The 71557-nt window shown below is 33.0% G+C and overlaps 6 protein-coding genes and 1 non-coding gene across 10 annotated transcripts in view; 2 read left to right on the top strand and 5 right to left on the bottom strand.

Moving 5' to 3' along the window:
* The window catches only part of LOC120151300 (protein HASTY 1-like), a 7971-nt gene extending 339 nt beyond the window's left edge, over nucleotides 1-7632 (bottom strand). The window contains exons 1-21 of the mRNA XM_039163812.1: nucleotides 7347-7632; nucleotides 6246-6347; nucleotides 5954-6097; nucleotides 5765-5845; nucleotides 5608-5677; nucleotides 5316-5386; nucleotides 5077-5240; nucleotides 4919-4990; nucleotides 4590-4827; nucleotides 4313-4375; nucleotides 3923-4213; nucleotides 3724-3837; nucleotides 3498-3624; nucleotides 3241-3410; nucleotides 3048-3149; nucleotides 2388-2491; nucleotides 2008-2299; nucleotides 1625-1869; nucleotides 786-1289; nucleotides 371-665; nucleotides 79-262 (exon numbers count right to left, since the gene is read on the bottom strand). Coding sequence (XP_039019743.1) covers nucleotides 79-262; nucleotides 371-665; nucleotides 786-1289; nucleotides 1625-1869; nucleotides 2008-2299; nucleotides 2388-2491; nucleotides 3048-3149; nucleotides 3241-3410; nucleotides 3498-3624; nucleotides 3724-3837; nucleotides 3923-4213; nucleotides 4313-4375; nucleotides 4590-4827; nucleotides 4919-4990; nucleotides 5077-5240; nucleotides 5316-5386; nucleotides 5608-5677; nucleotides 5765-5845; nucleotides 5954-6097; nucleotides 6246-6347; nucleotides 7347-7469 — 3556 coding nt within the window. The 5' untranslated portion in view covers nucleotides 7470-7632. The remainder of the gene's footprint in view (nucleotides 1-78; nucleotides 263-370; nucleotides 666-785; nucleotides 1290-1624; nucleotides 1870-2007; nucleotides 2300-2387; nucleotides 2492-3047; nucleotides 3150-3240; nucleotides 3411-3497; nucleotides 3625-3723; nucleotides 3838-3922; nucleotides 4214-4312; nucleotides 4376-4589; nucleotides 4828-4918; nucleotides 4991-5076; nucleotides 5241-5315; nucleotides 5387-5607; nucleotides 5678-5764; nucleotides 5846-5953; nucleotides 6098-6245; nucleotides 6348-7346) is intronic.
* Nucleotides 7633-12908: 5276 nt separating this feature from the next.
* On the top strand, nucleotides 12909-14200 carry LOC120151334 (late embryogenesis abundant protein D-34-like). The gene is made up of 3 exons (XM_039163836.1): nucleotides 12909-13217; nucleotides 13565-13858; nucleotides 14036-14200. The coding sequence occupies exons 1-3, from the start codon at nucleotides 12909-12911 to the stop codon at nucleotides 14198-14200; spliced, it is 768 nt and encodes a 255-aa protein (XP_039019767.1).
* Nucleotides 14201-26112: 11912 nt separating this feature from the next.
* On the top strand, nucleotides 26113-26278 carry LOC120151394. The gene has a single exon (XR_005518608.1). It is a non-coding gene; the product is annotated as a U1 spliceosomal RNA (small nuclear RNA).
* Nucleotides 26279-27452: 1174 nt separating this feature from the next.
* On the bottom strand, nucleotides 27453-31186 carry LOC120151382 (cysteine synthase). Of its 4 annotated transcripts, XM_039163866.1 has the most exons (12): nucleotides 31088-31160; nucleotides 30460-30514; nucleotides 30242-30351; nucleotides 30020-30077; nucleotides 29447-29710; nucleotides 29223-29360; nucleotides 29051-29102; nucleotides 28814-28893; nucleotides 28185-28244; nucleotides 27954-28034; nucleotides 27696-27811; nucleotides 27453-27661 (listed from the first exon to the last, which is right to left on the bottom strand). In XM_039163866.1, exons 2-11 carry the CDS (start codon nucleotides 30496-30498, stop codon nucleotides 27719-27721), a joined length of 975 nt encoding a protein of 324 aa, XP_039019797.1. In that variant the 5' UTR covers nucleotides 30499-30514; nucleotides 31088-31160; the 3' UTR covers nucleotides 27453-27661; nucleotides 27696-27718. The 4 variants fall into 4 exon arrangements, with proteins under 4 accessions (XP_039019797.1, XP_039019795.1, XP_039019794.1 ...); XM_039163864.1 differs by having other exon boundaries at nucleotides 27453-27811; nucleotides 30460-30523; nucleotides 31087-31186; XM_039163863.1 differs by having other exon boundaries at nucleotides 27453-27811; nucleotides 31088-31159.
* Nucleotides 31187-34729: 3543 nt separating this feature from the next.
* On the bottom strand, nucleotides 34730-36398 carry LOC120151381 (probable transcription factor At3g04930). The gene has a single exon (XM_039163862.1). The coding sequence runs from the start codon at nucleotides 36297-36299 to the stop codon at nucleotides 35070-35072; it is 1230 nt and encodes a 409-aa protein (XP_039019793.1). The 5' UTR covers nucleotides 36300-36398; the 3' UTR covers nucleotides 34730-35069.
* Nucleotides 36399-37451: 1053 nt separating this feature from the next.
* On the bottom strand, nucleotides 37452-41532 carry LOC120151369 (40S ribosomal protein S24-1-like). The gene is made up of 6 exons (XM_039163852.1): nucleotides 41370-41532; nucleotides 40954-40995; nucleotides 40694-40735; nucleotides 38042-38170; nucleotides 37820-37906; nucleotides 37452-37709 (listed from the first exon to the last, which is right to left on the bottom strand). Exons 1-6 carry the CDS (start codon nucleotides 41439-41441, stop codon nucleotides 37677-37679), a joined length of 405 nt encoding a protein of 134 aa, XP_039019783.1. The 5' UTR covers nucleotides 41442-41532; the 3' UTR covers nucleotides 37452-37676.
* Nucleotides 41533-47102: 5570 nt separating this feature from the next.
* Nucleotides 47103-50606, bottom strand: LOC120151358 (transcription factor TGA2-like). Its single transcript, XM_039163844.1, has 10 exons — nucleotides 50589-50606; nucleotides 49967-50043; nucleotides 49682-49878; nucleotides 49180-49254; nucleotides 49031-49090; nucleotides 48531-48608; nucleotides 48390-48441; nucleotides 47876-48147; nucleotides 47360-47608; nucleotides 47103-47280 (listed from the first exon to the last, which is right to left on the bottom strand). Exons 3-10 carry the CDS (start codon nucleotides 49745-49747, stop codon nucleotides 47134-47136), a joined length of 999 nt encoding a protein of 332 aa, XP_039019775.1. The 5' UTR covers nucleotides 49748-49878; nucleotides 49967-50043; nucleotides 50589-50606; the 3' UTR covers nucleotides 47103-47133.
* Nucleotides 50607-71557: the final 20951 nt, after the last annotated feature.

The following is a 71557-nucleotide window of genomic DNA, read 5'->3' as shown; positions in this document are numbered from 1 at the left end:
CATGAAATAATACTTGGAACAACCTTTACTCGGATTAGAGGGAAAGAGAATGCAATATGATGAAAATTGAGTGAATACCTGTGACATTTGTTATAATGTTTACACTTTTCTGAGCAGCAAGAGCTTTTAAGTTGTTCCCGGTAGCTAATAAAAGAAAGCTCTTCATATGCTGTTTTTGTTCTTTTGGACTAGCCGTTTTTGTCAATGCTTCTTCAAGGGCATGTAAATCGCTGGGGCTAATACAAGGAAGGGAGAGTAAAATCTGTAACAGTCCAATGAAGACATCCTTCAGTTAGCGTTTCAAGTCACTGGTTCAAAGATTAGAGTGTGTCCACTTAATACTTATGAAGTGATTAGATCCGAAACTAACCTGTCGGGGAGCCGGATTTCTGTCACATAGATAAATGAATATTTCGCGACAGAGATTAACGAGATCAGAACTGATAAAAGCATTTGACTCGAGGGCCAGACCTCGAATGGAAGCAGAAAATAGATCTCTCGAAACAAATTCCAGGAGATCCGCATTGTTTGTAAATATAGCTAGAAGAACCACAGCAGCTGAGAAAGAACAAGCTTTGGCCACTGCTTCACGGTCTGTCCAAGAAAATGCTTCCAGTGAAATTTGCAACATCGGGATTGCCAGGCTTTTATGCTTTAAAAGAAAACTGCAATAAGAAGTAACCGTTGAGAAAAGTAGATTTTATGGAACGAAGTTCATAATAGAGATGTAAAAGTATAGTCGCGTGTCAAGAGTAAAAGAAATAACTAATGAGTGTATTTCATACCCGACCATAGAGCCCAAAGCAAATGCATCCAAATCTTTCAAAGAAGACGTGTCTACGCGGCCAACATGACCGGAATGTTCCAACGATGGAAGGCCAGCATTTAATCCTGGTGATGCTATAGTAGAAAGGAGCAAACATATCTCACGAGTTAAATCTCGAAGTAGTTTCTCCTCCATTACTTCCACTTTTAAGTCTGACCCAGTGAGAATCCCATGATTATCAGGGACCTTTGCTCGGCCTTCGTGCAAAAGACCGGACCATGAACAGCTCAGAGCCTGCTGACAATGAACAAATAATGGGTGCAGTAGCTTTTGGAGCCATATCTCCCACATATCCGGAGGACAGGACTTAACTAGTGGAATCAAAATAGAATGAACAAGCTGCCGTTTATGTCTGAACTCCATTGATTGTATATTCTCAATTAGAGTTAAAGCAACAGAATCGACATCCATGCACTTGAAAAATGGATCCCTGATGGTTGTAGATAGGCCCAATACATTGTACCTATGATTTTGGAAGACAGGTTAGCACCAATTTGAAAAGACATGATAAGCAGATGATGACTGAAGTACTAGTTTGATTTTCAGTCAAGTAGCTGCACTATGTTGTTACAACTCGTTTTTTTTGCTTGAAGTACCCATGTCCGACACAAATTGGACATCAGTGTAGGGATATGACCCTCCAAGAACTCTCCATATACATGAAGAAAAAGGAAAAATTAAACATACATGTATCCACACTCCTACTTGAGTCCAAGTAACAAAGGACAAGCTAAAATCTCAATACTAATACATAAACAAGTTCGTAAGTTAGAAATGTGCAAAGATGCCATTACTTACCCACTATCTCGGATACCCTTTAGCCAATTTCTTATGTCAGCCTCATTTGGTTCGGTATATCCTTCCTTATTCACATCAAACTGAGGTCCATCTACGAAGGTTAATGTATCCTTTGAAGATTTCAGGTTCCCACCACCAAGCAGACTGGATCGCTCCACATCACTCATGCTCATTGCTGCTTTGATTTCTCCAGGTAACCTTTGGAACACAAAAGGTGACCAAAGGGAATGTATACCACGAAGCAGCTGCAAATGAAAAAACGTTTTCACTGTTATCTCCTAGATGAGATTCAATTAATATCACATGGTCTTCGTTTAAGAAGTAATGCAACAAAGAAAGATATGTAAGAAAATATAGGTTGGTTCTTAAACACAATAACATACTTTTAAGAGTGGAGGAAGCATCCACGACAGATGTGAAGCTATCGGATATGGTGTAGGAATTTCTTTTGAGCTGTTTTGTAAGTTATAATTGCCTTTCTGCATTCCACTCCTCTTAAGTGCTTTCTCGAAGAATGTAACAGTGTGGAAAAGTGACCACATAAATGCTCTCTCGGAGCATAAACGAATTAGACCAAGAGGTTCAGACAAGTAATTATTTTGCCATTCTATCTGTACCCACTGTTGGCTCATGGGTTCAAGTAACCATGACAAAACTTCTTGCTGTTGTTGACTCCTGCTCCATTTCAAGAAAAATTGATAACAATGAAAACAAAAGAACCTGGCTTTACAAGATGATTGAGACACTTTAAGCAAGTAATTACCCCGCAGCAGAAGCCATGACAAGAAATGCTTCACCAAGAAGATTATGTTCACCACGAAGCAAACGACCTTCTCTTTGCAAATGTGCCATTGTATCAGCAATACCCTGAATATAGGGTATAACGCTTAATTATGATAGCTATAACGCTGAATTATTTAAACCTTTGTGACAGATTCTACTGGATTTCCTTATGAAGCGCACTTATGTTTGTATCTACTTAAGGATTAAGTGGACTTTTTCTGCTCTAATTTAACAGCTATACAAGCAGTCACTATGTCTTCCTACAGCAAACAAAACTGAAGCTCGCTTTTGGATATGGAGAAATACTGGGGAGATCCTTAAAAAATAAAACAAATAAAAAGACTGAAAATGTTCGTTTTTAAGAAACACAATAATCCTAACTTATCTATTCCATTTAAGTGGAGGGGAACAGAAGTTTGTATTTAACAGGTTTTTAACCATAATGACAAGCTTGAAACTTGTTATTAATACAGAAAAGTGATCTAGTGGAGTTTTCTGCAGCCCAAAAAAGGTGATCTAATGGTTCAGCATCTGAATCTTTCATTTTAGTTTGAGACTAAGTCGGCATTTTCAAAATTCAAAAAGCTTCAATTAAATATATTGTCATCTTGCTCGACAGATAAAAAGAAACACCAGTCACCTTCATGTGAGGCAGAACACTTTTATCAGCAGCTTTTGCCATTCGAATAAATGACGCACAAATCTGCAACCTTGCATGCCGAGTGCTGCTAGTAGAAGGATCCTACCAAACAAAAAATTCAGGTAAAAAAAGCAATTCTTGGTCCTTATAGCAAAAAATAGGGCTAAACAAAGATTAAAAAAAACATGAGAACCTTAACAACAAAAGGAAGTGAATTTAAGAGCTCAAAAAGCTTATTGATGACACTGGAAACTGCATCGGGAAAATACTTGAGGAAGGGACCCATTGCATCTAGATAGTGGCCAAGTACTTCCACAAGGGCAGGCTCAGTCCAGTTCAAAGAAAGAAGTGCCCGGAGTAAATCTTCAAATCACAGTAAATAGAATTGTTCAGTAGATATCCTATGATAAACCGAGCGCCTCTGATAAATAAGAATTTTGTTTAGCAAACCTTCAAATATTCTACATAAAGCTGAGTGAACTTCTGAACTACCCCCAGGAAATTGATTCGATCCATCAAAAATAGAACTAACAACATTTTCCAGAGCCATTTGCATGCTTTCCATCACAGCCAAATCCTGAAAGTTAGAAAAGATACTAACGATGAAGCTCTAAGTCTCAACATATGGACAAGGTATCACAGAAAGGACAGAAATGAAAAGGGTTGGCAACATAACCTGAACTGGCATAGGAGAATTCAAGAGATTCCTAATGATCATAATAATTCTTTCAGAAACTTTAGCAGCAGCCACAAGAGGCTTGTTGGAAGCAATAAGTTTGATTAACTCCAGCTGCAATCATAAAAGTATGGTTTTACAATCAAAAGTAGCAAATCTAGATCTAGATATAAACAAATCCAAGGTTAAGAGAGCCTACCAGCCTAGAACGGTATGAGCCAAAGTCACCCTTGTCTTCAAAATCATCACTCCACAATTCCAAAACCCCCAAAGAAAGGGTTGTTCCAGTGATGAGCTTTTCTTTCTTAAGCATGCGTTGGAGAGATATATCGAGAATTGTACTACAAATATCGTCATTCAGAAAACTTAAAATCTTTCCTTTTGCATTGTCAACCTGAGCCAAAGTGGAGTCCGCATTAGAAGCAGTCGACCCATCTCCAGATGAATGTACTGAAAACTTTGGCTTTGACATTGAATCCCTCGTTAGCGCCTAGAGAAACAAGCCACCATGAAATTATTTGAAGTTAGTTTTTTGTTATTCATGCTTTGCTATTACAAGTTACAACAATTTATGGAAACTTCCACATACCAACCAAAATTGCAGAGACTGGTTATGAAGAGCTAGCTTAAAATGTTGAAAAAACCCAAGCATCTGAAAGATTAACGTAGAAGATAACTAGAAGATATTACTCATTAAACAAGAGTAGCAGAAAAATAATTAGCAAATGAGAATGTCTCACGATCTAGTTGTACATAAGGAAATATAGCAATGTGGGAGACTTGTTTGTAAAATACACTTCAGTTGAATTAAAGATAAAAAATAGTAATCTTACAAAACAGAGACGCAATCTTCTGACAGTCATTACCTGCTGTAAATAAAGAGAGAATGTAGTGCTATCTCCAAGAATACATTGCAAGTTTGAGGAACCCAAAGACACCATACTTTCACATATATATTCAGCGAACTCATAGTCATTTTCATCTATAGCCGCACCAGCTGAGCTAGACCTAACCAAAAAATCTTGGGATACATTCATCAAGATTTGAAAGATGTTACTCATTGCAGAATCAAAGTCCGAAGCAGAGTCATCCGTAGGTCTCTTTCTGCATGTCAGAATCGAGAGTTCATAATGGCAAACAGTAGTCTTCTAGGAGAGAAAATCCATATCTTAATCAAGCAAACCATATAACAAACCTCGGTGAGACAAGTTTGAAAAACTCACAAGCATGAAGGCGAAAATCGAGAGAAGAAAGTAGAAAACAGCACCTGTGAAAATAGAGAGTATGAGTAAAGAAGGGATCACCTCAATGATTCAAAATCACCTTTTGAGAAGCAAAGGAAGAATATCATACCCGTGTATGATGCCATATTTAGCAAGATCGGACAAAGGAGCCCATTCAGCATAGGCATTTACAGCATTTAAAGTAGCTGTTACAGCAGCCGCATGCTGTTTTGCGATATCTAGTTGTTGTCTACCCAACTCATTCATTGCCGCTCCATAATGCCTTTCCAGTAACTGTATTGAGAGTTAAAGATAATAAAATAATGCTCAAAGAATCAATGTATATTCCAGGAAAAGATGGAGGCATACAGTAAACAATAGTGGCAAAATTTCTGGCAAAGACTGAGTAAGACCACGTAACAGCAACCTACGCCGATCACCTGAATGATAAATTAAAGAAGCTTAAAACACCATATGATATGAAGATATATATATATAATATCACTCTATCGTAATGAAAAGAAGAGGAGAAGAGAAGAGAAAAAAATGAGCATTCCATTTGCAATGTTTCAAAGAAAGCAGAATTGCGACATCTTGGGTGCCAAAAAATGAAATCATTCAGTTTTAGAACAAAAACAAAATCGAAGTCAAGGTAACAAACCTTCCAAATCTTCATTGTGGACTGTAATATCTTCAGGGAGCCATCTCAGCATCATGGAGACCAACTCAGCCTAAAATGGAAACCAGCAAATTCATCCAATGCATGGTTCAATAATACAAAAAGATCATGACCAAATGTAAGTTGCAAGGAGCTTTACCTGTACAGGGCCTTTGCTGGATAGGGAAACTAGAGAGGGAAGCAGCTCTTGCCAAAGATTTACAAATTCTCTTCTAACAATCTGTCAAACAGCAGATACATATTAATACACACAAACACATATAGTTATATAACTGAAAAATGATAGCCAGATACACATATAAGTCAAACAAGGCAATGTGGTGAAAACCTCAGCAACAAGTGCAGCAGTTTGACTTTTCAAAGCCCATTCCCCACAAGTGTCTGCAATTTCAGACATTAAATCAAAAGCAGCATTTGCAAAGTTTCTATGTTCTGAAGGACCAAATTCCTCCCACTGAAACCGGACCACGTGCTGCACAGAGATTAAGATGCTAAATATCTTATTTTCAAGAAAGGTTTATCATCATAATTAAATCATTGGTAACCCAAAATTTAATCTTTAGAAGTGAGCATGCAGCATAAACAGAACGGGAGGAGAAAAATGGTGCGTGAGCTTGAACCTGTAGCATTTTAAATGCATGTAACCGAATTTCAGAAGACCAATCTTTTTTTACTAAAAGGAAAGATGTGTTCGCCAAAACCCGTATATCTCCGGCTTTAATCTGCAAGTATTTAAGAGAGAGAAATCAATTGGGTCATGATGTGGAAGTAAATACAGCAGCAACTTAGATTTTGAATGTTTGCAAGCTTCATTTGATAAACTCTTGTCATACGAAGACTTTAGCTTCCTTTTTACGGTTTCTTTTCTTCTAAGTTTATAGAGTTCACTTATATTACTGATCACGAGGCAAAAGTTGATCGACCAACACTATCCTAAAAAATGCAAGATAAAGGCTAAGAACTGATTGCTTTCCGAATCAAAGTTATAAGTTTCAGCAGGATGCATAATTATTGATTCTAGTTGCCAAAGTCCTAAAATCCCAATCATATTACTAATGAAACATCTAAATGTCACAAAGAGGATCGTTTCTAACAATTAAAACCATTCTAAAGGATTCAAACAGCACAAATTTATAGAAGAAAAAAGCCCAGACCCAACCACAGGTAGTCAAAACTCAATCCAATATCCATACAAACATTGGATATTTACTGATCCTAAGCAGATGAAAATCACAGAATAGAAGAGAAAATGCATGCATAAACTGTAAAAAGCAGATTTTAAAACCTCGATATGGGAAGGAGAGCAGAGACCAAAACTTAATCAATGCTTGCTCAAAAGCTTGACACTCAACCAAAACCCATTTGAAAAAATGGGAAAAAAAAAAGGGAATACAATACAAAGATCAGACCATTATTATAAAAAAAATGCAAGGCCAAGGGAGATCTATTAGTTCCATAAAAGCAAATTTCAATTACCTCTTAGCTTGAACCCTTAAAAATCATTTGAACCACTAACCAATCTTAGAAAATAAAACAAAACAAAAAACGAAGTTCATAAATTTCCCAACTTCACACAAATTCAAAACTAGTCAAATGAATCGCAGTTCGAAACTTTCGAAGTGATGTAAACTTCAAAAATAATTATTCTTCATAACAAAATTGATTAATTTACATGCAGAAACTACATTTGACAAACGTTAAGAGAGAGACAGAGACAATACAGATTCAAGGTAAAAAGAAGCGGCTTTGCGAGCATCGGGAGTAGAGTTCCAATCAAGAGCAGCAGCAATCGCTCTGGCCACATTGTTTAATATGCTGTTGTCGTTGTTGTTGCCTTCATCCATTATTTTCAACGCTTTAGCTTTTACTAAAACTGTAATCTTTATGGGGTTTTTCTGGAATTTCTTTGTTGAAGGCTCAACAATTTGGTGGTTGACGATTTCAGAGAAAATGGAAATTCAAAGAGTTCTGTTTTGAACGAAACAATACGGGGTTTTATCAAAGTCGGGCAAGGTTTTAACATTTGACACTTCTCGCAGAATCGTTTGCAGATAGCAGTGATGCTCAAGTTATTTTAAAGGGTAAACTACAAATCATATTGTCATCTTTGACCATATTCTTAGTTTGGATAATAAACTTTATAATTTTCGATTTTATCACTCAACTTTGTCATTTCTTCAATTTTTATCGTTTCAACTCTATTTATTTAACAGTATTATAACAAACCTCTATTCTTTCCAAAAACCATTGAAGTCTTATAAAATTTTCTTTTGAATTTATAAAAAAAATATCTTGAAAATATTTTTTAAAAGCTTTAACTTGCTTTCTTTAGATTTTTTATAATTTTTCAACACTGATGCACTTTCTTCCAAATCTTAATGATGAGAAAGTGAAGAAGAAAGATATGAGCAATATATCTTAATTCCACGATGATTGATTGACGAGGATTGAATTATATATTGAAATCATTTTTCTTTTTAAAATTATTTAAATTATTATGAAATAAAAAAAAGTAAAAAATGAGATGACTTTCACGACAATAATAAAGAGCCCAAATAAAAATATTAGATCAAATCGTCCTTTTATTTATGATTTAACGCTTAAATAATTTAATCAAAAAATAACTTCTGAAAAATAAAAAATAAAAAATATAATTTAAAGTTAAATGATTAAATTAATTTTTTTTAAAATATAATGACTAGAATAAAGTATATTCAAAGTTGAGTTATAAAAACAGAGTTACCTACTTTAAATTAGTTTTATTCCTACTAAAATATAAAAACACCAAAATAATAATAAAATAATTTCTTTTAATATATATTTTCCCGTGACAACTCCTTAGCATAGAAGCCATTCGGCATTCACATGTTTTCTTCTTCGGAAAAAATGTTTGAATTTTATACCTTTTTAAGCATAATTAATTACAATTGAAATAATTTTATTTTTTTAAAAATGAGATTATTGTATTTTAAGAAAAATAATAACCTAAAAATATAGTTCTACTTGTATTTTTCTTTAACTTCATCAAATAGCATCGTTGATAACTTTTGATAAAAAAAAATTTGGCAGAAAACCGTTAGTTTTATTAAAAATAGAAAATATTCAAAATTACAATGAAGATTTACAAGTATAACGTAAACGTAAATAAAATTATAATTAGCATATTTTCCTATAACAATTTACACAAAAACTAGTCACCTAGATTGCACAAAGATCAAACAAGGAAAATGTTTAAAAAAACTTAACCAAAAAGTTCGAATAAAACAAAGATATGAATAAATATGATTGTATCGGAAAATGAACCACAAAAGGAGATAAAGCTACTGAAAAGACCACCGACAAATCACAAATCAAAGTCAAGCTACGTGAGAAAACTATCCACGAACGCTAAACACGTATCCAAATCAATCCAAGGTCCAAAGCATGGAAGATCATCATGATAACAAATAAGAGTCATGTTGATCAGTCGTGACGATGTCAAATCCAACTTTGATAAAGAAAAAAAATAAACGAAAACAACGTCAAAAAACCTTAAGCTATCAAAAGGCAGAGAAAAACGTGCTATAAAGGCAAAGGTAAGAGTGTCATAGAGGCAGAGAAACATGTCACAAAGACATAATTATTCTTATTAAAAAACTAAAAACAAATAATTGGCGGACATCAACCAGCGTCAAAACTGATGTCATCGTCGGTTAAACAAAATTAAAAAGAAAAAAAGTTGGATCGATCAATAAAATTAATACAAGTTATAAATAAAAAATGGGAATAAATTTTGATAATTTAATAAAACCAAATTTTGGGGTTTTAATTTTTTTAGTTTCCCCATATTATATTGTTAAAAAAATATATTAAACATTTCTTCAAACTAATTTTCAGACTTAGTTTTACCACTTTTTAAATAAATAAAAATGTAATTCATTAAAAATCTGAATCCGAACAATAATGTATTAGATTTTATTATGCCAACAAATATTTACACACCAGTGAAAGGTTATCCTCAATGTCCCAACAATAAATCAAAGAGATTCTTGGAGGCTGGAAAGAATCAAAACGTATACAAAAACGATTTCAACTCTTCAATGTCATCTTAACAAAACAATACATGCACGAAGTCACGAATCAACTTATCTCGGTGATTAAAGAAATCGTTGTTGTTCTTAAAAGTCACGAGTTCGAGCACCAATAATTACAGCAGGGTAATTGATTGTTTATTGTCGATTGAGAGTATTTAAAATTGATATTACTTTATAATCACCTTAACATAATAAAAAACGATACATGATGATTATGTCCGAAGACAATAATCAAATCCTAACCAGGGGCGGACCCAGGGGGTTGCCAGGGGTAGTCCGGGCAACCTCTCAAATTGTGAGGAACATTGATCAAATGATATTATTTTAGTATTTTTATATATATATTTTGTGATTTTTAGGTAGAATCCCTATATTTCAGATAAATTCTTATAGAAAAAAAAAATTTATACAACAAAATTGTCTACTTAGTGTTAATTTTTTCTAATTTTTTTTAATTAATACAAGTGTCACCTTTAATATTATGCAACCCCTAAAAAAATTTATAAGAATTTTTTTGTACAACCCCTGAATTTTTGTCCTGAGTCCGCCCCTGATCCTAACATTGTTAGAGATAGGATGTTCATCAGCGGGTGTTCATATTTTTAGATACATGAAGAATCAAGTAATAAAAAAAATGTTTTGTGTTTTACCATATATAAATATCGCATATCCGCTATTTGAATCAATTTAAATCTTAAATTTTAGAATTAATAATACTAATTTGATCAATTTAAATTTATGTATTTGTATTTAATTTAAGCTTGAAATTTATTTTCTTTATACGTTGAGTTTAAAACATGATAAATAATTAAAATTTCCTGAATCGAAGTTAAATGAATTAAATCAAATTAAATATTTTAATTCTTATAGTTATATCCTTCTATGCTAATTTAATTTTAAAAATTTATACAATATAATTTAATTCACCTTTAATTAAAAAATGAACCAAGCCTGACCGAATACATGAAATCCATATACTTAGAAGCTCCATCTTCTTCAAATTTATTTTATTTTATGTGATTTGTTAAAGTTGTATGACTGAAATTCTTTTTGATTGGCTCCGAATTGATCCGAAAGAAACTTAAAATTGAAGTTTAAATGAAGATCTTAGATGGCAAATGGAATAGTTTTATCTGTGTAAAATACATTTAATATATAATTAGTATATTAAACTTATATTCTTAAACAATTTTCATAAGTATCATATTTATTTATATTAAATATAATATAATACGAATAAATAATATTATGATTTCGAATGGACAAAGATATTATTTTTTAATATATAAGATCTATTTTTTAATAACTTAAAATTAGATTCTATTTTAAACAATTATATTTTACAATTATATTATTTTTACCTCATAAAATTACAAATAGTTAATATATTGAATATTGAAAATATAAAACAATTTTAAATATTTAAATTTATTAATATTTTACTAAATTAAACTCTTTATATATTATTATTATATTTATAAATGTGAGTAAAGTAAAAAATAAATAAGAATTAAGAATGATCATAATCATTATAAAAAAACCATTAGCCTAAGAATATTCTTATCTAAATTGGTGGAATCGTCTAATTCCTAAGAATTTAAAGATAATGAATATTCTTATTATTTTAACCAAAAAAAATTATTATTAAAAAATATTATCCTCTAATAATATTTTTTTCTTTCGTAAACCAAATATAAAAATATAATTTTGTGAACCAAACAGGTAATTTACCTAAAAGAAAATATGATCACAAATTAAATATGAAATTTATCATTTGACCCAAAAGTTCCCTACCCAGCTTCAACGCTCTCTTCACCCATTATTGTACTCAAGGATCCATCAAATCTCGACGTGACGAATTTCATGTATTATAAAAAATATCGTAGATCTTAAATTAAAAGTGTTTGTGTCCTATTTTGTATTTTTTTCAGGCTGTCCTATTAGGTAAAAAAACCATAAATAAAAGGCGGGGTTTGAAATTAACGGGTTGAGTTCGGGTTTTATTGGATCCTATTCGATTTAACACTTCAGTATCAAATCAAAAGTTAATGTAAATCATTTACTACTACATCTTGATTTTTTCTTCTTAGCAAAGTAATTAATTAACAATACTTAATTTTAAATTATTTTACTCATTAAAAAAAATTAAATTTATTTGAAGGAAAAGAATACACAATTAGATGATCAAATATAAAACAGACATCAAAATAATCACAAAAACAGAAAAAGAAAAAGAAACCTACAAAATATTACAAAAACTGTAAACCCAAAATGAAACAAATCTCTTCGAGTTAAAACTACTTACAACCATGCTATTAAAAGAACAAACCTTAATATTCCTTCTTTCGCAAGATGTAAGTGCTTTGATTTCAAAAACTGTGCATTATTATTTTATATAAAATATACAAATAAGATTTTAGAATAAACATAATAAAAAATAAATATTTATTTTAAAAAATTAATGTATTCATCCTCACGTTTTATTGAACCCACCACTACATATATAATTATATTTTTCGTTCAAATTTTGGGTATTATTCAATAGTTTTTATTATAAATTATTAATTTACTGATATATTTAATTTATATAATCTTAATTTAATTAAAAGTAGTTAAAATGTAATTTATTGAATAGAAGTTAATAATTGTATAATTACGTTTTTATCTTTTTTTATTATATAATTTTAAATGAACAACTAAAAATGTATATTTAAATATCAAATTAATATGTACGAACCAAACTATTTCAACGGTTAAATGGATGATTTTTATCAAGTTCGAGCATTAACCAAATTTTTTTTATATTGTCAAATGGATGAAATTCTTTAAAACATATGTTGTAACTTATAATTACCCTAAATTAATAAAAAAAATTAAATCAATATTTAATAATATATATATATATATATATATATCAATTATTTGCAACTCAACTATAATTATTATTGAATAAATTCTTTTAAAAATATTTTTATTAAAACGTAGACTAAGTCATCATCCTTATGCATCTGTAAATAATGAAATGAACTTAAAAACCGTTTTCATCTGTTTCCTAGCCACGTTTCACTGCACCCGAGACAAACGTGTCCAAACGTTGCATGTCCCATGCACGTATAAAATAAAATTTAACGAATTTCTCCCCCATCTCTTTCCTCGATTGAATTTCTCAAGCTCTTGCAAGTGACCGGAACCCATAAAGAGAAAAAAAAAATGAGCCAGCAACAGCCTATGAAGCCTGAAGAAGAAGCGATCAGATACGGAGATGTATTCGATATACAAGGCGAGCTTGCGGAGAAGCTGGTGGCTCCTAAAGACGCCGCCATGATGCAGATAGCGGAGAACGCCTTGCTCGGCGAATCCAAGAAGGACTGTGCCGCCGCCGCCATGGAATCTGCGGCTATGAAGAACGAGAGGGCTGGATTTGTCGGTCCCGACGATGTCAATGTCCACAGTGCTGTTACTATCGAAGAAACTCATCTAGATGGGAAACGTATAATCACAGAATCTATTGATGATAAGGTAATTAAATCATTAACATGTTATAATTAAGAACATAGATACGACTTTGAGGCCTCCACAGTCTACATATTCATTTAAATCTTCCAAATTTTATTTAATTTTTTTGCATGATCTTTGAAGAAATTTTATTTAATTTTAAAAAATTAAATTATAATAAGCAGAGTTGGCGGATGTAAATGGATTTAGGTCTTCAGGATGAGTATAATCATTCATATTCATTTTATTGATGATATTTACACTATAAATTTTCTATATTTAATTTATTAAAAAAATTATTATTAATATATATATATATATATATATATTCACTTTCAACAATATTCATGAATTTATCTCCGATAAAAAAGGTTATCGGACAATATAGCCAGGAAATTCCATTGTCATACTCGGCTTCTGTACCGAGGGGTGGTTCCAGAAGTCTAATCACAATCGGAGAAGCACTTGAAGCAGCCGCTCTTACAGCAGGGAAGAAGGCGGTAGATTGGAGTGATGCAGCTGCAATACAGGCGGCGGAAGTGAGAGCCACCGGCCGGACCAACATAATTCCCGGAGGAGTTGCCGCTGCAGCTCAGTCAGCTGCCACTCGCAATGCCAATACATTTAGACAAGAGGACTGGATCAAGTTGAGTGATATCCTCTCGGTGAGTACTAAAGACAGAAGTACTGCAGTAGTAGTACCAAACTAAATCAGACTATAGATAAATGAGCCGGATCAATCGAGGGGTTTATGGGTCAGCCGTTCCTCTTAAAATTCTAAATTTTTATATGTTTAGAAAATTTTAATCATATTATAAAATTTTGCATCCATCAAATTGCAGAATGCGACGGAAAAGTTGCCATCAGATAAGACAGTAACAAAAGATATCGCAGAAGAGGTGAGGGTTGCAGAGATGAGGTGTGATCCGAGGCTCACGGCGCGTCCGGTGGGTGTGGCGGCTTCTCTGGCAACGGCTGCCAGGCTCAACAACAAGACCACCAATTGAACCATATCGTTCTACCTATCTTATGGCAAATACTATGTAATTTCATTGTATAAAGCTTTTGCCCTCTATGCGTCACTTTATCTTGTAATCTCTTTTATTCGATTATATGAATAAGGCGAAAGCGGATATTTAATTTATCCAACTCTTCTTCATCTTTTAATCTCTAAATTATAATTAACTCATTTCTTCCTCATAAAACCATTCACTTTTTCAGTGGTTTTAGTGAATCTGTGTCAAACTATTATAGCCGTTCATTTTGACTGGTAATCTCTTTTTGCCATGCTCCTTTGGCTTTGAAAGTTGAAACTCTAACTAATGATGGGAATTACCTATTAATCTTTACCAAGCGAGTAATAAATCCACTATGTTAATTGAATCATTGATCGGGTTGATTATTAATCGGGATATAAATTAATAAGCAAAAAGGCACCAGAGGCCCCTAAACTTAAAAAAAAAACTAATGTAGCCCTTGTCCTTTATTTTTTGGATTAATATAGCTCTCCAACTCGAAAAATAACTCAATGTAGCCCTTTGACCAATGTTTTCGGTCATTGACCAAAATCCCGATGTGTGACCTTAGACGTTTCTTGATACTTCTGGGCCTTCTCTGCGATTAAGTAAGTCTTACACAAGCCTAGTAAGCATGCAAACTCACCAAGGTTGGAACCAAGCCCTCAAGGCTTCTAGGATGCAGAAGCTTTAACACCAACATGATTACTCCAAGCCACCAAGGTTGAACTATGGTGTGGAAGTACAAACACAAGTGTGGCTTGTAACATCCAAAAAGTCGGGTCAGTGACTAAAATGCAAATTCTAAAAACTTGGTGCTTAATTTTGAAACAAGTTAAAAGTTTAGGGACTTTATTAGATATTTTTGACATTTGATTTAATTGTAAAGTTTGGAAGTAATAAGGGTATCATGGTCTTTTCTAAGAGAATATTTTTATTTGTCTTTTTAAGGGGATATAAATACGTGGAAAGAAGAGTCTGGAGACTTAGTTTCTTATTCTCCCTCGTTACCGTGAGCTCCATCTTGAAGGTAAGTTTTGGTAAATTGATTATTCATTGAGTTTTAAGCTTGGTTTTAATTCTTGGTGTGCTAAGAAAGATTAATTAGAGATTAAAGTGTGTTGAAACTCCAAAATAGATGAGTTATGAATGATTAAATATGAAGAGTTTTTATGTGAATTATTGAGATAGAAGGAGTTAATATATTTTGAAGTTGAATTTGACTTGTCAATGGTTAAATTAAAAGATATGAAGTGTATCGGTATGATTTAAGTTAAGAATATTGAAGTTAAGAATATATAAGGAGCTAAGTAAGGAAGATTTAAGTTGATTTGGTATGATTTTCGGGTTTTAAACAGCCTATTCTAGGTAGGTGTATCGGTACACTATGAATAAGTATCGATGCACTAAGACCAAATTTTGAAGAACCGTTACATAGTGCATCGATACATTCAGGGGTGCATCGATACACACTGGAAGGCATCGATGCATGGAAATTTCGAACCTAATTTGTGTACTGATACACCCATAGTGCATCGATACCCTCTAAACGAAAAAGTGAATATTGGTCTATTAAATTAGCTTAAGTTATTAGCATCGAATTACAAGGTTTAGGCTTATGATAATTGTTTTGAAAATTATAATTATGTAGATGCTAAGCCTAAGCAAGTTCCTAAACATTTGACAAATAAGATCGATCAAGGGGAAAAGAGATCGGTATTGACTAGTGAGACCAGGTGAGTGCACATTATTTAGTATTGATGTTTAATGGGAAATAAGACTTGCGACAAGTCTATTTCCAATAGCTAAATACATGAATTCATAGATAGAAGTATGTGTTTGTGATAATTTATATGTATGCATGAATATATGTGTTGACATGTTATTATGTATGTTATATAATTTGTATAAGTACATGGTAGTTTGATAAGTTATGTGAAAAAGTGCAAGGGATCTATATGATTTATATAAGAATAGAAAATAAGCTATGAGATAAGGATATAAAGAATGAAATGAACACATGACATAAGTTATAAGCTAAGGAATCATTTGATATAAATATATGTGAATATAAAATAATCAAGTATAAGTTAGATTATATGATATAAGTGATTATACAAGAAATGTTATGAGACTTTATGAGAATAGTATGTAAATTAGGGGATATAAATATAAATGATGATACCAAACTATAAGATAAGTGTTATAGGGAAGAAATATATACTAAAAGGAAACTATGGTAGATGAGTTATGTGAAATTGAACTAAATAAATAGATTAACTTAGTATACAAATAATATTAGATAAGTGATATAAATTATATGTTATGGTATAAATAATTATGTGAATAAATGAAAAAGTGAGACAAGATAAGTATTTGCTTATAGGATAATATGAGATTATATGAATATATAGTATAACTTTTATGAGGAAGACTTAGGTGTTATATGATTTAGGTATGGAAATGATCTATGTGTAAGTAAATTACGTGATTATGTGACTATGTGTGAAATAGAGTAAACTAGGTAATTATAAGGTATGTGAATATAGGTATATAAGATAAGCCACATGACTATGAGTTAGGTGAAATTAAGTGGTGAGAATGATATGACAGAAAGCTATAAGAGAATATGTTTATGAGAAGATATAAGAACAAGTTATAAGCTATGTGATATGTGATATGTGAGTCTTATGAAGATGTTCTACGTGTAAGTGATCTACGTGTATATGTGATTTATATGGAAATGAACTACTTGACTATGTGTGATCTTATAAAAATGTAATAATGAGCTATGTGAAATATCTATGAGACTATTTGTATATGTGAATGTGTGATAACATAAATATTAGTGCCCATGTTATGTGTCATGAGAGTTAGAGGTATAGTTGGCATGCCAAGAGTCGAGGGTCTACACGGTCCTTCGGGACATATATGTATACTTAAGAGTATTTATGAGGTCCTTTGAGACACATACTTGGTCATTGGCATATGTATATGATTCTTAAGGAATTTTTACATGGTCCTTAGGGACATCTTATATGGCACTTCGGTGCATTTCTTCGCGGCACTATGGTGCAATTCTAAGTGGCACTTCGGTGCATTTATACGAGCTGTGGTGACAGCATTAGTGCACAACCTCTATAGACTCACATATCTATAGTTCTCACATATGTACATGGGCTAACAAAGAGATAATAATAAACATACTCATGTGATGTATATGTTTTGTAATATGAATTATATTATATGATGTATATATATATAATGAGGTGGGTATTGATTGGTCAAATGTATGATATGACATGATGTGTATGAGTATTAGGGACAAGACCACAAGATTAAAAAAATGAATGATAATAATATTGATAACAATAAACATGTGAATCATGATAATGATAATAAATTTATATGTATGTAATTGTTATATGAATTATTATGTAATTATGTATGATGTGATATTATAGAGTGTTCATTCATTGTCTTTTAGATACCTCACTAAATCATCAACTTAGCGTGTAAGTGTTTCACACGTAGGTTATGGAAAGCGAGAAGGGAAACGAAGCAGAGCAAGACATGTCAGATTCTCCTTTCCACGGATCAGATCAGAAATGAAATGATTAATATGTATTTTGTTTAATGTATACAGTTGGCATGTAATTAAGATATTTGAATAGTTTACGCTCTGACATGTTTTGTAATTAATTATTTTAATAAATTTGAAATTCTTCATTCTTTTGTAAAAAGTGATTGTTTGAAAAGTCAACGTGACACCTCGGACTCGTATCCGGGTCGAATAAGGGTTGGGGTGTTACATGGCTACTCCTGGCCACCAAGATAGGCAACAACACAAAGAGAATAACGAACACAGAACACTAAAACTAGAATAAATGCCTCAGAGTTTTATTATTCTCTCCCAAGAGAATTGTGGAGTGAATGAAAGAATGAATGATTAAAAATGAGGAGGAGAGACTTAATTCATGGTGTTATAAATTAGGTGAATTACATCATTCATTACTCAACTATTTTTTTCTCTTTTATTTTGGTTGCTAAACTCTAAAAGTTTTCAATTTCAAAAATTTTAGGGACTTCAGGGACTAAGGATGTAGTTAACCCATTTTATTTTAAGGGTAAACTACACAAGTGGTCACTTTTGTTTTAGGGTTAAATTATTAATCATGGGTCTTTTTATAAACCCAAAATAGTACAGGGATAAAATATCAATTTATCCATTTTTTCCATATGTTTTCTTCCCCTGCTGTTTCCATATGTTTTCAGACCGAACTTGATTATCTCGGGCAACTTCACACCCAAATCTAGTTAAATATAGTTTAGTGAATTCCACAATTGAAGGTTGAGGGTGATTATTAATAATCCGATTAAACAAAGACAAAGCATCATCAATATTATTGAAGCTATCATTCCTATTTCGCATTCCAGTTACAGGCAGAGAATTCTTACTCACAGATTCAATATGGATAGAGAGATTCCTTGCAACATTAACAATTGAACGAAGAAATAATTATAATTAATCTTACCCATATCGTGAAATTAAGCAAAATCGGAAAAAGCAAGGACTGGGCTTGAAATGAAACCCAGAAATGGTGACGACAATAACAGAACAACTATGTGAGGCTTAAGCTATGTCTTGTTATACAGGAGGGCCACAGCCACTATCTTGAGCGGTGAGGCTTAAGGTTGCCACAGCCACTACCAAGACCAAGACTTGAAGCTTCAACAGAGGAGCATGGAGGAAAAGTCCAATAAAATATTTGATGGCTTGAAAATTATAGGAGGGAATTTAAGGAAATGGACAGTTCTTAAAAATTATAGGAGGGAAGAAAAAGAACGCGGCGGCCGGGGGGGCTAGATTGTAGGAAGAAGAAGAAGAACGCGACGGCGATGCGGTGGGGGAGGAGAGGATATGACGCGGGTTGTTTTTTTTAATTACTTTTAAAAAAAATAAAAATTCTATAAATGGTTTTGGGGTTGTGATTAAATTGAAAACTTTTTGAATTAAGTGACCAAAATAGAAGAGAATAAAATAATTGAGTGATTAATGGTATAATTTACCCAATTTATAACAGCAAGAATTAACGAAATTTTGGTCAATGACAGAAAACGTTGGTCAAATTGGTCAATGACAGAAAATGTTGGTCAAAGGATCATATTGGATTCCTTTTTCGAGTTGGAGGGTCACATTGATAAAAAAATGATAGGGACCACATTGATTCTTTTTAAAAGTTCAGGGGCCTCTAATGCCTTTTTACCAAATTAATACAATATTAAAATTTTTGTTTGGTAAATAGTAATAAAAGTTATAATTATTTTCTAAATAGTTGTAGGTTAGATTTTATGACATCGCAAGGTTTATGAAAGAAAATGTTTTATGTAAATATTATATTTCATAAAATTTATTTAACAATAATTATAAGGATAACGTATAGTAATGGTCACTGAACTTTTCTAAACATCGGGGACCATATTACAAACGGACTAAATGTTGGGGAATTGTATTGCAAGTTTTAAAAGTTGGGGGACCTAAATGAAAGCTTTAAAAAAGTTCAGTGACCATTACTATACTTTACCGGATCCCCCAATATTTAGTCTATTTGCAATATGGTCCCTCAACATTTAGTACATTTGTAATATGGTCCCCGATGTAACTGTTGGGGGACCATATTGCAAATAGACTAAATGTTGAGGGATTGTATTGCAAGTTTTAAAAGTTTGGGGACCTAAATGAAAGCTTTAGAAAAGTTCAGTGACCATTACTATATTTTACCCTAATTATAAATGAAGTTGTAAAGAAATTAAATATAAATTTTATTTAGGTTTAAGGAGTATTTTTATCTACCGAATAAATTTTTTAATGTTGTCGTTTGATCGATAAAATTTATTGTTGGTTATTAAAATATTGATATGTATATTAATTTGACAATCCAAGATATTGACGTGAATTCACACGCGAATGATAACAATAAAGAGGAACCTAATTAATATTTTAGAAAACTCGAAGACTTTATCAATGTTGTTAAAAAATTTTAAGGATCTACTAACAAATTCAAAAAATTAAATATATTTTAAAATTATTTAAAAGTGTTATAAAAATCAAAAGAATATTAAAAACTATAATGGGAAGCGATTGATATTATAAAATAAATTAAAAATAAATATATTAAAAAATTCAAGTGCCCTCACAAAACGACTTCTTTACCATTTCTCTATAGTTGAAGTTTATCATTTTTTTCTAAAACATATTTTTTTTTATGTATTTAGTCTTGTATTATGGCAACAATAACCTATGAGATTTCTTTCAATAATTTAAAATTTATGAATTTTGTCTACACCAAATTGATTACTATTAATATTATTTTAGATTTCAAATTTTTGTTTAAATCAATTGATATAGCAAGATGGCATAGATTTAATTTTTTTTAATAACTTTGGAGTGAATAACTATTTAGTCGTTTATGATTTTTCATTTTTTTTGTTGAAATATGATTTTTCATTGTTTTATGTTAATATATTAATAAAAAAAAGTTGAGTTTTACTATGAAGAAACTTAAACTAGTGTCATCTTATTATATCAGTAAGATCAAAAGTACCCCTGGAAAAAATATAGAGGGCTCTTCTTCCTATATCCCTCAATGATCATCTCTTTCTGGAACATAAGAGGATTCAATAATCCTCAAAAACAGATCAAGGTTCTGAATAGAGCTAAACTCTTTAATGTTGATGTTCTATGTCTGTAAAAAACTCTGGTTAAGCCTGAAAATTCTGATAAAATCATTCACAATGTTTTAGGTAGCTGGAATATCATTACTAACTATGAATCTGCTGCCAATGGTAGAATCTGGCTTCTCTGGAAAAAAAAGGCATTGACATATCTCCTTGCTACTCCACTGATCAGAGCATTACTGTTAAATGCCTCAATAATAACTCTTTTTTCATTATCACTGCTATATATGGCAGTACTAGTGGTTCCCATAGAAGATCTCTTTGGCAGTATCTTAAATATCTTGACTCCATATATGGATCTCAACCTTGGATTCTGGGAGGTGATTTCAACACCTACCTTCATTACAATGAAAGCTCTGACTCTCATCTTCTTGGCCCTTACTCTACCACTGATATGCTTGACTTTCAAGAAGTAGTTCAAGATCTCTCTCTCCAAGATCATCCTTTCTTTGGCCCCACTTTTTCTTGGAGTAATAAGAAAAAGGATACTTATCTTGCAAGGAAGCTGGATATGGTGTTAATTAATCCTCATTGGACTTCCTCTTTTCAAGGATCTTTTGTCAAATTTCTAGCTCCAGGTCCCTCTGATCACAGTATGGCTATAGTCTGGACTTCCAAAGAGACTCAAATCAATAGACCAAAGCCTTTTAAATTCTTCAATTTCTGGACCAAGCACCCAAATTTTCTTGATGAAGTTTATTCCTCCTGGCATCTTCCTACTTAAGGAAATCCAATGCAGAAACTTTTCCTTAAACCTAAACATTTAAAGCCTTGCTTTAAGAAACTAAACAAGGATAATTATAGTGACATCTCTGCAAGGGTAAGGCAAAAGAGAACTGAGCTAGAGCAGATTCAAATATCTACTTTAAATGGGCTGAACTCTTTAGAAAAAGAATTAAATGTCCAAAAGGAGTTAATTGCTCTTGAGGATAATGAGCTCATGTTCCTTAAACAGAAAAAAAATATGAGATGGATAAAGAAGGTAACAAATGCTCCAAACTCTTTCACACTGTTATTGCCTCTAAATTTAAAAGAGATACCATTAGGGTGCTTATTAAAAATGAGGGTAAAAGACTTGAGTCTTATGATGAAATGGCCAATGAGATCATTGATTATTTCAAGAAGCAATTAGGAACTTCTGACCCTAATGTTCTTCCTACTGATCCTGCTTTCCTGAAAAATCTGCTTCGGTTTTCTATACCTACTAAGACTGTTGCTGAGCTTACTAAAACAGTTTCTGCTGAAGAGATAAAAGAAGCTTTGTTTAGTCAAGGTAACGACAAAGCTCCAGGCCCTGATGGATTCACACCTATGTTCTTCAAAATCTCTTGATCTGTGGTAGGGGAGGACGTTATTACTGCTGTAATCTTCTTATTTCAAGAGGCTAATATTCCCCAAGCTTTCAACTCCACCATTTTAGCCTTGATTCCTAAAATTCAAAACCCCTGCAAAGTTAAAGATTACATACTCATTTCTTGTTGCTCAGTGGTATTTAAAATTATCACAAAAATTCTTGTTAAAAGACTTTCTTTGGTGCTGCCTGATCTTATTACTCTCAATCAAAATGATTTTGTGAAAGGTAGATCTATAATTGATAACACTCTTCTTGCACAAGAATTGGTGAAAGGCTATGGTATGAAAAACATTTCTCCAAGGTCTGCTGTAAAAATTGATTTACAAAAAGCCTTTGATTCTCTCAACTGGGATTTCATTTCTTCTACTCTTTTTGCCATAAGGCTGCCTCCCACCTTCATAGGATGGATTGAAGCTTGTTACAGAGAAGCTAGATATTCCATACCATTTAATGGATCTCTAATAGGATTTTTCAAAGGTCGGAGAGGTATTAGGCAAGGAGATCCTTCATCTCCTATCCTTTTTGTCCTGGCTATGAACATACTCTCTAAAATCCTCAACTTTGCTACTGCCAGAGGTATTTTTGGATATCATCCAAAATGCAAGAAGATAGGTATCACTCATCTCTCTTTTGTTGATGATCTTCTGATATTTTGCAAAGGAAATCTTGAGTCTATTGTTGGTGTTACCAGTGTTCTTAACCACTTCTATACCTTGTCTGGCCTTAACCTTAATGTTAACAAGACAAAATTATTTGTTGTTGAAATTTCTGCTGGAACTCTTGAATCTATCAAAACTGCCACTGGTTTTAAACAAGGTTTTCTGCCAGTTAGATAACTTACTGAGTCAGTTTGTATTCCTCTTCTTGACAACTTCAAAGCTAGACTTCACCATTGGTCTGGAAAATTATTAAGCTATGATGGACGTCTTGAGCTTATAAAAATTGTCCTCTATAGTGTTGTTAATTTTTGGTTTCAGCAGTTCATTCTTCCCCAGAAGGTTATCAATCGTCTTGAGCAGCTTTGCTCTCGTTTCCTTTGGAAAGGATCTGATAAAGCTGCCAAAGGAGCCAGGATCAGCTGGAACAGATTATGTTGCCCCAAATCTGAAGGAGGCCTTGGTTTGAAGGATCTTAATTCATGGAACAAGGCTTGCATGATTCAACTCATTCGAAAACTTCTTGCGAGAGATGGTTCTCTGTGGGTTGCTTGGATTCACTGTTATGTTATTAAAAATAGTGAATTAAATGAAATCAATGTTAGTTCTTCATTTAGCTGGAGCATTAGAAAACTTCTTAAACTCAGAAAAGAGGCCCTTCCAATTATCTCTTCTGGAATCACTAAAACCACATCTATTTGGGAAGAATTAAGGGAGCATAGAGAAAATGTTCCATGATAGAAATTACTCTGGTTTTCTCTTCACATTCCCAAACAAAGTATGATTTCCTGGATGATTATTCTTGACCGTCTTCCTACTCATGATAGACTGTTAAGAATGGGAATCTCAACTGACCAGTTTGTATCCTTTGCAATGAGGAACCAGAATCAAGAAACCACTTATTTTTTTACTGTGCCTTTGTTTCTTCTATCTGGATCTCTATCATGATTTTTACCAACTTGCGAGATACTCACAGGACATGGAATTCAAGAATTGAATGTGCTGCTCAAAAATGGAAGGGAAAATCCTTACTCTCCATTATCCTAAGAATTGCTTGGAACGCTTTTAACTACTTAATCTGGGAGGAAAGAAACTGAAGAATTTTCAAAGGTGGATCTAGAACAACATATCAAATTCTCAAGTCTGTCAAAGAATTTGTTCGTATTCAGCTTAGTGATAAAGACATTAATAGAATTGATCATGTAAATTCTAATCTTTGTAGCCTTTGGGGCTTGACTAACCTATTTTTTTTTTGTTGTAAATAGGAGTTGTTACTCCCTCTTGGGATGATTGTTATTTGTTGAACTTTCTTATTGGATAATAAAATCTTACTTATCCAAAAAAAATTGAGATTCAATATAATTCATTAATATCATCTTGGTACAAACTATACCTCATCATTTTTAAGTTATAGAAATAAACTTCAAACGTTGATATTATTATAGTAAAATTATAGAAATAAACTTCAAACTTGATATTATTATAGTCAAATAATCAAATATTGATTCTAATAAAATACTGCATCATGAGATATGAGCTTTTGCAGACATGAAAGTCCAATAACACTAAGCCTGACAGTTTTATCTCACATGCCATTAAAAAAATCCATACTATGTTCTCGTTTTGAGATAAAATCCAAACCCGACCCAAAATAAAAAATTATTATTATTATTTAATAAAAATAATGATTTAATTAAAAAATAATATATATATATATATATATATGAGTATTATTATAATTATTCTTAAATATATAAGATAAAATTATTTTTTTGGGTCGGATCGGGCATCTTTCACACTAAACCCGAATCCGATCAGACCGAACATCACCTTTAAAAAAATCCGACCCGAACCCAATTTTTTATAAAAAAAATTGACCCAATCGGGTGGGGTCGGAACTCGTCGGATTTGAGTTCAAATTATTAATTCTCAAAAATATCTTAAAGTCCCACTATATTTAGGGAATGGGCATGAGACCCGAACCCGACGGATTCCAATCCGGTCCAACCAGATCGGGTTTTTTTATAAAAAAAATATGATTCGGGTAGGGTCGAGTTTTTAATTGTGATGTTCGGGTCGGGTTCGGGTTTAGGCTGAAAAATACCTGACCCGACCCAGAAAAAAATATAATTTTACCTTATATATTTAGGTATAATTACAATAATACCCCTATATATTATTTTTTCAATTAAGTAAATGTTTTTAATAAATAAAAATAATATTTTTTATTATTTCAGATCGAGTTTTTATGTTATATATCGGGTTGGGTTCGGGTCAGGTGAAATGTTGTTTTGGTCAGGTCAATATCAAGTAGACCAAAAATTCGACCCATGCCCATCCCTAACTGTATTTCGCTTGATTTAATTTATTCATTTTCTAATATTTATTTCCTTCTCTAATAGCTACCTAAATTTATTTTAGTATTATATTCTTTTCAATTTAATACTACAATCATGATAAAACTTATTTAAAATTTATTTTAGATTCAATATAATTTAAGTATGTATTATTATTTGATAGTGCTTGAAGACTATAATATTTTTCTTTTTTAAATAGTCGAAGATAACTATAAGATAATATATGTTTATAATTTTTTTTAACTTATTAATAATGCATATACACCTGCTCGAACATAACTATTTATAATTTCTCATTTTCTTAGACTTATAAAAAAGATTTAAAGAAACAAGTAAACAATAATAAGGATCTTCCAACTAACATAAGTTTAAACTTTTTCATCAGGCGAAAACTCCCGCACTCCCCCAAGAAACTGCTTAAACCATCAGAACAGCAGCACATGGAAAAGAATTCACTGAATCTCACCTTCACTGTATATTGCAGAAATGATAGAGACTGTCAACCAGTCATTACTTTCTTCATCTAAATTTCTAAAAATAACTAAAAGTTTGATGCTGAAACACGTCCATGGAACCCCCTTTTTGGGCATTAATTCCTGGAGAAAATCAACATTCTTTTCAACAACACAGATGATTGAAACTTCGTGCCTTCACATCGGCAAATCGGGAAGTGGATAGTTCAATCTGCAGGCCCCAAAAGAAAGTCAGTTGAATTGGTAGATCCCACATGGAAAGGGTAAAGAAGATGGAGGGGAAGGTGGTGGATTTAAATAAGAGAGGAAGGGGACGAGCACAGGCATACATACCTGGACGGGGTCGATGGGCGTTCAAGAAGGCCCATGGCCTAGGTTGGTGGCCTCCATTGCACATTGGAGGAGGTGCATTAGCCTAACATCTCCCTGTTTGTGGAGAGTGTACGTCATAATTTGTGGGTGTCGGGGGCTCGTGTTCGCGCGGCCCCCTCCAACAACAACTAAACAAACTAATATACTTACCAATATAGACGTCGTCGATGGTTCATAAATAACAATATTGGTTTATAAAGTTTTGTTTTTAATATAAACAGCTTGGTAAGAATATAACTGAGACTGCTTGTTAAGAGTACAAGATATCTGTTTTAAATTAATAATTTTAATTTAATAGATATTTATAAATTATTTAAAAAAATCAATTGTATCTTTATATTAATCTTATAGAACATTTGTATTAATTAATTTCTTTGATCAGACTTTCATTATTAATTTTATTGGCATGATAATTATTAGTGGTGTTACTTATTTTTATTTTTTTTAATATAATTTAGGATGATTATAAGATATTGTTTATTTAGAATGTATTTTGATTATCGACAACGCACCCACAAATATAATTGTTTGAACTCTAGTTGTTTGAACTTGAGAACTTCCCTTTATTTTAAGCGTTTGATCAGTTTTTTAAAATTCAAGATTTTATTTAATGCCGGGTAAAATTTTTTAAAATAATCAAAAATTTTATTAAAATAATCAAAAAAAATTATTAAAAGTATTTATAAATATAAACATTTCAATTTTTTGAATAATTTAAAATATTTAAAAAATAGTTTAGTTTCTGTTTACTTTGTAATAAGAAAAATAGAATGGGTTTCAATTTGAACTATATCCCATTAAAGATGGAGTCAATTTTTTTTAATTAATCTGGGTTAAATACCATATCTCTAACATCTATGGTGTTCAAATTTGTATTTTCAAATATTAACAACAATTCCTTTACTAAGAAGGCCACTTGGTTCGTGCGAGTAAAAAAATTTAAATTACAGTAAGTGGAAGGAGAAAAATGATGTGTTATTTTTTCTGAAATAGTAGCTGATACTAATTTTTTTAAAAAAAAGGAATGTTAATTTTACTTTAGTAATTTTATATAAATTTAAGAATAATGTTTCTTTTTCGAAGAATTTTGGTATCAAGGTACTTTGTCTACTGCTGTACAGTTGGCCAAAGATTTCAAATTTGCTGCTTTGCCATCCCATATGTTAGTATTTCAATCGACAATGGATGTGGATTTTAAAGAGAGTTTTCAATGGAAAATGATGAATGTAAAAAACCAACAAGAAACTTGATGCTTGAGAAATTTATTTCAATAATCCAACCAATCAACAAGTCTGCAATCGAAACACCGAATTTTATTTAATTTAAAACTTATTTATGATGTATTGTATCTCAAACATGGTTGTTTAATCTCACAACGGACACCAACATTGTTCAAACAACATTTGCCCTTATTCCATCTGATATGACGCCATACTATTAAGTAGTTTTGGAGAATCCATCCATATGAAAAGGATTGACATGCCGCTTGACCACTTCCTTCTCATCCCCCCATACATCATATAATCACGGAAGTCTTTGAAGCTACGATTCCGTTCATTTCAAGGCTCGAAAACCATGCTTTCTGCTTCTCGTTTCACAGACTCGAACAGCACAGAAGAGAGATAACGCTCTCCGAAGCTGGGGAAGACCACCTGTTTCAGTTCCAAAAATAGAAGATTAGGACAACTTTCACTTACCTTTAGGGTGCCAGAAAATAGGGAAGTACCAGACTTAGCTTAGTTTAGACTGAATAACGCAGGGTTGACTTCAAAAAAAAAATAGATAAAAACTTACAACAACGAGTTTCCCAGCATTTTCTGGCTTTTTGGCTATCTTAATTGCAGCAGCTGCGGCAGCACCAGATGATATACCAACCTGTAACAAGGATTCCAAACAATTATCAGTAACGGAAACCACAAAACGAGTCCAACGAAAACTTGTGAATTCAGTTTACAGGTTAACAAGTACCGTTAAAAGTTGTTGATTTCATTATCATATGATACCACTTAAAGTGAAGAAACTTACCAACAATCCTTCTTTCAAAGCAAGTTGTTTTGCAGTTTCAATAGCTTCTTCACTCGATATCTGCAGTCATACAGGTAACAACCATTAAAGCGAATGATAGCATACGCACATGGAAGAAATGCTACAAAATGAAGATAGCATATGCTCATAAATGTCGAATACAACCATATTTCCTTATAATCATCTAAATTATATATAAACTCTAGTAGCAGGAATCTATGCTACTCCAACTCTTTGTTTTTGTTCAAGTAGCAATGTCCGACACATATTTGGACATAGACAAGCTACTATAACCTTCAAAGGGTCGTACAAATACATGGAAAACTTAGAGAAAAAAATTAAACATACTCTCATGGGATAAATACTTATATTCAACACTAACAACCAGGTCCAAGCAACACAGTGAAAGCAATAAAAACTGGTAATGAATTATGACATGGGGAAAATGCAAGTTCCTTTACAAGCCCATAGATAACAGCATATGATATATTTTGATCCTATAATGTAAGAAAACAGGTAGTAAATTATGGTATAGGAAAAATGCAAGTTTGTTACACTTCTGCTGAAAATAGCATTTATATCCCACACTCGAAACATTATCGGAATAAATTAGTACAACTGAGACTTACTTGAACAGTGTCATCGAGTAAATTGACATCTAAAACACCAGGAATGAAGCCAGCACCAATTCCTTGGATTTTATGTGGACCTTGAACATTAAAAATGCAGCAGTTATTCAATAGATAAAACTTTTTCATAAAATCATATGTTACCATAAAGAACACAAGAAAACAAGTTTTGGTTAATAAATTACACATTATGAAGAACAATGTGAAAAAGAAGCATTGTAATGTTAAAAAACTTACCAGGTTTCCCTCCGGAAATTACCGCACTTTCAACTGGTTCCACACCAACGAGCTGAACAAAAATATATGCAAGGGGAAATATAAGCAATACGAAAGCACACTCGTGTACAAACATGATTTAGTAATTGAAGTCTGAATTTATTCCGTCTAATTGGGCATCAGAAAATCTAACCTTAATGTCGGGATTCTGCTCTTTGAGATACTTCCCTGCTCCTGTTACAGTGCCTCCGGTACCAATACCTGAGACAAGTATATCTATCTTCCCTCCAGTGCCTTTCCATATCTCTGGTCCAGTTGTCTCATAATGGACCTAGATCAGGAAAGAAGAATCAGATCATGGCACCCTCCTACAGTCCAACAAACAAAATATGCATGCAAAACGTTTTGAAATGATACCTTTGGGTTGGCAGGGTTTTCAAATTGCTGAAGAATGTAAGAATTAGGTGTCTTTGCATGAATTTCTTCAGCTTTCTGAACAGCCCCTTTCATACCCCGAGCTGGATCTGTAAGAACGAGCTCAGCTCCAAAAGCTCGGAGGACCATTCTCCTTTCTAAACTCATTGAAGAAGGCATTGTAATTATGAGATTGTAACCCTTAGCAGCTGCCATGAATGCCAATCCTATACCGGTATTACCACTGGTTGGCTCGATCAGGACACTCTTCGGTATATAGGACAAAAGGAAATTGTGTTGAGTTAAAGCTTATCTGTTAAGTTGATAACTCAAAACTACAGGGTAATAATAAAATCGACACAGTCTTGATTTTACACGTAAAATTGTTCAGATAGAATTGAAAGGAACAAACATGTAGTTGTGTCGCTCCAACTCTTTGTTTCTCTTATAGTACCCATGTTAATAGTGGCATAAGAGACTATAGAAGCCAATGCATAATTTTACTTGCAAAGCGAAGGTGATCTAACATTAACTTGACAATGCGATTCCATAAATGTCTAGGAGAGAAATACCAACCTCACCCGGATTAATGAGACCCTTCTCCTCTGCATCTGCAATCATACTATATCCAATCCTGCAAAGAAAAGAAGAGTTTGCATCCCATCAAAGATTATCTATAAACTTCAGTCCTACATAACTGATAGCGGCATAAGAGGCAGGTGATAGTGTACGATAAATCCTTGTTCAACGTATTATATGACACAATTTTCAAACGGGGAAGTGGAAGTAATTTAATACCTGTCCTTGACACTGGAGCAGGGTTCCATTGCCTCCAACTTAGCAGCAATTTTAGCAAAGCATCCATCGACAACGTTATTCAGATAAACCAGTGGTGTTTTACCGATCAACTTTTTATATCAAATCCAACAAGATTAACGAGGTTAACAATTATTTTCTTGAATTAAACAAAACATAAATTGAAGTAAATTTATTAATAAGGATGAACACTGGCTTACTTCAGTGACATCTTTGGCAATTAAACTCTTGTCCTCCATTTCTTCTCAAGTTACTGCACAAGCACTGCAGAGCAAAATTGTTAAGCAAAACAAACTGAACTGACAGAAAATTGATGCAATTTGAATACTTTAAGAGTAACAGCAATTAGTGAGATTTCAAAATATTTGGATTAAACTACAATTGAAGTACCAAACAGACTCTTTATGAAAGGGGTAAAATTTCCCAAAGTGCTGAACACTAAATGGATTCTAAAAATCCACTGAAGTTACAGTAACCAATCAAAAAAAACCCATACATAAAAACAAGAAAAAGAAGTAACCAACAAAAACCATAAATCAAACCTTAAACACACACACACAAAAAACTAGAATTTTACAGATTTTAAAGTACCCAAATTTCCATATTACAACTTCTCCAAAGAAAGGCGGTTTTTTCCAGCAGAATCTTTGAGACACTAACGATAGAAAAGCTAAGATAAAATAATTAAAAACTATAATTTTGCAGAGGCTGAAGTACCCAAATTCCAAGCTTGCAACTTCTCAAAAGAAAGTCAGTGTTTTCTAAGGAGAATCATATTGTAAAATATGATAGATAAGCTTTAAAAAAATAAACTTCAAAGACTTTACCTTGTCTAAACTGAGAATGTAGATGAAACTCTGATAGAATTTCCAGGGATTTTATGGCAGTGCCTTGTGCCCTTATCAATTGTCAATATCTGCCTACTATAAAATAAAAATGTTATCTGGATTAGCTGGCTAATATAAAACCTTCGCCAATATTTCTTGCTTGACGGTATCTATCTGGCAGAGACTTCGGAGTCATCTGGCGTTAGGCGACGAGGACAAATAAAAAAAAAAATTAAGGGAACCTAATTATTTATTATAAGAATCAGGTAAACTACTTATTTAGTATCTAAACTATCAATTTTTTTATTTTAATACCTAAACTTTTAATTTTTTCAAAACGATACCACCTAACGCTTAGTTTTCTGCTGATGCTCAAACCCATGACCTCTAATAACAACAACAATTCTTTTAACCATTGAGATAAGTTAATTCATACATAGTTTTCCCCATTTTTTTAAGGTTATGAGTTAAAGCATGTGCATTTGTAGCTACATATATATGTGTATACGTGTGTATTTGTGTGTTATAATTTTTAAAAAAAATTATAAACAAATATTATTTTATAACCACACGGACTATTAAAATAAGAAAAAAAAGTTATTACCTGTTAAACTAATCTTTAATAAACCTTTTTCAGTTTTTACAAATAAATATTTTTTTCACTTTTTACAAATAAATCTACTTTCATGTTATATATAATATTCATACAATTCTTTCATTAAATCGAAACTTTATAAAAAAATAATTATTTTTTTAATTTTAATTTTAAATATTTTTTTAATATTTTCATAAACTTTTTTTCTTTCTAAAATCAAATAAATATTTAAACCTTTTAAAAGGTTAATTAGGTATTTCTATTGTGTCACCATGTACACATAAATCATTACGTCAACATCATAAATCATCATATTTTATATTCAACTTATGTTACGTATGAATTATGGACATAAAATTTAATCGAAGTCTATTCATACTTTTAAATTGGTAACCTAAATTACTTTGAATTTATTCATACTATTAATAAAAATATATTATTTTTTAATTTAATATTTAATGATTTCTTACATTATTTAATTAAAATTTTAGCTTTTAAAAATATTTATGTTATAATACTATATATTATTACAAATCTTTTCTGTGATAATCTTTTCAAATATAAAAAACTTAATATAGTGTATTAAACATTTTAAGACGAGTATTCATTCTGCATTTCAAGTGGATCAATTCTTCTTTCCTGATTTAATATTTTTATCCAAATTTATTGAGGACCTCATGGCTATATAAATAGTCTAATCCTATAATAAGTCCAATATAAATTATATGTTATTTCTTTTCATATTTTATTTTAATTTAAATCTTATTATATATAAGTTTTATTTATATTGATTCCGGATTAAGTTGGCATGCAACATAATGATTCATTAGGGTAGTATTTATTCGCTGTGCATATTTTTCCATATACTTAATGTCTTTCTCGAGATTAATGATAATTAAGTATTGTAGTCCATCATAATACGCGATAATAAAAAATGAACAAAGTCGATTTGGTGGGATTTATTCGCAAGTATTTTATAAGTTCGTAATAATTAAAAAAAAATGAACAAAGAAGATTTGATAGGATTTATTACAAAAATATTACAAATTTTTATATTTTTAAAATTAAGGTTCCGCGTAAAACTACCCAAAATTACTGATCAAACAAGTATAACACATTGAAAGATAGTGCGAAGAAGAAGACATTTTGCCTCTTTGTTTGTTAATCTCGAAAATAATACGACACGTTTAATATGTAGAGTAAAAACATTTTATTTTGATACGATGAAGAAGAAAACAGGAAATACATGTTAATTCACCCTGATTTTAAGTTGTCGAGTGGGAAGAATAGGTTGAATCAGAAGGCATGAGAGTAAACTCAGCAGCAGTGAGTCAGCATAACAGAAGCAAGTGATTCCAGAATAGAGAACCCACCAACTAAAAGGAAAGAAATATATTGGGTGATATTTTTCTACCATTTCCAACTACTTGTTAATAAAGAGAGATTATGTTTTAACCTACCGCAAAAACTAACAACTCCAACAAACTTGCAAAAATTAACAGAGCTTTGTGTCCAGAGGTAAGAGTGTCGCCTCCTAACCCATATTGTTGATGCTGTGCAAAACCTGCAATCTCCACGCTTTTATTCTCAAAGAAACTCTGAGCAGAGCCGCAAGCAAGGCTTCATCATACTTGAACCCGCACGATCTGCGCTCATATCATATATCCCAGTGTGAATTTCTCTTCCAGCCTGCTCTTATCATCTTCGTCTGAACTCGGGCCGTCTTCTTTGTAAACTTCAGTGGAGTTTCTGATGCTGAGATGCAGTTGCCTTTTTCATTTTTGGTTGTTGTTGGGGTGGGGGGTTGGATTTCAGAAATATAGTGGGTTTGGGGTGGAGAAGACACAGATGGTGTGGTTTTGGGTAAGGTTGGGTTAATCGGTGAAAAGAAAAGACGACCCTTGTTGCAGAAGCCATTTCGTAGAGTTTCGGTTGTTTGGGGTTTGGTGGTGTTTTGTTCAGGTTGTTAACTGATATTTTGAGTGGAGGAGAAACGAATGTATCAATTGAAATGTAGTAGTCGGATACCAGTAGAATTATTCTTCTAATAGGCTAGGCTGGGCTTTCTGTTTGACTTCAGTAATTGGCATTGTTTAGAGATGGGTTCAATTCCCATTTCACATTTCCTTTTACTCTAAAACTCCCTACTTCCCTTTTTGACTTATCACACAAATTGGTACCTGAACTTCGTAATTTTTCTCAAATTTCAGAAGAATTATCATCTTCAATTGCCAATTTGAGAGTCCAGTAGAAATCTGACTACAGATTTCAAAAATGATCCTTCAAGGATGCTGTAAATGTATAAACTCAAAAGAAATGAACATAGTCATGTTGGACACTTTCACCCGAGTCCATGTAACATAGGGCGCATGCTTGATGCATTAAACAACCTTTGTTCTCGATAACAAATTGTACCAACAACGCTGCAAGTCTTTTATCAAGCATTAAAGCAAGTCTGCACGAAATGATTGAAAGTAGAAAGCATCACAATGACAAATACCAAGTTATCTCTAATTTCCCAATTCCCAGACCACAATTAGAAAATAGAAAGTTTGATCGTTGGGGCTTTCATGAAATACAACGGCCTTTGATCTCAGAGCAGTGAATCCAATATGACCACTACATTTCATGGAGGCAACATTACAGTCTTTTCAACAAACCTTAAAAAAGGTTTGCAAGAGATAACGGAGAATAGAATGAATAAGAAATGACACCAAACAATCAGAAATCATTCTCTTTAGAAGCAATAAATTAAGGATAGCATCCCAACCCTAGTTTCACCACATCCCATAAATTTCAACCTATGTTGCTTGGACCTGAGGGTAAGTGCCAAAAAAAGCGTGTGTAACATAAATATGCTCAAATTTTAAAGAATTTTCCGATATTCTCAAAAGATCATACTCGGATAAGTCCAAATATGTGTCAGACATGGATGCTTTAAGGAAAAATAGTGAATCAGAATAAGATTTTCACTCACCAACGCATCATAACAAGTGATCTATTAAATCAAATTTCAACTAAAATATAACATTTTATGCAACAATGCAGTAAAATGGTAAACTGCAATCCATTCTGCAAATTTTACAATGTTAGAGTTTGCATAGTTGCATTAAGGATAACATCCGTCTCTTATTCTAGGCAAGTCAATCCCAACCCATGTATAAAAACCATATATACACAAATGAGAATAAGTAGAACAAACTACTGATTCAAAGCCTAAATGATTATAAATCATTATTCCAATAACTGTTCATTTCTATCAAGTAAACAAAAGGAAAACCCAAAAAACGAACTAAGAAAACCAGTTACTCCCCTACACAATCAGCCTATCCATCGATAATCAAGAAATCGTTCATGGAAATCACTCATAAGCAACCGTATTCAGAAATCACCCTCCCATCGACCGAAGCTCCTCCAAAGCCATCTTAATCTGATCCTGCACCAACTCCAACCGCTTTGAATAAACTTCCAACTCCAATATTTGCTGCTTTCTCCACCTCTCATCAATTAACTCCCCATTACGACCACCGCTGCCCCCAAAATTGCCGAAATTCAATGGCATAGCATTCATAGCCAATCCACTAATCTCTCTTCCTCCACATCCTCCTCCTCGTCCTCCCATTAAACAACCTAACAACTCCTTAAACAAGGGTGCTAAACAACTCTTCACTGCCTCCTCTACTACAGCCACCATGTTTCCTCTTTCTCCTCCTCCTCCTCCTCCACCACCACCGCCACCTCCAAATCTCTCCACACTAGCATGATCATGATCACCACTATTATTAAAATTATTGTTAGAAATCACAAACCCATCATTTAAAACTCTCTTCTCCTCCATTTTCCCTCCTTTACTTCTAGACCTTTTCTTGGTAGCAGGGGATTTCGAAGTAGAATTTCTTTTCTCTCCACTCTCATCAAGTAAATTGATGTTAATAGCATTATTAATATTATTTTCATCATAATCTAAAACATTATCTTCTACTTTGCCAACAGTATTACTCCATATCTTTCTAGAAATTTCAAAAGTAGCTTGATCATGAGGGCTTTTGAAGGAAAAATCTTTACCTGAATCGATCTTATTCATCACGTTCCTATATTTCTTCTTCAATCTTCGAAGTTTCTCAACTAATTGGTTCTTGTTGCAATCCAGCTGAAGCTTCGATTTTATTATATCGTAAAACAATGCAGTGTCATGATGATGGTGGTGAGAAGAATTCGGGATGGTTCTCGAGGTCGAGTAATCGAGAAATCCTTTGAGAAGCTCGATCTCGTCTTCATCAGTCCATAAACGTTGAAACAACCGTCGTGATTCATCGAAAAGTTGCAGAGGAGGTTTTTTCTCAGACACCGCGGAATCAATCCGTTGGCGTTTGAAATCGAGAGTCAATTCGCCGATTGGAACGGAAGCGACGGTTAAGACGGTGGAGGAAGACAAGGCAAGAGGAACGGCGGGGATCGAGTCGGATGAAACGACGGCGACACTCGACTGAGGTAGTGAAGAGGGAGAATTAAAATCCTCTTCTTCCTCCAACAACCCTTCGTCGTTTCCGGAGGAAGAGGGTTCCTCGTCGTCGTCCTGAGATTCCTCAAAAACGGCACCGTACTGCTCCGAAGCCATGAGAGAAAGACGAAGAGAGTCAAAAAAAAAAAAACGAAAGATGTTCACGAGGATTTTGTTGATTAAGAAAAGCGTATTGGACTTGGTGAAAGGGTAGAGGTTAGTTCGGTTTGGTTAGAGTTAGGCCCGTGTGGGGTTCAGAACCAGGCCGACGCCCTTGTCTAGCGCGTGTACGAGGAAAATCAACTTCCATTTCATTTTATTTCCTTTTATGGTGTGATTATTTTCATTGTTTTTCTCAGATTTCTAATACTATAAAACTCGTAGTCATGTTCAGTAGGCAGATAAAAATACTTTGGGTATATTATTCTATTGTCATTAATTTTTTTTTATTTTTTATTTTAGTCATTAATTTTTTTAAAAGGAACTCTCTAATGTTATAATTCAATACAAATAGCGAAATGATATAATTATATTAATTTCAATCTTTAAAATTTATATATCTTATCAATTCAATTTTAATTTGATATTAAAAATTATATTAATTTGATCATCCTCGTATGATAGGTGTTGCTTAACCTACCAAAAGAAAATAACACAGACGAAAAGGGAAAGAAAAAGATAGTGTTCATTATATTTTATGCGATCTGAGTCATCACCTTTCATTTTAAATTTTAGTGTAGGACGCATATTCAGACATAAATTTAAGAATATAATCCTTATCCTCTATTACATGTTTAAAAAACCATATAGTAATATTCAAATATACTCAAATAATATAAATGGAAACTATCAAACATGGAAGCAACAAGATAAAATATAATAGGATAATTTGGAAAAATTATTTTGATATGCATTAATAAAGAAATTATTTTGAAAAATAAAATTCAATTGTGTGAATGACATGTAAACAAAAGATTGATAGTCTCTTTTTAATTGGTTGAGACCATTAATAACACGATGAAACGTATTCATGAAATAATTTCTCATTACTAGGGTTGATCTAAGCTCTCTTATTGCAGTAACCTCCGCATGGGCAATAGGGGCAGTAGGGTCAGTGTTGATCAAAGCCTTGTTATCACAACTGACAACAACATCATCGTTTCTAACGGAAACAACAAGATTTAGGGGCTAAAATTATTCGGTAATATTATGACAAAAATTAGACAAATTCATATATCAATGCGAACCAAAAAAATTCAGACATCATTGTAGCTAAATAAAAATCTGACTTAAAGTTCAGGGATATTTCAATTTCTGCAATGAAAGAGTCCTCAAAATAAAAAAATCAGATAGTAGTAATAATATAACCAAACATATAGAACAACATCCAAAATCTAGTTTCCAAAAAAGAAACGACACCTAGGAAACACTGTTGCAAAGCATTGGCAATATCATAAGCACAAGCTTTACCTTAGCCTTTCCTTCCTTTAGCTCTCACTTCTTCTTCGAGGCTTCACTGGCCTTGGTCTATTTAAAGCAAGCAAAAACAGTTCGGTTATCAGCTTTGCCGGTCATTTAAGTTATTAAGAATGGACATCAGTTCAAGCAAACTATGTGAACATGTTGGTTAAACTTACCTTCTTTACTCCCCGGATCTTCTTAGCCCTGTTTTTCCTTTCTTTCATTTGTTTTCTCGATTTCTCTACTTTGGTATCCAGTCCATTCTGAAAAAAGAAAGGCAAAAACTAAGTGGCTTGCATTGTACATCACCCGTTCAAAGAGAAGCCAAAACAAATGCAACTCGCAACTACAAATACAAAGACAAAAGGCATGCAAAAGGGAACTCCTGGGCAATTTACCCTGATCAGCCTGTACTTGGGCTCATACTTCTTCGCATTCTCAACAGAATCGTAAATCAAACCAAACCCAGTAGATTTTCCACCTCCAAAATGAGTCCTAAACTTGAACACAAAGATTGAATTGGGATCCTTCACAAACCTAAAGGTCACGTGTTAGTGAGAGAAGCTCCAGCTTCTCTCTAACCTTGGTGTTTTCAAATTTCGAATTACAATAGCCCAGGCGTCTTTTGAAAAATTTTCTCTCTCCTCCGACATCCACCCATTGTCCGCTGCCACCGACAGCCGTCCGCTGCCGCCGCCGCCATACTCCGACCACCGTTTGAAGCTTTTTTCTCCTGGGAAGTTCACCGACTCAAGGTGATTCCAAATCTGGCTTTAGATTTGCGATTGAGACATTCAATTGACGCAGATCTGCTCGAAGTTCACCGTCGATTTACGCCTCTTCCCGCCGCTAGTGGTCGTCACCGCCTCACCACCGGACTCAGCTTCTTCTCGCGACCATAACTCCCTTTCCTAGTGTCGAAAATCAGTTCTATTTCCAGTGTTCTGGTTCGGTGAAATCTTACCCTATCCAAGCTGTCTGTTTTTCCAGTTAATCCTCTTCCCAACTTCTCAGTTCTATCCATCTGGTTCGGTGAAATCTTACACTATCCTCCAAGCTGTTTGTTTTTCCAGTAAATCATCTTTCCCAGATCTCTCCATGGAACCTCTACGCTCGTCTAAGCACAGGCGTACTAGTGGTTTAGCTGCAACAACTGCGGCAGGTGCAGCGTCTGTGAACTCCATTAGTACTTCCTCTGGACCTGACAATGCAATCAATTTTTCATTTTCCGGCAAGGAAAAACGTGAGAGGGAGAGTGAAAAGGAAAGGACAAAGCTCCGAAGACGGAACAGGCGAGCCTTCACTAGACGTATGTTGGCCGGATTGCGGCAGTTTGGTAATTTCCATCTTTCAGAGCGTTCTAATATGAACGATGTACTGGCCGCCTTGGCCCGTGAGGCAGGTTGGACAGTTGAGGCCGACGGCTCTACCTTCAGGCAATCGCCTTCGCCCCAAAAGCATCAAAATTCAAGAGTATTTTCAGCGAGGTTGGGTGATAGTCCTTTATCAACCGGGCGTTTGAAAAATTGCTCTGCTAAAGCTACTTCAGACTATCACCCTTCTGTTGGTAGGATTGATGACAATGGACTGTCTTCTTCTCAAGGAGGGAAACAAAAGCTCGGAACTAATTCTGTAGTGCAGACAACACCAACTTTACCTATCGCTGATATTGTTCAGGATGGAACCAAGGAGAGCTTCATGAAAGGGTACTCTTATGAAAAGTTTTCCGAAGTAACGAGAAGGAGAAAAAATGAGTTTCAAAATTGGTCGAAGGATGGTCATCCAAGAATCGGAAATGGGATCAGAAATGGTTGTTTCACGATTTTTATCGAAAACCTTCCAGAGATGATCCATTGGAAGAGACTTGGGTTTATTTTTGGCACACATGGTCATGTTATTGATGCCTTCATTCCTAAAAAAAGAAACTCGAAAGGGGTCCGTTTTGGGTTTATTCGGTATGCAACTATTGAAGAAGCAAGGAGAGCGATCTCAAAAATGAATGGCTCTCGTATCGATGGCAGCAAAGTTGGCGTTTCTTATGCTAAATTCAAACCTCGACATTCCTATTGGAGGAAGTCCTCGTTAGGTGTTCTTCGCAAGTCCGGGATAGAAGATGATTCGAGGAGGAATCATTATAAAGTTGAAGGTGTTATAGATGAAGAAAAACTTCAGGTGTTGAGCAATTGTCTAGTGGGGAGGTGCAAGGACTTTGTCAAAATTGGTCATCTCGCTAGACAAATGCAAGCGAAGGGCCTCACTGGCTTTACCTTAATGAGAGCTGCTGGTAATGCGATTTTAATGATTTTCGAAGACAATGCTTCATTGAGAAGTGTGAAGAACAATAAATCAAATATTCTCGCAGAGTGGTTCTCCATAGTCGAAGCTTGGTCAGAGAGTTTGGTAATGGAGTGTCGTCGAGTATGGTAGTTTGCGAGGGTGTTCCTTTTCACGCATGGAATTGGGATACTTTCAAGAACATTGTTGATAAGTGGGGTTTATTACTAGCTATCGACGAAAGTTGTCAGTCTCCATCATCTTTTGATCGGGCAAAATTCAAGTCCTCATAAAGGCTGATGCGAGAATTGATGCGATGGTGGAATTGAAGGTTGGTGACAACTTCTTCAAGGTCATGGTGCATGAGATAGAGCCTTCATTCAAACCAAACTCTTGGGCTCCTGAAGAATACGAGTCTCATTAGATCTTGTCTCTTCAATTGTGGTTTTGTTTTTATCTATATGGTTGTAGGTATTGCTTTTAATTTGTATTATGTTCTGTTGCGTTGTTTTAATCCTACTGCTAGTGGCGTAATTAGAAGGTGATTAGATTGTGGCTTTGGATGAGGTTATATAGGGTTAAGGTGTTTGTTGTAATAGTGTACATCACCATGAGAGGATATTTCGTGGTGTCTTTTATATCGGGTATTATTATCAATAAAATTTGAGGTACTCTTTTCTTCCTTCCAATGTTCGTTAACATACTTTTAGTATGTGAACGAATACGAAGGGAGTTTTTAATGAGACCTCCAACTTCTATCAAAAAAAATTGGGATCCTTCACCTCATACATTCTAGAAAGCTTCTCCTTCAACTCTGCCTAAGGTTAACAAATCAATAATCAAAAACCAGTCAATACAATCATTCGAAAAAGATGAGCAGTTGGGATAAGACTACAACAGTATCAGAAAACATTATATAGGTCTACCTTGGATATTGACAAATCAACAATAAAAAACCAGTCAATACAATCAATCGAAAAAGATGAGCAGTTGGGATAAGACTACGACATTATCGGAAAACATTATATAGGTCTACCTTGGAAACATTGGGCCTCCCAGGGTGTAAAACATCAATGATCTACAAAAAAAAAGGGACCAGGTTAACAATAAACTCAAAAAAATATAAGTCATTCTGGAACTTCTAAGTTTCCCCCCAAAAGAAGAACATATTTTACTGTAACCATACTTTGTATGCAACCAAGTGTATCGTATTCAAATAAGCATTAAAGCAAAGTTCAAAATGAAGCATCTTATTAGCAATGCAATAAAACATCACGATTTGCTCTCTCTTTTCTTTTGTAATTTCCTCATTTAAGCAGATCTAAAACCTATACTAAACCCTACACGAAGAAACTAATAGGGAAAACAAAATTACAGAACTAAATAAGAACTAAGACTAAAATTTAAATTGAGCCATGTTTGGTTGCCGAGAGAAACGAGAGGGGTACTCACAAATTGTTTCCTGGAAAGAAGCCTGTTGGTCATGAACTTCCTGGTCCGAATAGTCACTGCCTTATCCGCCATTGCAAAGCAAAATTCGTTTTTCAGCTGGGAGCAGCTCTGCAAGATTCCAAACTGCAGCAGCACCTCAAGCAGGAAGAGTGAAATGGGGAGAATTTATACCACTGATAATTAGGGTTTCTCTCTTTTGGGCTACACGAACTTTTATGAGTATCGGGTCTACAATTGGGCTAACCGTTTTAAAATGTGATTATTTTAGGCCTGCTGTATAAAGCCCTCCCTAGTTTTGTATAGCTACGAGGTTTGAGTATCCGATTGAGCCAAGTTGAGTCGAGTTAAAATATTTTTGAGTCGTTCGATTTGATAAGTTATATTTTATTATTTAAAATTCATTTAAATTTTTTCAAATCGATTCAAATTGTTCGATTTTCTATATAAATTTAGTTGTAAATATTTGTAATGTTGTAATACTAATTGATTCTAATTTAGACGAATCATATTTCATAACTTGGTTCAAATTTGAAACTTTTTAATTAAACCGAGTTTATAAAATTACAAGTTAAATCAATTCTAATTAATAGAAAAATTCAATTTTTTTCGAATCGGATTGAGTTTTATTCACCCCTAACCGCTACCAGTGGCGGATCCAAAAAATATTTTTCAGGGTGGGCACATGTATTAATAACGAAAAAATTTCGTATGAGGTGGACACAAATAAAATTTTAGGGTATGTACCTTTAGTAAAATGAACGAATAACATAAAGAAATTCAGATTCCCGGGTGTGTATAAATAAAATTTCAAGGTGAACACCTTTAATAAAATGAAAAACTAACATAAAAAATTCAGTTTCAAGGGTCACGTGCATAAGTTCAACCTACATCCGCCAGTGACCGCTACTAGTTCGGTAATCTCCTCTTCCACTTGCTCCCCTCCTCCTCCTTGTGCTTTCTCCCTATCAGTCTATATCACATTGCAATTAACCAACCCAAATAAGGAGAGAAAAAATTACTACTTACTGTCAGTAAATTTATGAGATAATATCAAGGTTCACATACTTTTATAAATTCACATGTCCGGAATCGAATAATAGAATTTATAAGATAATATAATTTTTTTTGTATAACCATCGATATTTGATCTATTGATCGACTAATTCGTCTCGAGTACTGTAGAGATAAGTGTGACCCTTTTAATTCAATTTGCTCCATATAAGATAATATAATCTTTAATCAATAATGTTTGATCGATTGAACTAAATCCTGTGCTCGGTTTTACCTTGTTGACCAATAATTCCTATTATTTTAGATGGTGAGGGTGATTTGAAGACAGAAAACACTTTAATCAGCAGATAACTAATGCACACTCCTTCCAAATAAGAACATCCACGGCCGTCTTTTAGAATGTGATATGTCGTAAGAAATCAAAATTTTAGGTGCCTTACATTTAAAAAAAGCATGTTAATAAAAAAATATTTTCTCAAAAAATATATTATCATTCCTTTATTAATTCTCATGATAAGATTTTTTTATAAAAAATATTTTAATTTTCTTTTTTATTATCTCAATAAATGAATTGTAATCATTTAAAAAAACACTAAAAACGAAAAAAATCTTATTTATAATTTATCCTAATTTCAATCTTCTCTAATCTTCTTCATCATCTAAAACCTAAAAAATAAAATTTTATTTGTGTAGTGTAGGTAAGCATGGTAATTACTAATATGGATCTAGATGGCCTTGCTCACTTTCTTGTATCACTTTGGAACCTCCGGAATTGAAAGAATTCCAAAGTGCATGATAACAAGATTCAACCCCTATGAATATTGTCCACTAATGCTACCTCCCTTTAACAAGACTACCTCTTGGCCAGGTGCAGGTGCAGGTGTCGGGCAGAGCGAGGACGTTGCGGTCTTCTCCAGGAGCATCTTCGTGTATTGATCATGCGAAATGAAAATCTCCCCCTCCAAGTTATATGAAGATCAATCTTGATGGTGTTTTTGAGCCCACTGGGCGTATAGCGGTTGTGGAGGCTATTGCCCGAGGTTTCGTTAGCCAGGTGCTTGGCGGTATGGCTACTTCGTCGTCAAGTTGTGTCGAAGTCGAGTTTTTGGTGTCTCGATCAGAGGAGGACTTGTCCACGTTGGGTTATTCGGGAAACTCGTAGGATTTTGGATGCTAATTTAAATTATAAAGTGTGTTTTGTTCCTAGAGTTTGTAATATTGTGGCACATACATTGGCTAATTGGGCTCTCCGGTCTGAAAATGTCTTGTATTTTGACTCGACTTGTCTCGAGATTATTATGTCTGTTGTAACCAATGACTCTTCTTCTGGTAATACAAGGTCCTGGATCACTCTTATCTCTTTATAAGTCTTAAAAAGAGTTTTTTAATGCTCATTTTCTCAAAAAAAATGATTGATTTATTATCAAAATAATACATATCAATTGACATAATCAAAACCGAATTGAAATTAATTGGTTGAAGGTTGCTGTAGGTGTATTATGGTTGTAGAAGTTTGATTACAGTTTTTGTTTTCTTTCCTAATTTAGGTATAGCTTTCTACGAAAGGTTGTAATATAGGAGTATGTTTCTTAGGTTGTACTCTGATTATATTAATAAAATTTTATGCACTCTTTTCCTTCTTCTTATACCCGTTAAGATACATTGTAGCTCAACGGTTATGAAAGGGTTGACATATAAAGAATTGACAGTATTGACGGCACAAATGTAGTAAAATTATTGTATAATCTTCTTTAAAAAATTATAAAATTACATGTAAATTTAATAATAAAATTGTATTTGAAGTTTTTTTAAAAAAATATAAAATGAAGAAAAAATTCTCACTTCGTGGAGATAGAGTGAACTGTTATCTATTATCAAAAACGAAAATGTGGTAACTCACCAATAAAATTATGTGCTCTAAAGTCTCTTATCACCATTCACCAGGGGCATATCTAGGGGTGGGCCTACCTAAATCATGGCCCACCCATGCCCCAAAATGTTATATATATATAGGGGTGTTCAAATCTGAGTACTTGGTATCTGGTTCGAAGCTTCGGGTACTATAATCTTCGGATATCTATTATAAAAAATGAAAATGTGGTAACTCACCAATAAAATTATGTGCTCTAAAATCTCTTATCACCATTCATCAGGGGCATATCTAGGTGTGGGCCTACCTAGATCATGGCCCACCAATGCCCCAAAATGTTATATATATATATATAGGGGTGTTTAAATCTGAGTACTTGGTATCCGGGTATCCGAAGTTTCGGGTACTATGATCTTCGGATATTTTATTTTGTGACCCGTGTTCTGACCCGGATGTTACAAGTACCCGATACTTAAGTATTCAAATTTTACGGGTATCTGTAATTCGGGTAATCGAGTAGAGTATCGGTTCTTTTAGGCCACACTCATGTAACCGTTTGACTTCCTCAGCTTCTTCAGTTCACCACCGATGTACCTTCCGCCAATGAAAACCATGGGCAGGGGGAAATCATCCAATTCCAAAAGTACTTGAATTTAACAAAACTCAAACTAAAATAAAAGTAGAATGGTTAGTAAATTAATTACATTTAACTAATCAATCAATCAAAAACCAAAACTCAAAGTGAAACTCAGACCCACAAATCTACAAAATTCGGTTCGTTAATTCGGTTAATTAATCGATTTCAAACCGAATTAATCGAAATTAAATTTTAAATATATAAATATATTATATATAATATATGATCTCAACCCAAATTATTTAAAACTCAATTAATAATTTAATATCTAATAACTTTTAAACCTAAATCAATATTAATTAATTAAAAAAATTCATATAAAATTTTTATTTTATAATTATATATTATTTAAATTAATTGTAAATTGTTTTTTGAATTAAAAAATATTCAATTTTTATATAAATTAGAAAATAAAAAAATCGATTAATTCAAAAATTAACCGAAATTTATTCGGTTCGGTTAATATTTTCAAAAAAAAAATGGTTCGGTTAACGGTTAAAGAAAAAAAAATTCGGTTAATAATAATTCGGTTCGATCGACTACCATTTTAACCGAATGAACACTCCTAGGGAGGGAACGCAAAAATAGAAAGAAGGCAAAACCCACCTGAAATGAAGAACTATGAAACCGAATTCAATAGTGTTGAATTACAGGGAAAAAAATAATCAGTGAATGAGAAATTATAAAGAAAAAAGACTTGGGCATGAAAGAATCAAGCGAAGAGTTGGGTGTTTTTTTTTTTCGAGCTTCTTTTGGAGTCATCAAGGTCAATGTAAAATGTGCGGTATTTAAAACAAGTTTAAAATATGAACTACATTAGGAGGGAAAAGGCCAAATTGTAAAAATGTAACCAGGGAAAAAATCTATTTTTTTATTTGGGCTCGATGTGAGAAATGTCGGGCCAGATACTCAATCCGGTCGGATATTTTTTTTATAGAAAATTATCTAGTTTTGTAAGTTCCAATTGTTGGGTTGAGTCAATCGGGTTAGGCATTTTTGAACACCGAGTTGATATATTTTTCTAGATTTGCTTTAAATATATAGTTATTATAGTTTTAAATTAAATATATATACAAATTTTGTTAGATAAATTTTTAGGTATAATGTCAAAATTAGTCCATAACATTTATCACAATGATCATTTTGGTCTCTATTATATTTTTTTAGTATTTTAGCTTTCAATGTTTTATTTTAGGGCAAAAAGACTTATAATACTTGATTGAATAGTAACTTTGACCCTTATTTTTTTTCTAGAGTATTTAAGCTTCCAATGTTTTATTTTAGAGTAAAAATGAACCTTATTTTAGAATGTTAAACTATGGAGTCATTTTGTGTTTGTGAATAATTTCTTGTGACGTTTGGTTTTAATTTACAATATTTTAATAGTTTGATCATCTTTTATGGCTCGTTTATCGATACAATTAGATTTGTTTGTATCTATTTTTTGTTCAAATCTTTTGATTGATTTAAAAAAAATCATGTATGATCCTTATATGTTCTAAAGTGGTTAGTTTTAATATTATAGAAAAAAATTTAAATTATATATTCAGTTTACGATGATAGTTATAAATCATTAATGCAATTTTGTATATCTTTATTTTATTTAATACGATTAACTGATTTTATTCCCAAAAGATATTGTGTAATATAAAAAGTAATTAATTGTGCAGTATAAGTTCTTATTGTTGTACTTAATTATTTACATTTTTAATGTACAGTTAATGTCACTTAATAATAAGTTTGATAAAAATATATTATTTTTTCAAAATTTATAAATAGACCATTCAATTAAAACGATATTACAATCATATCACTTCGTCATTAAATTTAAAATGAACGTAGTGGTTAAGAAATTGTTAATACTACTTGAGATCCCAAGTTTGAGCACAATGTATACTATAAGTACGAACATTCAATGTCAAATGATTAAGAGTCTTTGAACAAATATTACCTTATACTCACACAGATTAATCAAAATATATTGAAACGAACATCTAATAACAATTCTACTTCAAAAATACTGGTTAGTCTGGTCTTACAAAGGCAACTGATGATAATATGATGATCGATCGTGAAAAGAAAAGCTACATATTTTCAGTTTGGAGAAACTGCTCATAATCTAACACTCATTTCACGACATGCAATACAAGAAAAGACTAAAACACATTACATACAAAATACACATGATGACAAGGAGCCAGTGTTACCGGGCGAGCTGATTTTACCAGCCAGAGCAGACGAGAGTTTCACTCTCTCGGTCGGGCGAGCCAGAGGGAACTAAGAGCACGTAATCTGGAGAAGTAATCATGTATCGCGAGAAGTGCACGAGCCGACTGTCGGGTTGTCAATATCCGGTGCATTTGTTGTAGGGTTTGCTGCCGCAGATTGTCTGCCTGCTAGTATTAACTTATTAGCTTTTCCATGGAAAGCTGCGAGTGAATCGACTTTTCATTTCGAAAGGGAAAGGATTACCTGACAAATGAAACCCTCAAGGGTTCCCAGCTTGCCCATGGCCATGGCCATTTGACCCATGTAGTTTGCCACATTCCCAGATGACCCGGATGAGCCTAAAGATCCGGTGGACAATGTCTCGGCCAGCGACTGCTGCAATGCCTCCATACCTTGAGATAGTGCATCTTCAGCCTGCTGGGAGGATTGTTGTAAGTTGCCAATTCCCACCAATTGTTGCTCTGTCAAAGGCTCCAATTGGTTTACAAGAAGCTACAAGCATTGTCATTAAACTCTAAGATGACAAATTATGAACATAAAAACAAAAATATAAGGAATCCTATCAACATTTTTACCGCCTTTTCATAATCAAATCGGAACGTTTATTAAATTACATCAATGGGAACTCAAGTTTTAATTGTTTAGAAATTGATGCGAGATTTTTTTCATCCTTAAAAACGAATAGAGTTCTTTAAGACTTCATTCTTAAAAAAAGTTGGCCATTCCAATAAGTTGTGCCTAAACTTCATATGGCCTCACCTTTAGAAGCTCGGATGACCGGAAGCCACCAAGCCACAAGAAACACCTCTCAGCAGGTGTCTTCCACATGCCTGACAGCAAATGGAAAACATCTGCCTTAGCTATGTTGCTCTTCAGCCTGAAAATTTCATCATAATGAGCCATAACACCGTCAACTATAATATGAAGTTCTGCATCACCTGCATGAGAATTTACTGCCGTTCTTAGTTCATTAATTTGTCGATTATGCTCTTCAAGCCACCGTGAATATTCTACATCAAATGTCATGGCACCTGAAAAGAGGGAAAAAATGACAAAAACTATTAGAGAAACTCATATATGCATGCTTAAATTGGAATTATAATTCTGCATACCAGTGAACAAATTAAAAAATCAAGAAACTCCACGATAACACTACGGTGAACACAACGTCATTGGAATTATAATTCTGTTGCTTCAATAATAAATCAACTCGTACTACAATCACTAGAAAAGAAAGTTTACCAAGAACATGCTTCAGGAAAAAAATTATTACCATTTCCACCAATTGAATGACTTTTATCTCCTGAGCTCGATATGAAGATACCCTGCAGGGAATGCCAAAATTGTAAGTAATACCTACTTAAATAAATAACTGAGAATGCAGTTCGTGTAGTTATGAAGGAACAAGTCTAACCTGCTGCCGTGCCCGCTGGAGCTCCTGCTCCAGTTGTGTCAACTTCAAACGACTACTCTCCAGCTGTTGCACGTACGCCTGAGAAAGAGGAAAGGATGATGTGCTTCAATACAGGATATCAACATATTTAGGCAAAACAAAACATTCAGGTGAGCTCAAACAAGAAGATATTCATGCAAAAGTACTTTATGCAGCAAAACCATCAACATCAAACATTTCGATGAATGTGAATGAGAGGATTTCGAGGACTGAAGCTCATAACAATAAGCAAAGTTTCAAATCATGAGAATTTGAGAGCATAAAGCATCCAATGGTCCATAGTGACAAAAAAAATTAAACAACATAAAGGCAACAGGAAGTCTACAATAATCACTTGAACTCGTGAATCTACCAACCAGTGCCATAGGAAGCTCAATTTGAAAAATAAAAGGAAACAACATAAGATGACCTTCAAAAAAGAAGTAGAATAAAAGCATTAAATTTAAAGGGGAACAACATACTTTCTTCCTCAATCGGCTTTTTCTTGCAGCCTCGCGATTTTGAGCAAGTCTGCGAAGAGTCTGTAGAACATTACCAAACAAAGATCACTCAATATCACCAATTTAATGCTCAGCTATTATCCATGCAAATAGTTACGAAAGCATCTGACCTTTTGGTCCAAATTACTCTTGGATCGGTCACTAGAATCAGAAGGTGCAACAACAATTGATTTTCCACTATCAAACTGCACAGAAGCAATAAATAATGAGATTGATAACAACATGGACAAAACTAAATCTTTTCTCAGCAAGTAGAATAACAACAATTACAGCAAACAGAACTTGTCCCACTACATGATCCATAAATAAAATCACAAAAACGTGCTCTACTCGGGACCAAATAAATGAAAGGTTCATTTCGACAGCTTCTCCAATATCTTGTTAGGTGTTCCCTCTTCCTTTGACTTAGGCATATTCCATTAAATCAGGTCTTACTCTAGCATATTCCAAAATCCAACATTTATAATAGCATGATGCATTTTGATAGTGCAACTGTTAAATGCTTGCCTAATTCTAAAGAAGAGCATCAAGTAACGACAACCATCTAAGAGGTCCTAAAATTGATTAAATTAGAGTATTGAGAAAAGGAGAAAAAATATGAAAAAACAATACCCTCTGATTCATTTCATCTGTTTCTGCATCTGTTGAGATATCAGTCCTTGGACTAGCATCAGCCATACTGGATTCTCCTCAGATTTCTGTATTACCACTAGATATGGGGACTAGATTTTTTTTTTTTTTGGTCGACTTCTTTCCAAGTGCAATCCAACTTGGGTGGCAGATGGATTTATAATAAATGAAATTGTAGTCTGTTTCAGGAAACAAGGATAGTATAAATAACCAAGCATTAAAAAGAAAATTACTTACTCGTTAAATTATAAGAGAAATAAAGTCCACCTTATATGAAGTGCGGATATGGTTGCGAACAGAAGAAAATGGTTGACCACTTGCTTTTGCCAAATTAAACACACTGTCTGCATTGCCAAATAAAGAGTCATTCCCTTGTACAAAAATGCCACTATTATGTCCTATACAACTCTTGATCATAAAATCCTCCAAAAGAAACACACACCAGCTCTCCCAAATCAAATACTTCACCGAACTCAAGTTTTAGCAGCCCAATTTTTCAAAATATTATAAAAAGAAAGTGAAAAGGGGCCAAATTTGCAGTGTGCAGCAACCTAAAACTACAAAGAAATCAAATCAATCAAAACCCAAATTAGAGAACCCCTTATTGACCCAAGTTGATCTGCCAAACAAAAATCACACAACTTCAACACAAAAACTTCCACACCCAGAAACCAAAAATCTATATTAGAACATAAAAATGGCAAATGAAGTAATCTTTCAACTTCCAAGCTCACAAGAACGCACATCAAGATTTTCAACTCGGTTACCTACCACTTTTTTCCCCAGCTAAATCAGTGGAAATTAGTCAACTTTGATAAAAAATAATAACTGAAAATGATGCGTTTTAGAGAGCAAAGTTTGAAGCTTGGGAATGGACCAGAAAGCTCACCTGGTGAAATTTTGAGGAAGACGATGAAAATTGTGTTTTGGGGGGGGGGGGGTTGAAAACTATTATTAGTATTATTTTGGATAATGATATTCCAATCTCTAGACGTCCTGTTCTGTTAGACAAATCGTTCCACTTCCCAAGAGCTAATGACTCCTTTAATTTCGTTTTCAGGTACTGGTATTTTTTGTTAGTGGGTCACTTTGACCCCTTTTTTTTTAATTTTTCTTTATTTTTCGTGGGTTCTCTCTTTATATGCAATATAAAAACAGCACAGACGAAACCTAATAATCAAAAGATATAAATAACAATATGTTATCATAATAATAATCATTATATAATAATAATAATAATAATAATATTTAAAATTGTTATTATGTTATCACGATATAATCGAACCAGCAACCCACAACCCTTTCAGAGGCATGCCAAAACCACTCGACTGAGTCTCTCAATCGGTAATGTATTCCAACATCCGCTCTTGTTCATCTTCAACAATTGCAGCGCGTATTCCAGCCAAGGATCCGAATTCTGGTAAATTTTTCTTTTTCAAAATCGAAATGCAGCTAATCTTAATTGCATTTGTTAATGCGAAATTCATGAACTTTTTTTGGATTTTGTTTATTTAAGCTCATTCAAGCTTTGTTTCCAGATCAAATATTTTACTCATGCTGTAAGAGTTCTATCCTTTGTACAGATTACTGGTGTAACTTCGATTGCATTTGAGTAGTAGAATGGACTCAGAATCTGCTGATTCCTCCTCTCAACCTCAAACTAAAGCTTCTGGTGTTGAAACCTCTGCTGAAGACGACTCCGATGTTAAACGCCCAGCTAATTCTAATGATATGAAATGTCATTCAGTGGCCAACAATGTGGAACCTACTGTCAAATCTTGTGATACTGAACCTCCTAAGGCTGGTGACAATGCATCTACTGCTTCTGTGAAAACCATTTCCTCACCGGACCCCACGCCATCTGATTTTTTACCCTCCAATGCCATATATAAAATGTTGGAATACAATACCAATTGAGAGACTCATCCAGTGGTTTTTAGGAGTGTTCATATTTCGGTTTTAATCGAATTAACTGATAGAATCAAATTAATTCGGTTAATTCGGTCGGCCACCGAATTAGTTCAGTCGAAAAACGGTTAATAATTTTTCTAGAATTATGTTAACGATTAATTCGGTTCGAAATCAATTAATTAACCGAATTAATCGAAATTAAGTTTTAAATATTAAATATATTATATATAAGATATGAGTTCAACCCAAATTATTTAAAACTCAATTAATAATTTATGATCCAATAACTTTTAAACCTAAATCAATATTAATTAATTAAAAAATCCATATAATTTTTTTATAATTATATATTATTTAAATTAATTGTATTTTTTTTGAATTAAAAAATATTGAATTTTTACATAATTTAGAAAATTTTAAAAAAAATCGGTTAATTCGAAAATTAATCGAATTAACCGAAATTTATTCAGTTCGGTTAATATTTTCAAAAAAAAAGTTCGGTTCGGCTAACGGTTAAAAAAAAAATTCGGTTAATTCGGTTAATGATAATTCGGTTCGGTCGACCACCGTTTTAACCGAATGAACACCCCTAGTGGTTTTGGCATACCCCTAAGGTTGCGTTTGGTTCACGGAATATAACATTACCAGTGGGAATAAAAGATTACCGGGAAATAGGATTACTGATAATGTTGTATTTTGTGTTTGGTTGGTTTAGCAGAATTGTAAGATTACAGTGTTTGGTTAAAGGAATAAAATATTATTGGAATATATATTTTATCAAATTGTCTTTATTATATATTTGTTTTTTAACAAGTTGAATTATACTATAATATTACTATAATTAATTTATATATTTTCTTTAAAAATTTTAAATTCATAAAATTTATATAATTTTTTTTTATAAAACTGAAAAGATAAATAGGTTTAATGAAGGGTAAAATTTTATTTTAACTTTTGAACTTTATATAAAATTCTAATTATGATTTTTTTTTTGTAAATCTAAAATAGTTTAAGGATAAATTTGTAATTTAACCTTCGTAGATTTTTTATTATTCAACGACAGAAGAAAGATATTTTTGGGGGAAAATTAAGGGTATTTTAGTCCAAAACGATGGTAATCCAACAATACCTAAGGGAATGGAGGTAATCACATTTCCGGTAATATACCCCCAAAATATCACTGTTTATAATCCCACATATCTCGAACCAAACACGCCCTAAAGGGCTATGGGTTGTTGGTTTTGATCCCCACCAAGAGCAAGTTGAAATTTTTTAACATTTTGTATCCAATCATGTGGTGACTCATGTCAAATTGGAGGTTCTACATTTTGTAATTAAATAATTAAAATTAATAAAATATCTCCAGTCTAGTAGTGACACATGTCAACACCTAATTGGAGGTTAAATTTATCAAATTGAATTAAAATTATGACCAAATTGAAATAATGTATGAATATCGAGGATCAAATGTGCAATTATACCATCTTATTAACTGACATGTCATCACTTCAATTAAATGTTAACGGTTAATAATCTGATTGAATGTATTTAAATAGTTGAGTAGTCTGATTGACAATAACTCAAAAATGGTGATCGAAATGAAAATATGATATAGTTAGGTGGTCTCTAGTATAATTTATCATAATAATAATTACTATTATGTTTGTATCCTCAATAAATATATCACGACTTAAAACATAACAAAACATAACTTTTAACTATAATTTTTTTTTTTGTACACGAAAGTTTAAGTCAAGGGTGACTCCTTAATCCAAGACCAGAGTATATTTAAGACTCAATTAAGATTTACATAGGACTTTACATATTGTCCACCAATAGTGACGGTGGTGGGATTCGAACTTGACCTTACAAGCTCAAATTATTGAATCCCAACCACTTTTGTCAACAAGCATAATTTAAATCTTTTAACTATTAGTCAAGTGATCTATAACCCACCTCCGGAGGTTGTTTCGCTTCTGCAGGTGGGCTAGGAATAATACCCCTCGTTTGATGTTTGTAAATCTTCTTTATTGCCAAAAAAAAAAGAAGAAAATGTTTGCTCAACTGTTCTGTAAGAAACTAGCTTGGGACGTTTGTATCAAGTTGTGAAATTTTATTTTAAATCAAAATCAAATAGGGGCTCGTTTGTCTCCTTTTGAAAGAGTTTATATTCTATTTGTGTTCATTTATTTTGTTACTATTATTTTTTGTTTGCTTATTTATTTTTAAAATATTTATATTCATTTATTTATTGTTCGCGAGCATATTTGTATAACGTTCAAGAACATGTTCATTTAGCATTCAGTTAACGTTAGTTTATATGTCTGTGTTGCATTCATTTAGAATTCGTTTATATGTTCAATTTTTAAATTTTTACCCCTTCATTTGTAAGTTAAAGAAAAATAGCAAAATCGCGTAAGTAGTGCGTAACTCCTTAAGATTCATAGTTTACACTCCAAAATTTATCACATGTTTAATTTAGTCACTACCGTCGTCAAAATTTAAATATTAAAAAAAGGAGAACGTAGTACATGAGCTTATAAACGAGTTTTTACATAAATGAACGAGTAGATAAATGAGTTCATAGAAATGTTTGTCCGTGAACATAAACGAGCTGAACTCACATGTATTTGTGTTTGTTCGTTTAATAAATAAACATAAAAAAATTCATACTCATTTATTTAATTGAACAAACGAACATAAACGACGTTATACAAACGATTCACAAATAATTCATCAAACATCCTATTCATTTACACCCCTAAAATATGGTATGATATAGCTTGCCAAAAACTTTTGTGGTAATAAAGTCTTCAAAGCTCAAACTGTTATTTAAAAATTAGGGTAAACTATATATTTAGTACCTAAGGTATCACTTTTATTCTATTTTAATACCTAAACTTTTAATTTATTCAAAATCATATCTAATATTTACTTTTTATTTTATTTTAGTACCCATCGTTTACTTCTTGTTTCATTTTAGTACCTTATTTTTAACTTCTTATTTTATTTTAGTGCCTAAATTTTTAACGGTAGGGTACTAAAATGAAATAAAAATTAAACTTTATGTATAGTTTTGAAAATATTAAAAGTTTAGGTTCAATAACGGAATAAAAGTGATGCTTTAGGTACTTAGCATGTAGTTTACCCTAAAACTATACGGTTGGAGCCCTCGGAATAAAAGAATAAACCACAAAGTGCAACCATTGTCGTTTTCTCTCCTGAATGTCGAGTTGTCGATACATTTCGGTCAACGTGAATAATTAAATAGGACGACGTCGTGCATATGTCAGCGTGATGTAATCTGATTACAATTTTATGATAAACGGCTCTCCTCAATCCACGTTTTCAATTTAGCCCTCGGGTTCTTCTTTACTCGTTACTTTTTGTCAAAATTACGTCTGGGGTCTAGACCTAACTTGTAGATGCACGTGGTGATTGTCTACTCACGTGATACTTGTTTTTTTAATAACCAGAGATAAGTAGGGATGGACATGTCGAATTCAACGGATTTCGACTCAATTTGATTCGATTGAGTTATATTTTTTTATAAAAAATTTAGATTTGGGTTTAGGGTGAAAAATATCTGATCCAACCTGATCCGGAAAAAATATAAGTTTACCTTATATATTTATGAATAATTACAATAATATCCTTATATATATTATTTTTTCCAATTAAATCACTATTTTTATTGAATAAAAATAATATTTTTATTATTTCGAGTCGGATCGAATCGAGTTCGTATTTTATCTCAAAAAAGGGGTCGGTGGAGGGTATATATTTTTTGGGTCAGGTCGGGTCGGGTGAAGGATATAAATTTTCGGATCAGGTTGGGTTGACCGAAACCAAACCCAAACCTTCCCATGCCCATCCATAGGGATAACTTTATAACAGTATTTGTTCAAAGATAGCTCTCAATCTTTCGACATTGATCGCTCACATCCGTAACTATTAGATGGTTTTGTTGATGAGATACTAAATATTTTAAGCAAGATAAGGGTACAAATATTAACGTTTGTGAATAGAGTAAATTGAGTTAAGAGTATTGTTCTTACTTTTTTAGTATCCGATTTAGACTAGTCAATCTATAAATTGAATACCGATGATTTTAAAAAAAATAATTAACAAGTTAACCTTATAATATGTTGACTTGTTGGATATAAATTTGGCAAGGTGGAACTCAAAAGGGCCACGATATTGATCCCAATGCTGTCGAACCTTATTGATATTCTGACCCAATGAAAGATGTTTCCAAACGGTGTATTTGTGCCCCACCCCCCACCTAGGCCTGTAAACGAACCGAACGCACACGAACGGATGTATGTTCATGTTCGTTCATTTAATAAATAAGTGAACATAAACGAACACGAATATAAACGAACAAATTTTTTTTTGTTCATGTTCGTTCATTAAGGAATATAGCTTGTTCATGTTCGTTCATTTAATAAATAAACGAACACAAACATAAACGAACACGAACATAAATGAACACGAACATAAACGTTGGAGACCCCACCTTCCATTGTTCTTTCATGAAAAATAGTCGACAATGCAAATCAACCAAATCTACAGTGATAATAGCCTAAGAGCTGATTAGCAGTGATGAAATGTTTGAAGAAATCAGATATTTCAATCAATCTTTTAAAGATATTAAATGATTCAAACGACTTTAGAGTTAATTTGTTCGAACACGACAAAAACATACATAAATCATAAGTAAGCTATATGAATATAATAAAGTCTTAAAGTTAATTTGTTCAACAAAACAATCTTCTTGAAATCCAAACAACTTCAATAATATTCGTAACATATTCAACTTGCATTCATGATCAGTCGTTAATTCATCATCCATCCTGATCAAAATCAAACAAATAAAATTATATTAAATTAAAGGAGTTATAACAAAAGATGAAAAATATACTAAATTAGCGAGGTTATACCAATTCATTCATCCTCATTTTCAAGGAATCTCAACATGTATGATATCTTTGTTTTGCTACAACAAATCAAAAAACCAAAAATATATTAGTCATTGTAAAACCAAATTCAATAAAACTTAAAACATAAAAATACCTTGTTTTTATTTTTCTCCAACCCATAGTATTGACGATACCAATCAGCTCCACAAACAAGCATATCTACCATCTTAGTTCCTAAAGAGGATCGATGCGGATCAATAACCCTCCCACCAGCACTGAAAGCAGATTCAGAAGCAACAGTAGTGACCGGAATTGCCAATATGTCAGCAGCCATTTTTGACAAAATGTTAAATTTAATATTGTTCTCCTTCCACCATCCCAGTCCACAGTCTTCATCTTTCCCAAGCCTCGAACCTTCCTACCATACGAGTCCCTCATCTTCCTTATGCCCGAGTCTGACTCGTTTCAATTCAAATACCTCGACTCACCTCTTTCCATTCCTCCGCAACATTGCAGCCATATCCAGCAGCGCTCCACTGACCTCGCCACTTTCTTCCCCCACTATAGGATATAAGCGCAAATCTGACTAGGACTCCCTAAGGGCAACTCTAACGTGGATGACTGGGCAATGAGGGGTAGGCTGGAGAAGACCGACTGGTCGAATGCACCGTTCATAGCGGCGTACAAGGGGTTCCACATAATTCAAGATGCCACAAAAAATCCCTAAATTCACACCCCAAAATTAACATACCAAAAAAATTTTCAAATTATTTACCTTATGAAATCACGTTCAAGAAGGGAAAGTGATGAAGCTCTGTCGAATCGTTGCAGTTGAAGACTTGAAGCTCCGTCGAATCGTTGCAGAAATGAAAATTGTGGAGGGTGGGGAGAGTTGAGAATCAAGAACAGCTGAATGACGAGTTGGAGAAGAGTTGAGAAAATATTGTTTTTAGATTTAGGGTTTTTTGTATTACCGCTTAATCAGGCTGTAAAATTGGGTTAATTATGAAGTTGGTCATCAAAATATCATATTAATTAATATTTTTAAGATACATACAAATTGGTCACCAAAATTGATTTAAGAATATTAGGTTAAACATAAATGAACGCACATAAACGAACATAACTAAACGCATATAAACGAACATAACCGAACGTTCACGAACGTAAATGAACGAACGAGACCTATGTTCATGTTCGTTCATTTAATTAAACGAACATAAAATCTTGTTCATGTTCGTTTATTTAATAAATAAACGCACATAAACGAACTTCCCGCCGCACGGTTCATGAACGGTTCGCTGAACGTTCAGTTCATTTACAAGCCTACCCCCAACCAGCCAAAAATAAAAAATATATATAACCAAGTATACTTGCTAAAACAATGCCACAGGCCTTGCTAATTTACGACTCTTTTATTTTTCTCCATCTTTTCTTCTATAATATATCGAATCTTTATTTAATTGGAATGCGATTATTTTGAGTTTAGATTATATTTTGTTTAGATTTAATTCGATTTGGATCGAATTTAGTTTAGTTTTGATTTATAATAAATAGAGTTAAGCCACATATCAGATCGAGTTAATATCAAATCAATTAATATTTAAGTTGAGTTAATATCATATATGTCAATTTTTAGGATTGATCAAAATCAAATTGATTGATTTTCGAGTCAAATTATTATCACGTTGATCAGTTTTCGATTCGGATCAATCTTTATATCTTCTGATCAATTCAAATTAAATCAAGTATGCCTTCAATTGAATATATATATAAAATTATTAATATATTATTATAAAAAAATATTTTTATTTATTAATCTTATTATTTAGGTATGAATAAAATGACGATGACCTTTGATATAAGAATAAACAAATCGTGCATAAATACAATGAAGATGTCCTTTGATTTAAGAAAAAATTAATTAGGACAAAAAGGAAAAAGGGCAAAAAAAAATGTGAAACTTTGACCTACCATTTTTGTCGAGGTTTGAGTATCGATTTTTTCTTTCTTTCTAATTTTAAGATTTTATTTTGACTAATTTAGATTCATTCGCATATTTAGTTTTAATAGATGAGTATCTATTTTGCAACCAATAAATAAGTATTAAGGAATAGGGTAAACTATAACTTTAGTATTTCAACTATTAATTTTATTTTCTTTTGGTCATTTAATAATATTATATATATATATATATATATATATATATATATATAAATTATACTTAACGTTACGTTTTGGTTTTGTATTGATCACCCATAATTAAAAATTAATATATGTTTTAAAATTAATTATATATATATTTGTAAATCATACTTAACAAAATTGTTGACGTGACATATTTTTTTTTCAACAGTGATGTGATATTATCTCATGGTGACGCGTTAATATCATAATTAAATTTTTTAACTACAAATGACTAAAATAAAACGTTAGGTATTATTTAAAAAAATTATGTGACCAAATTTAATAAAAGCGATAATTGATATGCTAAACGTGTAATTTACCCTGAAAATAATTATCATTTTAAAGAGGAATCTATGCTGTAAAAAATAATTACATATCTATTCTCCTTTTATAAAAACAAACAAGGGTTGAAAAAGAAAGAGGAAAATTAATTGGTGGTGCATGCCTAATTTAACAATGATAATAGGTAAATGAAACGAGCAAAATAGATCTCGACTTGAAAACTCGCGAGTCTAAATTTTTTAAACTCGTTTCAAACTATAAATCATGAACTGAAGCTCATAAAAGCTCGAAATGAAAAAAAAATTCTTAAACTTAACTCGATTGAAACTTCAAACTCGAACTTGAACCCTAAATGTATGAAAATCTTATACTATTTTTTTAAAAAAAATCAAAAGATAAATGTTACTATTATTAATAATTTATTTATTTTAAATAAAATATTAATATATTATATTTTTGAGCAGTTTGTAAGCTTTTTGAGTATAATATATAGTAGTTCGTTTCGACTCGTTAAAAATTCGAGCCGAACTCAAGTTATAGTTTAATCTATTTGAGTTGAATATTTTTCAAACTTTAACCGAATTAATATCTAATAACTCATTATATATTTCATGTCATTTACAGCTCTAAATATAATTATTAATGCAACCAATTAAAGCACATCTCATGGATGTGGGGCGGTGGATCCTCCAAATGAAAGTTCATGTACCCATGTTTAAAAAAAACACAGATTGGGGATTTGGAAGCGAGAGAGGGAATCCTCTTTGGACTTCTAAACCCATCAAATCAAATCAAAGACGTGACGTAGTTCCAATTCATTCACGAATACAGTTTATTTATTTATTTATTTATTTATTTATAATTTGATAATATATAATTATAATTAGGATGGATTAAGTCTGATCTCTTAATTTTTTTTAAGTTATTTGAGTTGACGAATTATATTTTATAAATTAAATTATTTGAGTTTTATTTTATAACTCGAATTGAATTGAATTTTTTTTTGAATCAGTTTATAAAATTACGAATCGAATCAAAAAATAAATTTCAAAATAAAATTTTACTCACGGATAATATAATCGTAAATATGACAATAATTTACGAGTTGGTAATTACAATCTTACTCCTTGGCTTTGGTTTGGTAAATGTTTTATGCACCTACTTATTTTATTGAGTTGGTAAAAGACAAGGTCAACTCCAAAAATCATCTTGGTTTTTGATTCCATTTCAATTAAAAAAATCAATTATCTTAAACAATTCGTTTATTTGATTTTAAAATCCCCTTTGAAGAATTTGAATTTACTTGTCCAACTCAAATAATCAAAGTTTTTTTAAATGGTTTAGAAATTAATAATGGTTTTTCGAGCTATGTGCAGTTTTTTTAAATATAATGTTAAACTTTTGAAAATCTTTAAAAAATATAAACTTTGAAAAACTTTATTCTAAGTTCTATATCCACATCCGTAACCTCTGTTCGCCACTGTTACCGTCGACGAAACTCCAATCGATCAAATCACCATTGATGACCCAACGACTCGACATCCCAGTCACTCGAAGCCACCCTAATCGATGGATTTAAACCCGACGAAACCGAAACAAAAAATCACGAAATTGAAGCACTCGATGGCTCCGAGGGCAACCACGACGATATGGACAATGACAACTAATAGTAGAGACGACAAATACGACGATAGCGGCGATGATCGTGGCTGCCAAGGGGTTAGGGTTAGGAATTTAGAATTTTAGGGATTTGAGGCAATTTGTAATTTTAGAAAAAAAGTTTTCTTTTATAAATATAATAACTTTATTTTTTTTGTTTTTAAAATATTTTAAAATTACCTGAGCGTGACATGTGTCACTTAACGGAATTTTTAATGGTCATTACGATCCGAACACCTATAGTGATAACATTTGTAACGTAAGACATTTTAAATCATTCAAAAAAATATTTTAGACACTTATTTGTAAAAAAACGGTATATTTGGACATTTATTTTATATTTAAGCCTTAAATTTATTACGGTTCAGGGCTCATCATATACAAGTCCATCTGTATGTATATATTCGTCTTAAACTCCATGTTATGTATACGTAACTATTTCTTTCAATATGTTTTTTTAAGTAATCCAAATATATTTTAGTCATCAATATTTAAATTTATATTTATTTAAATTTCAATTTTACCATGACTGAATTTATCCAAATAAATTATAAATATCAATCTAATTATATACTGTAATCATGATTGGAGTGATGTTTCATTTAAAATATCATAATTAAATACTGTTAGGTATGGCTCATAAATATACCAGTAAAGAGGACAGGAGATGGAGCGGAGTGAGCGAAGCGAACATCAACTGTCCTTACAAAGAAAGTCTCGTTGTGGGGTTACGAATTATGTGGGTTGGGGGTGCGGGGGCTGTGCCCCCGCGGTACGGTACAGGGTTAATTTTGTAATTATGTACCAGGGTTTTCTATTATAAATAGAGATGTAACCTAGACCTAAAATATCATTGAATAAAATTCTAGCGCCGCCTAGGCTCCGAGGACGTAAGCACATTGCCGAACCTCGTAAAATTCTCGTGTTCTTTCGTTTTCTTTACCCGTTTTCGTCAACAAATACGAACCAAATTACCTCAGTAGTTAAAAGGATGATTATTATCCTTAGAGATTCCAGGTTCAAGCATATCATATGTCAGCAATGTACGAATATCCATTGTTAAATAAATTAAGCATCTTTCGAACAAATATTATTTTGTAATCACTATTAGATTAATAAGAAAATAAAATATCATAATCAATTGTTTTTTTTTACTTCTCTAGAAGGGAGAACACGTGTCCCCCATGTGCCAAACGAGGTTTCAATTAACACTTGCTGAAATTAGGGGAAGCAAAAGAAGAAACTAATAGTTTTGGAATAATATCATATTTTTGGAAATTTTAAACTGAAGATTTTATTTATGTATTAATTACAGATTTAGAATACAACTCATGAGATTAAGATTTTATATCAATATAGGAATAAACGTGAGGATTTATTTAAACAACGTGAAAAACATCAAGAACGTTTTTAGTAGTTTCTGTGTTGAAATAAGGGCAGCTAATACTAGGGATGGCAAACCCGACCAGGCAAACGGGTAGGTCGGGTGCGGATACCCCTCCCCATCCCCATACTCACCTAATATTTTCAAATCTACCACCCGTCCACCACATATAATGGGTAAAAAATTTTAAATCCACACCCGCCCACACATGTACATTCTTAAATCCATCCCCACACTCACTACCCAACTGGAGATGTACTCGGCTAGACCCGTCTGACAGCAACCTTAAGTTATACATAATCAACAAACATAAAACAAACACGTCCATTAAGAAGCATAATAAAAATAAACCAAGGATTATATGAGTTAAGTGTTAACATAAATCTTAAAGTACATAAATTATAAGTTACATCTTATACAATATTAAGATTTATAAATTAGTCTCTTAAATTATACTTAAATTCATAATGGTCCAAAATTTAATAGGTATTTAGTGGGCGGGCGGATGCGGGGCGGGTAAGATCTCAAACCCATCACCTTCCCACTACTCGTGACGGGTACCACTTTCTAAATCCACACCCGCCCACTACCCACTAAAGTTATACTCATTCACGCCCCAATTAAAGAGGGTACGGAGCAGAATCCACGAAATTATACCCGTTTGCCATCCGTAGTTAATACTCTCAAAGCGACCCAACAAATCCACAATTTTGAATTGAATGTCCTCAATACTGAATTTACCTAATAAATTAAACGGTTAATGTTTTTTTATAAACTAAACGATGCTATATCATCTTAAAAAGTTAAAAATTTACATTTTAAATTTAACATTAAAAATATGTTACCATCTAATTTATTGATAACTCATAAAATTATATATTATTGGTGCATCAAATATTCCCCTTCAATTAAAATACACCCATGTGGTCAATATCCTTACTTTTAATGCGTAAGAGGGGGAGAATGGGGTGGGAAATGATGGGTGGTGGGTTCATAATTTTGGGAATGTCCACATCTTCATCGTGTTATTTCCTTGTTTTCAAATCTTATCAACTTTCGTCCTTCCCTTTGGAAAATAATTAATGGACGGAAAATCATTTCTCCACATTAAACACGTGAAAAATAAAATTCTATTAATATTTTTTTTGTTAATAACATAAGTCGGATTCGATTCAATGATTTTTGAAACATATGTATTGGTTTTAAAGGAATGCAAATTAACTTCTTGATACATTTACTCTATATTTAATCAGTTTTTCAATTTGCTTGATTATAATATTTTAAAATTTATAAAACCGACGAATAAAAATTATTTATTTAAGCAATCTTTGTACCAATAAAAATTGGTTGATCGAATCCTAATAAAGTCCCGACATGAGTCCCAAAACAACAAACACATCCGATGACTTTACAACCTATTATCGACATAAAGCATAATAAAAACATTTTTTATTCTTAGAATTATTCGACTGCTTTTCATCGGTATAAAAACGACCTTGCCATGTATATAGTGATTAATATAATACTTATATCATTTAATTTTTTTATAAATTAAAAATATTAATCATCTAAATATATTTAATTCTTTGTCCTCGTACATATTCTATTCTAATTAAAATAAACTCGGTTACATAATAGTACCCAAAAAGGATGAGGCTAATATGAACCACCCCCATCATTCAACTAATATATATCTGTATTACCTCTCGAATCTCTTTACTCGGGCTCAGTTTCACCTCCAAATTTTATCAAGCCATTTCCCTTCTTTCATACTGTGTGTTTGGTTCAGCTTATTACGAGAACACTCTTTAATGACAAGAGCCTTGTGGACGCCAACAAGATTGATCGAAGCGAATCAGTTGTAGGGATGGCCAGGCGTTTCCGGCCTTTTGGCTTCGCGGGACTGCTATTGCTGGCGGCATTGACGGCTTCTATGCTGGTTCTCCCCTTGGTGTTGCCGCCGCTACCTCCGCCGCCTTTGCTGCTCCTGTTTTTACCCGTTGGACTCATGGCTGCGCTCATGTTCTTGGCGCTTTCTCCGGCGGACGCTATCGGGCATTCTGTGTAAGAAGGAATATTAATGTGTTCCACGGGGAGAATATGGTCGGCGAGTCAGAACGCTGTTGATTTTGACGACTTTAATGGTATAACATTTACATTACTTTATTCATATGTTTTAACAAATTTAATTATGGGAATGAAAAAAGTCGTAAAGTATACACAAGATAGGCAAATAATATCAGGAAAAAGTTGAGCACACTGTTATTAGCAAAAATGAGCTTATAATACTTATCAAGTTGGGCATCAGTTTTTAATCTTCAAGTGGTACGTTACACACCATAATGATATTCTTTCCATGTGTGTTTGACAAAAAATCATTAATAAAATATTTATTTGGAAGAATATTACGTTTATAGTAATTTATATACACAAACACATTAGTAAATAAGTTCTTACGACAAGACCAATTGAGAATTTACCTGATTGTCATAACGCTGGACTCTTGGTTGGGTCTGATTTTGTACGTGATTTATATAAAACATAGTAACGTCGATTATGACACTTCATATTAACGTGTATAATAAATGGTAGGAAGAACACGGCGTAATTATTTCCAATGAGACTTAAACCCATAAAATAGGTCGATGAAAAAAATTCTATAGCGCTCAGCGAACAACGATGAACATTAGTAACGACGAGTACCTTTAATTTAATTTATAAAAAAAATAAATTCATGTATAATTATAAATTATTTAAAAATTTAAAGATAAATTATTCAAAATAAAGGGTCAACTTTAACAGTGACAACCTAATTATTGCCCATTTTCATTTTGACTAATATTTTTAAAATTTTGTCAATCAAATTAATCAACTATTTAAATGCATTCAATTAAACCACTTGTCGTTAATATTGAATGGAGAAGCTGATGTGGCAATTAAAATATTTGGTATAATTACATATTTGGTCACTGTTACTTATATATTCTATCAATTTGGTCCTAATTTTAATAAATTAAAATAAACATAACCCTCAAATCTTTAATTTTAAAAGATTTTAAAAGTTACGACATATTCTATATTTATAACAAAATAAACTTTTTACTATAAATTCCATTTATGATTCTTAGAAGCATCCCCATCAATGGTACTATAAACTCTTTTTGGTTTTAAGGAAAATATAGTTAATTAGTCTATGCCCATAAAGTTCGTTTGACAAAATTTTTATCCTACTACTATTTATAAATGACATTCTACTAGAAAAAGATGATATAGTCTAACCTGTAAAACTAATAATTTTTTGTCCGGTAAATTTCTAATAGAAAAATGTGACATATTTCTTTCATGTTTGACACAGTATTCCTTTAAAATTTTAGAAATTTATCTCCTACCATACAATTTTATGTTCATCTTTGATAAAAATTTATACTGATAAGATTCTTGGTGGACTTAGCATGAAAAATTTTGCACTAAGAGATTGACCTATATCAAAAGGGCGATAAATTTAGTTTGCTTTAAATTTAATATCACAAATTATTGCTTGAGTTATTCAATTTTTTAAAAAAAAGGCTTTGTTATAAATATTGTTTAGTTATAAATATAGAATATTTCATAACTTTTAAAATTAAAATAAAAAGTTGAATTTTGGGTCATTATACATGACATCATTTGATTAGAGGGTTAAGTTTATTTTAATTTATTAAAAATTATGACCAAATTGATAGAATATATAAGTAACACTGACCAAATGTGTAATTATATCAAATATTTTAACTGCCACATCAACTTCTCCATTAAATATTAATGGCAAGTGACTTAATTGAATGCATTTAAATAGTTGATAGACTTGATTGACAAAATTTCAAAAATATTGGTTAAAATGAAAAGAGTAGTTTGGTCACTGATATAGTTTACCCATTATTTTAAATAATTTATCTTTAAATTTTAACTAATTTATAATTATACGTTGAGTTCTTCAGAATTTAATTTTTTATAAATTAAACTAATAATGATCGTCGTTAGTGATGCTCATACTGAAGACACTGAATTTCGACCAATTGATATTTTATTATATAATATTGTGCTTCTATATTATATAATAAATGAACTTTTTATTAATTTGGGTTTGTTTTACATTTGCAGGCCCGTTACACGAGGCTCAGCCACACATAACCCAAACACGTGAGTCCAAACACGTAGGGTTTCCAGAAACCCTAAACTTATGCTTCCAGCCGCCAAGCACCTTAATCGTTGGATCAAGTTGTGATCCAACGGTCCACAATAGCATGTGACCTAGGGTTCCCAGAACTCTAACATCCCTCCTCAGCGCCGCAAGCTTCAACTGGGAAGAGTCCCCATACTTCACGCTGTCGTTACCTCCAACAACCCAAGCTCCACGCCGTTTTCCTCAGAACAGTCCAACACGCCAACAAAATACGAAGCATTAGTGTTTTATTAGGATTAAAATACCCAAAAATAGGAGGAGATGAACACTATAAATACGATGTAATATATACGTTTTTACACACGATTTTGAGACATGAGTACTGGGCAGACATTCGGATTATAGAGGGACATAAGGAGAGAGTTTACACACCGGTTATAGGCAAAAATAATAGAAGAAGAAGAGCAAATAGACAATGATTTCAAAGCAGTTGTAACAAGCTTGAAAATAAATAAAAAGGTAGCATTTTTTTCTTTTTTACCTTCGTTCGTTTTCTTGTTGTTGCATGTTGAATATTACTTGAGAATTGGCTTCGAAATCACAAGAAAGAACGTTTTGGCCGATGAACGAAGTGAGGCCTTTATTTTTCGAAACCCATTTCTTAGATCTGCGCTTCTTCGAGCTGATTTTTGAAAAACCGCTTGGATTTTCAGACTGTGTGAGAAGGATGCTCTTTAAAAAGACGGTTTTCGTGGTGGATCACCGTCGATGAGCGGCGGCGAGGCGGTGGCCACCATTTTCAGGCGGCGGCGCACGACCCTTGTTCTTGAATATCAAGAACAATCAGAAGAGAAACTAGAGAAAGGAGGAGAGCTCTCGTGGGTTTGAAAAGAGAAATGAGAAATTATATATATATATTTTTTAAAAATGTTTATAATAAACCCATTTAAACGCCGCCCGACCCGTGTGAAGCTCGTAAAGCCGCGTGTTTTATTGGTCTCGGGAAACAATGTGTTAATTCCTTCCATGCTTAGAATAAATTCAATTTGATCTCGTAATTAGCCTTAATTTAAGTCATGTTTCCGTGTAATATAAGGCTTAATGCCTTTAATCCTTGAATTTGCTAAATGTTATTGAATTCCATGTATCTGACTTCTTAATAAACTGATTTGATGCCTTTTATTTCTTTGTTTGATTTGAAAAGACGTGGCCTCCATTTTGCTTGGTTATGGTAGTTGAATTCCTTTTCTTAAGCTTTGGTTTATATGGCAATAATTAGTATGGTTAAAGATCACCATAAATTCATAATTAGATGCTGCATGAATCCTAATTTACTATCTTGGAGTAAATTTGGTCGTTAATCACCATGGTATTTGACTAATTCGAATATTAATTGTTTTAATAGAGATAGTAACTAAGGGAATTATTTTTAATGTTTGATTAATAAATTGATTCGAATTATTCAAATAATTTGTTATTTGATTAATTCATTTGTTAGATTAAACAATTAGTATTATTATTTCTTTTCTTTTATTAATATTATTTTTAATTAATTTTTACTCGATATTTTTTATTTACCATCTAACATCTTACTTGATTTTTTTAAAGGCACGATTTAAATCTGTTAGAGGTAAATAATTTGGATCACATGTTACCTTTTAAATTTAACTTATAATTTTCTTAATTTAAGACAACTGGAAATTACGTAGTACCGAAAGGGCAGTTCAAGGGTGCTAACCCTTCCTTGACTGTAACCGACTCCCAAATCCGACACATTACTGGTAAGACGCAGATCAGGTAAGAAATATGGTATCCGATCAACCCGCTTATTTTTAAATAAATGGTCGGTGGCGACTCCAATCTATATTTTTCAAGTCGAAGCCCAATTCCGGGGCCCAACCGAAAGACGGTTGCAACAGCTTGGCGACTCCACTGGGGACACAGGTAAGTGAGTCAGACTAAGGTAATTTCCAGTTGTTTTTTTAATGTAAAGGGTAAGTTTAAATTTTAAGGTAACATTTCAATCCTTATTGCTTACTTTTGATTATATTTTTCTGAGTAAATAGTTGACTGACCGTTTTCTAATGATTTCAGCTTCCTGAACTTTTTTCATCTAAAGGCTCTATAACCGAACTCCGAACCCGTTTTAAGTGGGGGTGAAAGCGACGCATTCGTGTGAATTTATTCACCGCATATGCCTAGCAAGTAGCCTTCGGGATTCATATACCTTATGTCTTCGTGTGAATTTATTCTCCGCATAGACATAAGGGAATGTGTCCTCTCGAGTTTAACTTAGTCCACACAAGCCTGTGATGGGTTTAGGACTAAGGGTATGGTAAGCCCAAGGGGGCACCAACAAGGAGAACTCGGGTACCATTTTTTAGAACCTAAACCGGGAGAATTTGAAGAAATAGAGCCTACCCGAAAACCACATTCCAAAACCTAGGACATTTCTTTCCTAACCATGTTTTTTTCTTATGTTTTTTTTTCTTGCCATTTTTTTTATTTTTATTCATTTCTATTTGTTTTTATTTTACTAACTGTTTGCCTTTGTATTTGTTTTTTAGCATTTGCATTATAACAAGAGGTCATTGATCCCTAAAAGGTGTTTGTTACACATAATAATCTGAATTAATGGATAAAGGTGTTGTAATACAAGAGATTAAAAACCCCGAGGTACAACTATGGTCCGAGAAGACTCAGAAGGAAAAGGGAGACAATCTTCAAGGAAACTATGTGTCAGAACTGGTTAGCTACGCCTCTATTAGCCTAAAGCAGAACGACGTGCAAGAGCTTCGGGACATCTGGGGCAGTTGGAAGAATGATCTGAAACAGAAGTTCAACCAACGGTACGGTGATATTGCATTGTTGCTTCATATCAAGACTGATGAGCCCTTGATCAGAGCCTTGGTTCAGTTCTAGAACCCGAGATACAGTTGCTTCACTTTTAATCAGGAGGACATGGTGCCCACCATTGAAGAGTACACTACACTGTTGCACTGTGAAAATATCATACTGGAGCGAGCTTATATTAAATACATCAAAAGTTAGCCTTTCAAGAGTGCACTAGCCAAGGTTGTTGGGGTTGACGAAAGATGGGTAACAGACCGAGCTCGATGTAAAGGCAGTGGGGAAGGAATTGCCTGGCTTCATATCAAGCAACTGATGAAGGACCATCCCGATGAGTGGAAGGCAATAGACCTGTTTGCACTGGGTCTGTATGGCCTGATTATATTCCCGAAGACTTTGGGGTACATTGACGTAGCGGTGGTAGAACTGTTTGAGCAACTTTTGAAACGAGTCAACCTAGCACCGACCATCTTAGCCGAGACCTTTCGGTCTCTCAACCATTTCCGAAGAGTTGGAGGAGGTAGATTCATTGGGTGTGTTCAGCTCCTTTAAGTCTTGATTCACAGCCACTTCTGGAAGACTAATGGGGTTGCCTACCGCCGATTTAGCACTACGTATTCACATTTGAGAGAGTTCATCACCATGAAATGGCATGAAGGCGCTTCAAAAGAGAAGTGGATGAAAGTCTTCACTCATCTCTAAGATCAGGATATTACCTGGAGAGTACCCTGGTTGTTCCTCAATGACGTTCGTTTTCAATGTGGGGACTCCGACACTATGACCTTACTTGGACTTTGGGGTGCAGTTGGGTATGCTTCGTTGTTAGCACTTAGACAGTATGGGGCACGCCAGTTTGTCCCAGCAACATGCAGACTAGCCAGATCAGAGTTTGTGTATCACAGTGACAACTATAAGAAGATGATCAAGGAAGCAGTCGATTCATGGAAGAAAGTATTCCGGATGGATGTTGTAGCTGCCAGAAACATGCTTACTTCGGACTATGTAGAGTGGAGAAGATTGAGAAAAATGACAATATCCCGGTGCCAGACTATGAGGACACCCGAACCCTGAAAGAACATCTCAGGCCCATCTTTTCTGAACTTGAGATAGCCAAGACAGAGTTTGAAGCTGTGAATAACAAGCTGAAGCAGAGGGTAAAGGAGCTTGAAGCTGAGCGCTATCAGTGGAAGCTAGATGTCGACTCTAAGAAAGATCAAGCAGACAAACTTGAAAAAGAACATAAAAAGTCTGTTTTGAGCTCGAAGACTTGAGAAATGTGTATCAAGATAAAGTCAAGGATAACTCCAAGTTGAAAGTGGCTTCTGAATACTGGAAAGACGAAGCTCATAGCCTGAAAAGAAAGTTCGAATGGCCTGATGAGAGAGCTTGGAAGGAACAGATGAAGACTTCCCAGAGGCGCTTAGCAGACAGTCAGCATCAAAACCAATGCTTGAGAATCCAGATGGATGATCTGGAGAAACAACATGAGAGAGATGGCAAAACAATAGCTGAGTTATAAGCTATTGTAGATGAGTTCAAGAAGAAAGTGAGAGAGCTTCAAATAGTGCTCTTCGACGGAGTTTTACAGTGGCGTTTCCGTTGGGAGCAAGCACAACAAAGGGTGAAGGCCAGAGACGCAGTCATCAGAGACTTCCTGGATCAAGTACAGAAGGCAGCTCGTCATCTACACGGCCTGGCAAGAGAAGCTGGAATGGTCCGACAAGGCATACAACCAGTGACAGATGAAGACTTGTCAACCTTACTAGAAGCTGTTCGGGGTCTAGGGGATTTAGTCCGAATGTACATTTGATCGTTTTTATGTCTCTTACAAGATAAAACATTTTTGTCTAAGTAAAGATTATTTATAATAATGAACACTTTTCTGGATCAATGCCTCGAACATTTCATACATTCTTGCATTTTGCATTTTTGCCTTTTTGCATCTTTATCTACATTTTTAAGCATTTTCACAAACATGAAATTAAGTCATGAAGGGCTCGATGAGGTGGATTTAACCACATGGAAGCAAGATTGTAACATTAAAGAGCCTGATCAGCTGATGGTAGGACAAAGCCGGCCAGGATGATCTAAGAAAAGAATCCCCATATCCTAAGGATTACGATATTGAAGCTGTTAGTTGTTACCACATAAAAAGCCCCAAAGATTCCTCTAAGAACTATAAGGTACTGAAGCACAAGATCCAAAACCTGATGGATTCAGGGGCATAAACGGCCGAAGAAGGGGGCTTGGCATATACCATTTGCACTTAGAGGATTTTTTGTTTAATCTTTTAAAGGATTGAATTTATGCTACTTTCTAAGGTGGATCAATTGAACAAATTCTAATCTTTAGTTCTTCGAATATTAAATGAATTAAGGATTCTTTTAATTCTTCAAGAATTATAGATTTTTGACATATGGCAAGGTTAGACCTTTCTTATCCTGTCTCAAACCCCAAAACAAAATACCTTGATTCTTTACCCAAAATAACTCATGGTCATT

This window comes from Hibiscus syriacus, unplaced genomic scaffold (assembly GCF_006381635.1).
Source record: "Hibiscus syriacus cultivar Baekdansim isolate YM2019G1 unplaced genomic scaffold, ASM638163v2 tig00111053_pilon, whole genome shotgun sequence".
Taxonomy (NCBI): domain Eukaryota; kingdom Viridiplantae; phylum Streptophyta; class Magnoliopsida; order Malvales; family Malvaceae; genus Hibiscus; species Hibiscus syriacus.
The sequence above is the reverse complement of the archived record's forward strand: the minus strand, read 5'-3'. Positions and strand labels throughout refer to the sequence as shown.

Excerpts from the sequence above, each read along its gene's own strand:
- LOC120151334 (XM_039163836.1), top strand. The coding sequence starts at position 12,909 with ATGAGCCAGCAACAGCCTATGAAGCCTGAAGAAGAAGCGATCAGATAC. Across the intron at positions 13,218-13,564 it reads CAGAATCTATTGATGATAAG|GTTATCGGACAATATAGCCA; the intron begins GTAATTAAATCA and ends CCGATAAAAAAG. Across the intron at positions 13,859-14,035 it reads AGTTGAGTGATATCCTCTCG|AATGCGACGGAAAAGTTGCC; the intron begins GTGAGTACTAAA and ends ATCAAATTGCAG.
- LOC120151369 (XM_039163852.1), bottom strand. The coding sequence starts at position 41,441 with ATGGCGGATAAGGCAGTGACTATTCGGACCAGGAAGTTCATGACCAAC. Across the intron at positions 40,996-41,369 it reads TTCTTTCCAGGAAACAATTT|ATCATTGATGTTTTACACCC; the intron begins GTGAGTACCCCT and ends TTTTTTTTGTAG. Across the intron at positions 40,736-40,953 it reads GGAGGCCCAATGTTTCCAAG|GCAGAGTTGAAGGAGAAGCT; the intron begins GTAGACCTATAT and ends TGTTAACCTTAG.
- LOC120151358 (XM_039163844.1), bottom strand. The coding sequence starts at position 49,747 with ATGGCTGATGCTAGTCCAAGGACTGATATCTCAACAGATGCAGAAACA. Across the intron at positions 49,255-49,681 it reads CAGATGAAATGAATCAGAGG|TTTGATAGTGGAAAATCAAT; the intron begins GTATTGTTTTTT and ends GCTTCTGTGCAG. Across the intron at positions 47,609-47,875 it reads GGTCATCCGAGCTTCTAAAG|CTTCTTGTAAACCAATTGGA; the intron begins GTGAGGCCATAT and ends CAATGCTTGTAG.
- LOC120151381 (XM_039163862.1), bottom strand. The coding sequence starts at position 36,299 with ATGGCTTCGGAGCAGTACGGTGCCGTTTTTGAGGAATCTCAGGACGAC.
- LOC120151382 (XM_039163864.1), bottom strand. The coding sequence starts at position 30,498 with ATGGAGGACAAGAGTTTAATTGCCAAAGATGTCACTGAA. Across the intron at positions 29,711-30,019 it reads GTCTCATTAATCCGGGTGAG|AGTGTCCTGATCGAGCCAAC; the intron begins GTTGGTATTTCT and ends TATATACCGAAG. Across the intron at positions 27,812-27,953 it reads ATGCTGGGAAACTCGTTGTT|GTGGTCTTCCCCAGCTTCGG; the intron begins GTAAGTTTTTAT and ends GAACTGAAACAG.